General features: G+C 40.1%; 5 protein-coding genes across 10 annotated transcripts; 4 read left to right on the forward strand and 1 right to left on the reverse strand.

Annotated features, from left to right (window-relative positions):
• The first annotated feature begins 13,290 nt into the window (after nt 1-13,290).
• Nucleotides 13,291-16,867, forward strand: LOC127786361 (2-oxoglutarate-Fe(II) type oxidoreductase hxnY-like). 5 transcript variants are annotated; one of them, XR_008019953.1, is made up of 11 exons: nt 13,291-13,488; nt 13,599-13,791; nt 14,281-14,361; nt 14,434-14,485; nt 14,654-14,757; nt 14,940-15,040; nt 15,278-15,336; nt 15,615-15,671; nt 16,023-16,171; nt 16,269-16,348; nt 16,431-16,476. XR_008019953.1 is itself a non-coding variant. In XM_052313742.1 (11 exons), the coding sequence occupies exons 1-11, from the start codon at nt 13,396-13,398 to the stop codon at nt 16,489-16,491; spliced, it is 891 nt and encodes a 296-aa protein (XP_052169702.1). In that variant the 5' UTR covers nt 13,292-13,395; the 3' UTR covers nt 16,492-16,867. The 5 variants fall into 5 exon arrangements, 4 of the variants coding, with proteins under 4 accessions (XP_052169704.1, XP_052169702.1, XP_052169703.1 ...); XM_052313742.1 differs by having other exon boundaries at nt 13,292-13,488; nt 14,281-14,325; nt 16,023-16,068; nt 16,431-16,867; XM_052313741.1 differs by having other exon boundaries at nt 13,294-13,488; nt 16,023-16,068; nt 16,431-16,867.
• A 1,278-nt stretch (nt 16,868-18,145) lies between these two features.
• Nucleotides 18,146-24,244, forward strand: LOC127786358 (2-oxoglutarate-Fe(II) type oxidoreductase hxnY-like). The gene is made up of 11 exons (XM_052313738.1): nt 18,146-18,348; nt 18,463-18,658; nt 21,194-21,274; nt 21,362-21,413; nt 21,585-21,688; nt 22,412-22,512; nt 22,744-22,802; nt 22,941-22,997; nt 23,318-23,363; nt 23,610-23,689; nt 23,774-24,244. Exons 1-11 carry the CDS (start codon nt 18,259-18,261, stop codon nt 23,856-23,858), a joined length of 951 nt encoding a protein of 316 aa, XP_052169698.1. The 5' UTR covers nt 18,146-18,258; the 3' UTR covers nt 23,859-24,244.
• Nucleotides 24,245-26,800: 2,556 nt separating this feature from the next.
• LOC127786359 (2-oxoglutarate-Fe(II) type oxidoreductase hxnY-like) lies at nt 26,801-30,857 on the forward strand. Of its 2 annotated transcripts, none has more exons than XM_052313740.1 (12): nt 26,801-26,980; nt 27,103-27,298; nt 27,772-27,852; nt 27,918-27,969; nt 28,104-28,225; nt 29,027-29,127; nt 29,300-29,358; nt 29,458-29,514; nt 29,850-29,895; nt 30,133-30,212; nt 30,302-30,400; nt 30,614-30,857. In XM_052313740.1, the coding sequence occupies exons 1-11, from the start codon at nt 26,888-26,890 to the stop codon at nt 30,360-30,362; spliced, it is 948 nt and encodes a 315-aa protein (XP_052169700.1). In that variant the 5' UTR covers nt 26,801-26,887; the 3' UTR covers nt 30,363-30,400; nt 30,614-30,857. The 2 variants fall into 2 exon arrangements, with proteins under 2 accessions (XP_052169700.1, XP_052169699.1); XM_052313739.1 differs by having other exon boundaries at nt 26,803-26,980; nt 30,302-30,380.
• A 7,536-nt stretch (nt 30,858-38,393) lies between these two features.
• Nucleotides 38,394-41,194, forward strand: LOC127753023 (protein DETOXIFICATION 49-like). The gene has a single exon (XM_052278475.1). It carries the CDS (start codon nt 38,818-38,820, stop codon nt 40,441-40,443), a length of 1,626 nt encoding a protein of 541 aa, XP_052134435.1. The 5' UTR covers nt 38,394-38,817; the 3' UTR covers nt 40,444-41,194.
• Nucleotides 41,195-65,378: 24,184 nt separating this feature from the next.
• Nucleotides 65,379-67,152, reverse strand: LOC127753516 (arogenate dehydratase/prephenate dehydratase 6, chloroplastic-like). The gene has a single exon (XM_052279005.1). The coding sequence runs from the start codon at nt 66,945-66,947 to the stop codon at nt 65,730-65,732; it is 1,218 nt and encodes a 405-aa protein (XP_052134965.1). The 5' UTR covers nt 66,948-67,152; the 3' UTR covers nt 65,379-65,729.
• Between the last annotated feature and the right edge of the window lie 4,045 nt (nt 67,153-71,197).

A 71,197-nucleotide genomic window follows, 5' to 3' on the forward strand; every position in this document is an offset into this window, starting at 1 on the left:
TACTGGAGTACTGGTGAATGGGTGATGATTGTGCAGGTAAACGGGCGTAATCCGCGAGTGTTACGCGGCTGGTGATCGGTCCCCTTCGCCTTTTGCTACAGGTGACGGGCGATCAAGTGATCAACACATGCGTTGTTGATCCGGGAAAAGGGGTTTGCTTGGCCCAGCGAGAAGACAGATGAGCGAGTGATGGCTGGTGATTGAGCACCGCTGCGTGCGTCGATTCCGAATGCTTGTCTCATCTGCCACGGCAGTAAAAGCCAAAGGTAAATATACCTCATATAATAACCACAGATGTGATATATTAGTACTATCATAAATTTGTTTTTCACAATCCCACGTATATCAATATAAAACCAAAAAGACTTAGAATATTCATACTCTATCAAAATCTCAATGCAATTATTCATCACTTTGTATACTCTCAATACAATGATTTTCTACTTTCACAAACTCCGATACAATAATTACTCTAAAAATAATCTTATTTTGGAACAAATGAAATGAGCTTAAAAATAAATTTATCATGGGACAAGGAAGTAACATTTAGGTAATATTTTTTTAGATGATTTATTGAAAGAATTTTTGAAAAGGCACTATTTTGTCCTAAAAAAGGTCAATTCTAACTATAAACCTGAACATACATGTATCCAGGTTAGCTAGGATTGGATTTTTTTTATAGGGCGGTTTGGTACACTGCAAGATGTAAAAGAAAGATTTGCAATGTGATCGAGTGTAGTAAACGTATAGAAGAGGATAATATGACATATTCCCTCTGTTCTTAAAATATAACAATTTTTAATATTTTAAGTTTGTCCCAAATAAAACCTCTTCACCGTTCCATTCTTAACCAGTCACAGTTTTCACAATTAAAATTCTCCATCACTCTTCTCTCCTCAACCATCATAAACTTATTCTATTTAATTTCACGTATTTTCTTAATTAATATTTGTATCCTTACCTAAAACTCCTTACATTTTAAGAGAGAGGTGATATTATGTACTTCCTTCATTTCAAAATAAACAAACTATATAGGATATGCCATATTTTTATTATTATTACGAATGTTTCAGGGACCACCTATATATTTGTCGACAAATTTTTTTCTAAAAATTTGACAGATATAATTATAGTACAATCATAGTGTAATTACACTGTAACTTGCATGTAACTACAGTGTAACTTGTATATAAGTTTCACGTAATTTTGAATCGTTAGATCTATTACAATATTTGTTCTAGTGAGGAAGAAAAAAAATCACAACACACACATATGTGAAAGGATTTGTTCCCATGATCTCCATTTTACCGAAATAACATGTTATGGAGAGATTTTTGATAGTCACATACAAGTTACATTATAGTTACAGTGTAATTACATGCAAGTTACAATGTAATTACACTACGATTGTACTGTAATTACATCCGTCAAATTTTTGGAAGAAAATTTGGCGACAAATATATAGCAAAATTGTTTCACAAGAACTACGACACGTGCCGTTCCATCGAAGCCTTTTTAGCATCTGAACTAACCCACTACGAAATTTCAGGGCCCAAAGGCCAGCAAACCGCGGGGAGATCTCGTGGGCTAGAAGACCGTAGCTTTATCCGGCCCATTCCAGAAAAGCCCTGCAATACGACGTACACAGGTCGCCGTGCCGGTGTCTGTCCTCCCGCGACGGCGGAGACGTCCGGCCGCCGCCGGCGACCGAAGCTTCACCGTTTTCCATCCTAACCCACCGGTAAATCGATGCCCTTTTCCTTTTTCATTCTACCACCCAGGTTGCTTGCCCGTTTGAAAGGGCTGAATAGATGAATGGATGATACATTTTCTGAATTTGTTACAATATTTTAGAGTATAAAAGCATGAATTAATACAAGTTTAAAAGGTTATCTTAGAACAACATATTACAAACAATCTATATATATATATATATATATATATATCTGTTTTTTATATAATAAACGCACAATAACCTATAATCGGCGTAATGAACTAAGTTGAGGACCATGCAGAACATGAGAAAGAAGAGGTCCCAAGGGGGGACGGTAATCTTAATGAGATAATCCATTAGATGCCACTGAGTTTGTTATGAGTCTATGATTTGTCATTGACTTTGTCACGTTCTATCACATGCCATCGACTTTTGCTTAACCTCTATGATTTACCATCGTCGTCCGGTTATTCCCCGTTAGTACTGTACACTTTCGTCCAAATGACCAAAATACCCTTGAGACAAAAACTTTCAAATTTTGGATAAAAATTCTGAAATGTCAGACTTTAAGTTTTTGGCCAAATTTTGAATATTTACAATCTTATGTTTATAATATGGTATTTTGGAATTTTTGTCCATATTTTAGAAGTTTTTAGCTCAGGGTATTTTAGTCATTTGGATAAAATTGTACAGTACTAACGTAGACTAACCGGACGGCGATGGTAAATCATAGGGGTTAAGTAAAAGTCGATGGCATATTATAGAACGCGACAAAGTCAGTGGCAAATCGTAGAGCTGTGACAAACTCAGTAGCATATAATGGATTGTCTCTATAATCTCCGAACCCCATGACGGCTTGACCTATTTGATTTTGAACTGCTTTCTTTGGCAGTGCGCGAATGATTCTATTGTTTGCATCACTGTTTACACTGAGCGCATAATGGGAGAGTTGCAGCTTTTTTTTAAGTGAAAGTGCTGTTACAGTATCACTAGCCGTTTGCACAGTACTCCTCCTATACTTTTTTTTTTTTGAAAACTTTTGTTCCTGTTCTTGGGCCAGATAAGCCCATGCATTGAACATGGATGTGCAACTAGTGACATAGGAGTATCGGATATGGAGTATTTATATAATAGATGTGCATTTTTACACATGGATGTTTATGTCAACATCTAATCTCACTAACTATTCTGATCATGTAGACCTAGCAGCTACAACATGTAAAACGAGTTGATTCTAAATCGAAATTAAGTAGTAACTCGAACTTTGTGAAGTCATTTGGTCAATTTTAAGAGGTTTGACAAGTGTCAGTACAGGCGTACAGAATCTGTTAAGCTCAGCAGCGGAAGTCTACCAACCGAGGATTTGATGCCAACGAGGCAACGAGCTGTATAGAAGTGCAAATGGCAACCATTAACTTTGGTTTCATGACACCAAAATTGGGTTTTTTGAACTGTACCTTTGTTCATTCTTCTCATCCAACTTTCCTGCGAATTTATTTATTTTTCATTTTCGAAATGCAAACTGTTTCTTGGATAAGCTGACAGGAGTCACAGGACCTTATATTCTTGCCCATCACACCGAATCAGGTATGTGCCTCTTGCTAAACCGGTGATGGCGACCATATGAGGTAGACTGGCGATTTTATTGATAATCTCTCCTACCTGCAATGGTTACCTGTTTCTTGCATTGCAACTTTGCAACTGATAGTATCATGTATGGTAGTGTGGCAACTTGCATGATAGAGTGATTTTTACTGTGTTTGAGGAGTAACCAATAATTTTTTATTAATTTGTGGCTCCTCATCTCTACTCTAAAGAGAGAATATTATCCAAACAAATCTGCAAAGATGGTAATCTGCTATATGCGACTAATCGTTTTGTGTGGACCTAAATGATAGCAACATCTATCTCTTTTCTGTTGTTGTGGGGCAAGGTGTACGTTCTGCCAAAAGTATGAAGGAGACATGATATCGCTTGAAAAAGGATAAAAAGCAACTGAATATTTCAGTACAACGCTCTGTTTTATAACCAGCCGGACTCAGCCTTTTTCACTCTCAGTATTGTCACTGTAATAAGTTTATTATATGATTCAGCCGAATATTTCCTCCTGAATTTTTTCTTTCCTTCTCCCTGGAGCGTGTGGCTCATCCACTACGTATCAGGTGACAAAGAAAACAATATCATGCTGAAAATTCTATCATGTATTGGAGAGGCATATTAGCATATACTACATATCAGAAGCAAAGTTCAGGAAATTCTGTCAGATGCAGCCTGAAATTTTATCTCTCTCATAACACCAATATATACAACTTTCAGCAAGTTCTGAAGTAAGTCTACTACATCTCAAAGTCTCAAACTACTATACTGTTCTTATTGTACAAAAAAGGAAGGATGAACAGCCGAAGAGTCAAAAGAGAGAACAACTTTCACGAACAGACGAGTTCTTCAGAACAGTTAAGAATCAGTTCAGCTCTGCAGGAGTACCTGCTGCCTCCAGAACAGTTAAGAATCAGTTCAGCTCTGCAGGGAGTACCTGCTGCCTCCAAGTCCTTCACAGCATCAGGGCCATGGAGTTGAAGCTGGAGAAGCGGCTGAGCATGTCGGCGGAGGTGAAGCTCGGGTGGGTGATGCTCCGGTGGAACTCCTGGAGCCTCTTGAGGAAGAGGACGATCCGCCGGCAAGGCACGAAGACGAGGGTCAGTGGGATGAGCAGTATGCCTAGCTCCATCACCGGCATGGCCACAGCCTTCACTGGTCGATGGCTCTACTCAACTCTTTGGAGTGTGGTGTGCTTCTCTCTCTTGGTAGTGATGTGGTGTGCCTCAAGTTGTTTATATAGAGGAAAGTGTTGCCATTGCCACCCACCATGAACTTGTTTGGACATTACTTTCGGTTGTGGGGAGCTGAACATTATGATATTTTTATTCCTTGTCATGTATACTGCCTTTATCCCACATGGATTTACTATTTCCTCTGTTCGTAAATACAAGGAATGCACCTAGAAATGCTTATATTTATAGATTGAGTTAGTAGGATCATAAATTATGAGGAATTTTACAGTTCTTAAAAAGTACCTTGAGGTATCTAAATTTTACACTAAAATTTTTAATATCTTGAGGTACTTACCAAATTTTACATAAAAAATATGGTACCTCTAGTCCTATAGTACTTCCTTAAGAATGGTAAAAATTACTCATAGCCTATAGCGCAACTATAACTCTAACACTTCAACGTTGTTAGAATCAAATTGAAAGGTTCGAATTGGCTCATGAATCATATAGGTAGTTATCTATACTACTTAAAATGTTAGTAGTAGTGGTGTCTGTTTTCACACCTATCACTGATATTTGGGCCCCACAATATATACTATCATACCAACTTTTCAATGAGTACTCCCCCGTTTAAGTGTTAGCTCTCCCCAAATTTCAAAACCACCTTACTTATTCAATAAGAAAAAACATAGCACTATTTGAACTAAATGAGTACTTATTCATTGATTTAATAAGCTAGAGATTTTTTTTTCGTTACAACGCACAAGCTCTTGGCTAGTATATATAGACAAAATCTCTTATTTTTTGGAGGGGGACATTAGTAATTTAGGTTCCTGCAATTACGGATTAATCATTTTCTCTGCTACTGTTAAAGCGGAGTCGTTGTTGTCCTCCTCTCCCTAAAAGAACACCATGCCAAAAAAACAACCCACCCAAAAAGCAATGTATTTGTACGAAAATCAACATGCTACTTGCCAGAAAAACTGAATAGATAAAACTAAATCCTATAATACTATTCGTCTTTATTTCTTTCAATTTCATTGTAAAGTACGTGCATAGCACTAATATCAGGAAAGTATGGACATATTAGGAGTAGTACTAATTGTAAACTATCCATATGGATTTTTTTAGATAATGAAAATAGATTCCATCTCCGGCTTCTGTCATAAGACATACAACCATAAATTTAATAGTAATAAAAAGGTAAGATAAAAGTAAATCAAAATGAGAAATAAGGTGATGGGACAAATCCCCGACTCCCATTTATTATTGACTAGCGTTAAACCACATAAAATATTTTAGCTAGCAATTCTTATGGAACTACGTCACCTTAGTGGAATAAGAGATCCTTGGCTATCGATTCTAAAAATATAGCACCATTACGTATAGTATCATGCTCTATCCATATGAATTTATCCTACAGTATGTTCATTACATGATGGACTCGTCAGTGAGCATCTAGCTAGTCACTAGTCAGTTGAGATGTACATTCAGAAAGGTACATGTCGATATTTTGCGAATCATCTGACCTAACAGTTGTCCCTAATCATGCTTATATTAACATGACGAGCTAGCCTGTCAGTCTTCCCTAGAAATGATATAAAGTCAGAAATTAGTAGGCAGTGTTTTGTCCACAGCTAGCTTTATAGCTTTTCACCGTTATTAGTAGTATTGTCTTTTCTGTTCGCCGTAGCCATTCAGACATTCAATGATGTTATTATACCTTCTCATTTTGTTCAGACTCACTGTCTGTCTTTTGTGTTTGCCTTGGGTGAAGTTGTTAGTTCTAGAAGTATTCTTGCATAAAAACCGTTGTAGCACTAACTGTGCTGCCAACAGATTGTGACTGCTTTTGTATCTTATTTATCACAGTTACCAGCCAACAGATTGTGATTGGATCAATACAAGCAAATACAGTCACATTCTGATCTCTCTATTCATTGGTTCTTCTTCAGATTACAGCTCCACTTTGCTGCGGTTCGGTTAAGAGTAGTAGTTTGTTTTTATAACTGTGTTTTTGGGTTGCACCTAAAGCTAAAATCTTCCATGTTCCAAGTTTTTTTTTCGATTACTCAAAAGATGCATGCGCACGCACATACCACACGCACCTACTAGTGAGCCTACACATGCTCAAAGACATACTAGGGATAAAAACGGAGCGGATACGGACGAATAATGCTCATACCATATTTGTTTTCACTTTTTTTTACCGGATATGAAAACGAATACGAATACGGATAGCTCGAATACGGAAATAAATACGGATTATCTCGAATACGAATAAAAATCGAATATGATCAGACATGAATACGGAAACAATTTTTTCTCAGAGTACGAAAACCAACTCAACTTCTAATAGAAACAAATATCAACTTATATAATTAGCTCATTTTATATAAAATGAAGTATAATTTATAAATATTTTTAAAAATTTAAATAATATTAATAGTATGGACTAGTGTTAAGAGATAAACTACTATTAAAATCTATAAAGGCATATTGAAGGTTATAGAGTTAGAAAGAAATAGGGTATGTCTTATGGCTTCTGCGGATATCTGAATAGCACTGTTCACCGGATATCCGAATTATTATCCGTATCTGACGGAAACCCCGATACCATATCCGGGAGAAAATATCCGTATTCGTATCCATATCCGAAAGGTATCCGTATCTTTTTTGTTCGGAGCGGACGGAAACTATCCATTCCGTTTTCATCCCTAGAGACGACGATTAATCTTTTCAGGTATACGCAAGGAGCCTTTTTTTTAATTAAGAGGAGTAAAAAGTTTGTACAACGAAACCAAAGAGCAGCAGAAGACAAGAGAACTGGAAGGGGGGACTAAAGCCTAATCTCGCGAAGAAAGACTGTGACCTAAAAGCTCCTAGCAACTGGAGGCGAAACACCGGTACAGCAGCGTTGGCTAACCGCCACAACGCCGCCTTGTCGACCATTCCTCTGGCTACCTCCACCCAACTTTTGTGCTGCTGATCGAAGACTCGATTGTTTCGTTCTTTCCAAATAAACCAACGATTAATTACTGCATTAACTTAATTTCTATTGAAAGCCCTTTTGTGTGTTCTGTGCAGTAGCCACATACCACTTTTGTTTATGTACCTTTTCCCTTTTTCTTTGCGTGTGTGACACTTAATTTGTTAAATGCTATTAGTTGGAAAAGCCTGTCCAATATTAGCCAAAGCATATGTCTCTTTCTGCACATTCTGATCCACCTAAATCTGGATTTGCACCTCTAACGATCTCATCGATTGTTCTCTCCATCTTGTCAGATGGAGTTACATGCCTACATCACATCACACAGTATCATACAAAGCTTGGCGCATCATTTCGGTTACAGACGATCAAGCGTGAGGAATCATTTGCAGATCTGGAGGTGGCGATAACGTAATCCCTTTTCTGAAGCTTCTGTTGCTGAAACACCAACTCTTGTACCGATCTGGAAGCTGCATGCATCTGGCATTCATCCTACGATCTCCATGCCCATCGATCTTGGAAGATAGTGTGACATCTGACGCCGATATATGCTAATATGCATATGCCTCTACTCTAATTTTGCCCCGGCAATGATGCGGCTACCTGTGACCGTTTCAGTCTTGTTACCTGATGGATTCGTGTGAGAAAAGAAAAGTTTTGCGAGAAACGCTCAGGGATCTTCCGACTTGCTTCACAAGGTGGTGGGCTAAATAACCTAGGTTCGAAACATCACTCTTTCTAATTATTTGATACGGATTTGTTATCCTACTGTCGACAGTTTTTAGGGGTGAAAACTGTTGAATTTTTAACCGTACGATATGCTTTGAGATTTGTGCTGTGAAGGAAAAAATGGAAAAATAAATTAACCGTACGATATGCTTTGAGATTTGTGCTGTGAAGGAAAAAATGGAAAAAAAAAACCTAATGCTCGCAGCCAGGATCGAACCCGAGACCAGCAGCTTGCATGCTCGTTCAACTAACCAATTGCTCCATCCAATTTTTCAAAGTTATATATGAGTTATATATTACTTATATTGTAGTTACATAGTAGTTACAATTACAATTGAAAGTTTTTCATTCAAAAAAAAAACTATAGCTACTCCCTATTTGATATTAAGTCATTCCCTAATATTCACGCCTTTTTAAAGAAAAGTTTTGCAGCTGAAAACTACTGTCAGCAATGTGACCAAGGCACCAAACCGTGATGAATTTTCGTTGGAAGTCGGTGAGTGATGTTAGTGTGAAGTGTGCGTGAAGTCACAGTGATGAGTGGGTGAGTGATTGGTTAATACATAGCCTTATAGGAAGCCATGTTAGGGTGATGGTATCCGGGGGCAACGAACGTCCTCCTGTCTGGTGACACAGTGTACTGATCAGGAGTGAGCGCGCATGTGCGGCAGCAGATGAGGCTTACTCCCTCCGTCCAAAAAAAAAAAAAAAAGCAAACTCTGGGTTTCCGTGTCTAACTTTAACTGTCCATCTTATATAAATTTTTTTTATAATTTATATTTTCATTGTTGTTAGATGATAAAACATGATTAATATTTTATGCGTGACTTGTCTTTTTAATTTTTTTCATAAATTTTTCAAATAAAACGGACGGTCAAACGTTGGACACGGAAACCAGGGTTTGTCTTTTTTAGGACGGAGGGAGTAGAACTCAATCATGCAGTACTTAAGTAACTACTTCCACTGCTCTAAAAAAAAACAATTTTTGGTTATGTATCTATATGGTTTTTTCCTTAAAAAAAATATTTTCTGGTTATGGATCTATATGGTTTTTTCTGGGTTGGAAGGTGTAGCTTATGTGCTGTTCAAATAAGTTCGGCAAGAATCTGAGTTTTAATGTTACCTGTTTGACAAATGATTATTTAGAATAATCTGTTTAAATTCCAGGATTTTATTTCTGTGGATCTTGCCTGACCGTGGGACCTAACTGATAGCAACACAACATATTTTCTTTTGCAGGATAAGATTGGCATTCCTTGTCATAGGGCATACATACTGTGAAATGATGTAGGCTTGCTTGAAAAAAAGGAGAATTGGATGAGGAACTAATCATTTCAGCACAATCAATGTTAAAATTTTCAGAAAATCCACATTGTGGACGATTTTGCCCTCGAAGGAGAGAGCAGAAGCACAATGGAGGTGATGCCATGCTGCTCAATTTAGCATTCTGACTTTGAAATATTACGAATTCGAGTATAGGATACATAAATCTAGCTTCCCAAATTGATCCTTAGTTCTCTCTTGTGCATGCTGAATTTACAACTGGAATATTTCCTTCCTGTACTTTTTCGATCCATCGAGCCGACAAAGAAAACAAGAATCATGCAGGAATTTCTCTCAGGTCAACGAGAAGATGAAAAATTCAGTAAGTTCTGATGTTCATGTACATAAGATTAAGTAAGTTCAGACCACTTGAGCTTTGCTTATGGTACACAAGATGAAAAATGCAGTAAGTTCATGTACATCTCAGATTACTGGAGCTAGCTTATGGTACACAGAAAGATGAAAAATTCAGAGAGAGAACTCCTTTGGATCTTCCAAAGAACAAAAAGAGAAAGAGATGAAGAGCTACAGCACGAGCTGAATTAGCATCAGCAATAATCCAGCACCATGGCCAAAAGCCATCTGAGTTTCCGACTAGATCAACCAAGAAAAGCACCCACATATACCTTCTTCAGACTTTCTCAGAGCACGAAGACCATGTTGTCGTTGAGCCCGGAGAATCGGCTGAGCATGTCGGCGGAGGCGCGCCGCCGCGGCCGCGTCATGCTCCGGTGGAACCCCTGGAGCTGCTTGAGGAGGAGCACGATCCGCCGGCACGGGACGAAGAAGAGGGTGAGCGGGATGAGCCACACGCCCAGCTCCACCACCAGCATGGCAGCCACCCTAAGCTCCCTCGAGCTCACTCAAACTGAAACTGAAACTGATGGCACTGCAGCTGTTTTGGGTTCTGGAGTGTGCTTTCCTCTCGCTTAATTATGCTTCACTTTGCTTATATAGTTAGATAACTAACTAGATAGATGTCGCTAAAGCCTTTACTCTACCTCGTGTTTGACAAATTGACAGCATCAGCAGAGATTCAATCAGGGCTATCTGCTGGACCCATTTTTACTAACGGTTCTTGGAAGAAACTGGAGAACACAGATTCAGAGAGTTTTTTTTTAACAGAGCCACAGATTCGGAGATTTGCTCTAATGGTTTTCTTTTACCCAGTGGCTTTCATCCTACATGGATATGCTTCGTGCTTGTCCATGGTGGTAGTGAGCTTCAGTGAACAAGCTATCTTTCGGTTGAGACGGACAGAAACATCTCGATCTGATGCGTACGCCATCAGCTGCTGTCGTCTTGTCGCATTTGCTAAAAAAAATATTATGATCAAGCATTTCAGCATGTGGGGTTTCCAACCACTTGATATGAGATCAGAAATTTGTGAGTGCCGTTGAGTGTCAACAGCTAGTGTGGCTCTTCACAGTTTTTGGGTAGCCCTGACATAACCTCCGGTGTCTTTTCTGTTCGTTTTAACCATTTTACTGATTCGGTAACCCTGTAATCTTGCATTAACCCTAATAAGTGTTTCTGTCATTTCGTCCTGATTATAAACCGTAACGCTTATCAGTGAAAAAAAAATGTATTTTTATAAATATGTTTTAATGACTTAAAAACCAACAACAGAAAATAAACTACGATGAAAAACCATCGAAATCACCTATAAAATTAAGTTTAAAATTTACATTTTGGTTGCAGTGATAAACTGAAGAGCAAACGATTGTGCATTTCTTTTGTCAACCTTGTTACGACTGTTTCCTATGGTATTGTGTACAGATTCTTAGGATGCTTGGATAAAGAAGCAACCTCCAAAGGTAGCAACTTCGCTCACAGATCAAGAACTGCCCATCTCGTTTGATTGGAGCAAGTTGTGTGCATTCATATTCTATCAGAAAAGGGACAAAACAAAGAAGATCATGGGTGTTCTTTTTCTTCTTATTGTAATAGAAAAGTTTGATAGGGAAGGTTACTGATAAACATTAAGTACATCTCAATGGATTAATTTAAAGGTAAGGCTATTTTTTTTTCACTTTCACAGGTCCTGAACCTTTAATATTCCAGCTTAACTACCCATTTTCTTATATTTTATCCGGCTTTCCCCTTGTGATTTGAGTGTTGTATGATGTATCGCATTGATTAATTGTTGTTTGTGCGCTAGGGTGGTTGGGAGTTCTTGTCCGGATTAGCTATGCACATGTCCCCTTTGGTCACAAATATTGTACTGTATTTCTTAACCCCACGAAACTGGAATCTTGTCAGGTCGAGTTATATGAATGTATCATGCTCCTACTTGCTACTAGTAGTACAATTCCTTCATTTGACTCATCCTCTCAGTTCAGTGGAATCATTGCAGATGAGGCCCCTCTGTGTTGCGTTGCTGCACACCAACTCTTGTGAAGTTCAGGAATTTCGCACGCATATGCTCCAACTTCTAATACATCAGCTTTGTCTGCTTGTGAGTTGAGAGGAACGGGATTTTACAGCTGAAACAACCGTGAGCTTTTGTGACCAAAACCATGGCGAGTTTTTCGATTTTCCTTGGGAAACTGATGGCTGATGCGAGTGTGAACTGTGAAGTCACACTGATGAGTGATGTGTGGGTGTTGACTCTTTGTTCAGACAGCGGCCGTGCAACCAAAAGTCTCGTCCTACACTCTGGCTGTGTTTAGTTCACACTGAAGTTTAAAAGTTTGGTTGAAATTGAAACGATGTGACTGAAAAGTTGTGTGTGTATGAAAATTTTGATGTGATGGAAAGTTGAAAGTTTGGAAAAAAAACTTTGGAACTAAACAGGGCTAGAGTCTCTCAGAAAAAAAAAATCAACTTTCGCTGATGAAACTGAACAAGTATTTGTAATGAGGTGATCGATCAGGCGAGGACACGCCGGAGCCGGAGGGCGGGTTGTCGCTGGTTGGAGCTGAAACCTGAACTGATTGACAAACAGTATACCTGAAATTGTGCATGGTTGATTCATGCTTACCAGTCTTTTCCCTGGTAATCTGGAATGATGGAACAGAAGCGGAGACACTGAGACAACGGTTAGCCAATTTATGAATAGTTTGATAAACTGATTGAGTGGAACGGCAGCGGAACATCGATGAGATATCTGAGATTTCTGTCTCAAAATTCGTCTAGGAAAAATTGCACAGTCGGTTTTTATGGCGGGATTACGGGATTAGTAATAACTTGTATGGGGCTTCGTTCAGTTCATATTGGGCTTATAATGGGACTCGATTCGGCCTTCTCACTGCTGGGCTCTTTTGTTATGAGAAATGGGCCCTTATGGGATATGCTAAGTTAACGGGCTGACTGTTTCTGTTCGTAGTGAGATTTTAATGGGCCTCATCTACAGTGTATTGGCCATTTTCTGAGGATAAAGAGGGAGGAGAAAGTTAACTGACATGTGGGCCCAAAATTTATTTTTATTGTTTTACTCACTGACCTGTGGGTCCCATTAAGGTTTGTTTTAATTTTAGTGCCACGTAAGCGTTGCGTCAATGTCACATGAGATGAAGACCAAGTCAGCTCGCCACGTAAGTGCCACGAAGGGCGAAACCGCTGAGAGAGTCGGTTTGCAACGGTTTTGAAAGTTAGAGAATGAGTTATGCCCGGTTCTATGGTTGAGAGATGCGATTCAACCAGCCGCAAGAGTTGAGGAACGCTAAGTAGACTTATTCCTGTTACGTTTGAAAATCGACCCATAGTCGAGGGAACTTAAGTAGACTTACGCCCATTGGTCGGCCCATCTAAACCCAGTCCATCGATCCAGGCGCTGGACGCGGGCAGCAGCAGCAGCAGCAGCAAAGTCAGCGGCAACCAGCAACCGCTTCTGTAGGAGAGGCAGCGCCGCGGGCAGCCGGCCGGAGATGGCCGGCGCCGGCGCCGGCGAGAGCCTGGACCTCCCCGTGGTGGACCTAGCGTCCTCCGACCTCGCCGCCGCCGCCAAATCCGTCCGAAAGGTTCTCGCCTGATTCCGGATTCTGCTCTTCTACTCCTACCAATCTGGGAGGCCGCCTGTGAGCGCAGTGAGCAAGCGTGATTCGTGTTGGTGTATGGTTTGGTTTTGCAGGCTTGCGTGGAGTACGGATTCTTCTACGTGGTCAACCATGGAGCCGAGGGATTGGCGGAGAAGGTGTTCGGGGAGAGCAGCAAGTTTTTCGAGCAGCCGCTGGGGGAGAAGATGGCGCTGCTGAGGAACAGAAACTACCTGGGGTACACCCCGCTTGGCGCCGATAAGCTCGACGCCTCGTCCAAATTCAAAGGTCTGCGCCTCATGTTCCATAGCCAATTCTTCGCTTGAGCTTTGCAGTTTGCAGTTTGCACTGCTCTTCTATAGCCAATTTGAGCCTAAGGGGTGTCTAGCTAGGTAACTGTAATAATAGAAGATGACGAGTTGTGTCGGCAAAAGGCAGAACTTGACAAATTAGTGCCTGATGATAAAGTATTCTTTACGCGTACAAGGCTATATAAGTACATTAAGAATGTCCCAATGCTTGTGAATGATTCCTTTTAGAAATGATTACAAGTCATGGCTCTGGTTTGATCAACCTGAAGGTCGCACAATCTTCAATTAGTACAAGGCCAATATAATTCGAGATGAAGCAGATAACTGGATAAGTGCTGAAGAACCATTTACCACTTTAACGTATCCTCTCTGCCTCTAGTTTGAACAGCCGATACATCTTGTCGATTTTACCTTCTTGTGTTTGTAATGATGCAGTTGAGACTTTTGTTTGTGATTTGTGATCCAGGAGATCTCAATGAAAATTACTGTATCGGACCTATCAGAAAAGAAGGTTATCAGAATGATGCTAACCAATGGCCTTCTGAAGGCAATTCCCCCTTTTCTTTTTCTTTGTTGTCATTTCTTCGAGAACATAAATAAATTCTTTCTTTGGGTACAGAGAATTTCCCATGTTGGAAGGAGACAATGAAGCTATACCATGAAACTGCACTGTAAGCTATCATTTTGCCCATCTCAGCAAAGGAAATTTAACTGCTGTGATGCAATCTACAACAATCAGTCCATCATTGATTTGCTGCATCAGCATTGTGTTTGTAATACTTTTATATAACTATTTGTCTCAAATTTGAATATTCCTATTTATTCGCTACCTCTTCCAGTGCTACTGGTAAAAGGATACTCTCTCTAATTGCTCTGAGTTTGAATCTCGACGTTGAATTCTTTGACTGCCCAGTGGCCTTTCTTCGGTTATTGCACTATCCAGGTAACCTTAGTGCAAGTCCCTTTATAATATGAAATTAACCAAAGTTGCATTCTAATAATATGCAGCAGAGTGCTAAGTTGAGCATTTTCATTATTGTCGAGCCAATTGAGCTTCTTTTCCTCCTTACACAAACACACAGTACTTATTGGTTTTGTATGAATAGAAAATATTTTTAAATGCAGGTGAAGCTAACGAGTCCGATGATGGCAATTATGGTGCATCAGCTCACTCAGACTATGGAGTACTAACACTTGTAGCAACAGATGGCACTCCTGGGCTGCAGGTACACCATGTTCTCACAAATTTTGATTCTCCATCTCAGTTCTGTTCTCTTTTGCAGCTAATTGATCATTTAAAACAATATAGGAGTATGCTCATAATATTTTATGAGGATGGGATTATTGCCCACCTTTTACCACTTTCAAGCAAAACAATACCTCTTCTTTAGAAAAGTAGAAATATAATATGCATAACTTTTTGCACTTATGTTCTGGTTTCTCTCACTGTTTTGAGTTTGCAGATATGCAGGGAGAAGGATAGGTGCCCCCAGCTTTGGGAAGACGTTCATCACATTGAAGGGTAAATAACAAATATTTTTTTCAGTAAAAAAAACAAATATTTTTTTCAGTAAAAAAAACAAATATTTTTTATGATATTAATGAATAACAATTTCATATATATCATTGCTTTGTCTTTTTTAGAAAATGGATTAAAATCCGGTCTCTACATCCAAACTGGATGTACATAGCCCTACATCATATGAAATTGCTTTACGCCATTGCTTTGTTCTTAGCTTTCTGGACCTCAATTCTGTGTGCTCCTTAGATAATGCGTTGTCTTGTGTTATGTATCTGTAGGGCCCTGATTGTTAATATCGGCGATTTGCTACAAAGGTGGACTAATTGTGTTTTCAGGTACCATCTTTTCTTACTTCTGTTATCCTATTCTGTGGTTGTGAGGAAGCCTCATGTACTGTGCTGGCTGTTTTAAATAAGTTCAAACGAACTATTACAGCTGTGAGTAGTTGCCCCCAAGAACTTTCTGTTTTCTGCAACTCGATATGGTTAAATATGTTAGAAGGCACAGCACTTTCTCAATGATAAATTGGTTAGGCTTGTCAATATCATGAACAAGTTAGACCATGTTCGTGTGGTTCCTTACAAATTCAGGGTGCTGTTTTATGACATTATACACTTCTTTTCCTATTTTATCCCTATGGAAAAGAACAATTTTTTGATTGTTCTCGTTCTTTTGCTGACTTGTAGGTCTACACTGCATCGCGTTGTTGCAGTTGGTAAAGAGCGATACTCTGTGAGTAACTGAGTATAACTAACACCTGAAATCAGAAATTCATAACTGAGGAGTTTTAGCCCCTATTAAACTCATGTTGTAAAGTCGGGTGAACTTCTTATTGGTAAAACCACCATTGATAATATATAGCATTTTGCCAACTAAATATTGCATCCTTTTTGGTGCACGTTCTTTCTTACACATGTTTTTCAATTTGTCAGGTGGCTTTCTTTCTTCACACAAACCCTGATTTAGTGGTTCAATGCTTGGAAAGCTGCTGCAGTGAGGCATGCCCACCGAGGTCTTCTTCCTCCTGTTAAGCTTAGCATTATTGCAGTTCTTTCATGCTTGCTTCTCACTGTTAGAAATTGATGCACGTTCAGGTTCCCACCTATAAGGAGCGGCGACTATTTGGAAGACCGATTGAGGGCTAGATACAAATAATCCTACGTTGGCTGCGTACATCCATGTTGGATGTAAAGGCCAGGTTTTAATCCATTTTCTGAAAAACACAAATAATCCTACGTTTTTAAATGTGTAAAGCTTAAGATTAGTGAACTTCAGTGAGCAGCTATTCCGTTGAGATGGACGGAAACATCTTGATCTTATATGTAGCCCATCTGCTGTTGCTGATTTCTCGCGTGTGTTAATACTAGCTTTACTTATGAGCAATCATGTCAGCATCTGGTGAAATTTGTAACCGCCTTCGAGTGTCAACATATATTTTTGCTCTTCACTGTTTTCAGGAAGACTGGACATAACCTCCACTGTATTTTCTGTTGCCAAAACATTTGTATAGAGTTTTTTGTATAAAGATTCTTATGATGCTTTCACGATTAAGGAAGACACAAATAAAGTAACTTTGCTCTCAGATCAAGAACTGCCCATCTGTGTTTGATTGAAGCAAGTTGTATGGTTTCACATTCTGTAGTAAGGGACAAGAGCAAGAAATTCATGTGTTTTTTCTATTGTAATTGAAAATTTTGACGGGGGAAGCGCTGATATACATACTTCCTGTGTGTTCTAAAGCTTGTGCCTTCTACATGTTGCAGCTCCATTTTTGCCATAGTTTAGTAAGCAGCAGCTCTGATGAGTGATAAGTGGACAATTGATCAGCTCTAATGAGGCTGGAACCTGAAATGAAATGACTGACAACCAGTATCCAGAATTGGGCCTGGTCTGTTCTATAATTGGCTTTTCATGGGCCTCTCCTGTACGGCCGTATTTTCTCTCTGCTGGGCTGTAATCTTGTGCGAGATTGGCCATGCCTTTGTAAGAAATGGGCCTTAGTGGGCCATGTTTACTGTAGCTGGGCCCTGTTTGTTTGTCCAGTGATGGCCCACCTGTCAGTCCAGTCCGTGGATACAGACGCCGGAAGCGGATGGAAGTGACTCCCGCTCGTACGACCGGTGGAAGGAGATTAAAATCGGGCGTCAGCACCTGATTTACGTGCAAAACTATCTTAAACTGATTTTTCTCTTAAATTACTCATCTAAATCATGATTCGATTGCACCATTAAATTCATTGCAATTAAATCTTTAAAAAAACAAGACTATATTCCGACGAAAAAAATAGCTTATTATTGAATTATTTTTAAATATTGCACGATGTTTCACTGGGTATATAAAAACAAGATCGAAAGTGTTTCACTCGTTTAAATCGGGTATTGTTTCACCTTATATAAAAACAATGTTTTAGCAAATAGCGAAAGTATGTTTCAGTTCACTGCAACATTAGATCTATACATAGTGAAACATTGTGAGTATACTAGGTGAAACATTTTTTCGGTGGAACAAAAAATAAACCAAATTTCCTCAATAGGGGTTTTCAAAATATGTGGGTTTTTTTTCAATGGAATGTTTCATTCACTGCAACATTAGATCTATACATAATGAAACATTGTGAGTACACTAGGTGAAACATTTTTGGTGGAACAGAAAATAAAGCAAATTCTCTTAATAGAGAGAGTTTCCAAAAATATATAGGTGATTTGTTGCAATGAAGTTGTGTGCGTGTGTGGAAGTGGCAGGTGGGTCCGTGAGGAGAGGGGAGACACGTGGGTGGGCTGCATGGGGGAGACACGGGCGAGCGTCCGATCCTGGCGCACCCGCGCGCCGGTCGACCGAGAACTAGCATTCTCGGAAGCGGACAGCAGCAGAAGCAACAAGCAGCAACCACTTCCCGGCGGCAGAGGCACCGGGAAGCCGGAGATGGTCGCCGCCGCCGGGGATCGCCTGGATCTCCCCGTGGTGGACCTCGCGTCCTCCGACCTCCGATCCTCCGCCGAATCCATCCGAAAGGTGCGCGCCCTTCTCCCCGTGGCAATTTCTGCCAACTTCTGCGAGGCCCCCGCTATGTTCCGTGGGTGCGGCGACGAGGAAGCGTGATTCGTGTTGTGTGGATTGGTTTCGCAGGCTTGCGTGGAGTGCGGATTCTTCTACGTGGTCAACCATGGGATCGAGGAGGGGTTGCTGGAGAAGGTGTTCGCGGAGAGCAGGAGGTTTTTCGAGCAGCCGCTGGAGGAGAAGATGGCGCTGCTGAGGAACAGCAGCCACCTGGGGTACACCCCGCCCTACACCGAGAAGCTCGACGCCTCGTCCAAATTCAGAGGTCTTCGCCTTCTATTAGTTGATTCATCGCTAGCTTGCGATTTGCTGCATGCTGACCCGTCTTTTTTTAATGGCAAAATTAGGTTTGTGTTAAGTGAAGTTTTCGAGATTTGCTCGGTCCAACAAAAAGTACCTCGAGATACCAGTATCTTACGGTATCAAATCGTTTCCGATCGTTGGATCTAACAATGCCCATCCTGTCCAGCTAGATCCAATAATCGGAAAAGATTTGTATACTTGGTACCTTGAGATACTTTTTTGTTGGACCAGAGCAAATCTCGAAATTTTAAGTCTTGTCTGGTAGTAGTACTAGATAGGTAGATAGGTAGATAGGTTAATTTAATTGTAGAACGTGAGGAGCTGGAATGGAATGACCCTTGTGTTAGCAAAAGACAGAGCTTGACAAGTCAATGCCTGATGGAATATACTTCCATCCCACTCACTAAGACACACACGCTTTTTAAGATTTAACTTTTTAAATATTTGACTAACCAGCAAAAATGCTCGTGCGTTGCAACGGGTAAAAAAATTCTAATGATAATATATGTTTTGCATGCATAATCATGTCAATGACAATGTTTCTATTTTAATAAGCGGCTTGTTTTTTATAAACAGTGTTTTTTTCCTTGCGCGATTTTCTCAAACCATTTTTCAGAAATGGCGCATTTCTTTCTAAAAGTTTTTTCTTAGCATGTTTTTTTTTCTTTTTTTTGCTGACGAAGAAAACCATATTTTTCTCTCTTTTTGCTTTTCTTTTCTCGTGTGTTTTTTTGCCTGTTTTCTCGCACGTTGTTTTTGCTTGTTTTTTTCGAATGTTTTTTTTTCTTTTTTCCAATACAAGAAAATATATGACAAAATAAAGCCATGTAGTAGATGGCAAAAAATCGATGATCCTATCCGACTCAAGCATCCATCAATTTAGCTTTTTTCTGACAATTTTTTCAAAGCAATTTGTTTTTAGTAGACGGTGTTCTTTTTCTTGCACGGATTTTTAAAACCATTTTTTTAGAAATGGCGTGTTTTTTCTGACAGTTTTTTCCTCGCATGTTTTTTTTTTAAAAAAAATATTTTACCGACGATGGAAATAACTTTTCTCACGCGTTTTTTATTTTTTTTATTGAAGATGGAAAACTTTTTTAGTGTGTTTTTTTGCGCTTTTTTCTGACTTTTGCCTCACGCGTTTTTTTTGAACCGTTTTATTTTCTCGTGCATTTTCTCTTTTAAAATAGTTAGATTAGATTAGAGATAGAGAAGAGATATATACTGGATAGAAATCAGATTTTGTTTCACCACTTTCTTAGGGAATCGGACGAACTCTTTTAGATGTTTTTTTAGATTTTCTTTTGGCCTTTATAGGAATCAGACTTTTTTTTCCGTTTTTAAAGGAATCGGATTTAGCTTTTTTTTCACCACTTTTTTTTTGCCTTTTATATAAATAAGATTTTTTTCCGTTCGGATCTACAGTTTTTTTCGCCACTTAGGGGAAAAAGACTTTTGTTATTGTTGTTTTTCTTTATTTTCTTTTTTGTGCGGCTTTTCTTTTTCTTTTTATGCACCTTTCTGCCTTTGTTCTCTCTCTTTTATTATTTTTTTTAACAAAAAAGACCTCAAGTACCTTATTGCAAGATTATAGGGACTCAAATGTAAATATAAAAATTACAGGGACTCAAATGCAAAAGTACAAACCAAAAATAAAAATTATATAAAAATGGAATGCTCTCGACATGTAGGTTCTGTTTTTGCAAACAAATCTTCAATTTGGCACATCAATTTTTTTCACCAATGTAGAGTTTGGAATCGGACATATATATTTTTTTCACCCTTTTTTTTTACCACGTTGGCAGAGTCGGATTCGTAGTTTATTATGAATTAAATTTTTATCGATGAAAATAATATCATTGAATTGTCATTTGAATTTACTTTATATGATTATGATTTTGTATACTAGTATATGAGAAATTTAAAGTCAAAGATAGACTGCTAAGTTTGATACTCCCTCTGTCTCATAATAAAAGGGGTTTTGAGTTTTTGCTTGCACCGTTTGACCACTCGTTTTATTCAAAAAAATTTAGAATTTTTTTTGTGACTTACTTTATTATCCAAAGTACTTTAAGCACAACTTTTAATTTTTTATATTTGCACAAATTTTTTGAATAAGACGAGTGGTCAAACAATGCAAGCAAAAACTCAAAATCTCTTATATTATGGGACGGAGGGAGTAGCACCTTAGTGAGTGGGAGAAAGGGAGTATAAGCTAATTAAAAATGTCCCATTGCTTGTGAACGATGTCTTTTAAAACTGGCCACAAGCCATGGGTCAGGTTTGATACACCTGAAGATCACATAATCTTCAATTAGTAAAAGGTGGATATGATTCAAGATGGAGCACATAATGAGACAAGTGCTGAAGAACCATTTACCAGTTTACCACATCCTCACTGCCTATAGTTTGAACAATTGATGCATCTTGTAGATTTTACCTTCTGGTGTTTTGTAGTAATGTAGTTGAGATTGTTTTCTGTGATTTTGTGATCCAGGAGACCTTAGTGAGAAATTAAAAATTGGGCCTATTGGAGACGAAGGTTTTCAGAATGATGCTAACCAATGGCCTTCTGAAGGTAAACCCCATTCCCCACCCTCCACCCTTTCCAAAACATAAACAAAACCCTTTCCAAAACATAACCAAATTCTATATTTGGGTGCAGAGCGCCTGCCATGTTGGAAGGAGACAATGAAACTGTACCGTGCAGCTGCACTGTAAGTTTTCATTTTGCTCGTCTCAGTGGAGGAAATTCAACAATTATATTACTATCAGCAGCGATCCGTCCATCACTGATTCGCCGCGCCAGTATTGTGTTTGTGTAATACTTCTATATGACTGTTTCATTCATGATTTGAATATTCCCACTTATTTGCTACTACTTCCAGGGCTACTGGCAAACGGATACTCTCTCTAGTTGCTCTGAGTTTGAATCAAGACGCTGAATTCTTTGACTGCCCGTTGGCATTTCTTCAATTGTTGCACTACCCAGGTCACCTTATTGCATGTCCCTTTCTCATATGAAGTTAACCAAAGTTGTGGAGTAATGATATGCAGTGCACTGCTATGTACATGCTTGATATTGTCCTTATCTTGCTTCTTGCCATGCCAGAATGCAGATTGATGCTTGGATTTGTTCTTTTGCACTGATTTGTTCAACAAATTTCTTTCTTTGAACAGAATGCTGTATGTCATTCTAAAGGATGAAGAACATGATATCCTCCTATTGATGTAGCTTTATTGGGTTGGCCCTTGGGAACATTAGAAATATGTCAAGTAAATTATAATGAAAAAGTCATAGTGCTACTTGCATGGTCTCAATTGCAATTTTTACTAAAACTCCGTTTAATATCTCGCTTGTTAACTTGCACTAGTAGCTGACAGAGTAGATCTGCGTGATAGAAATTGCTAATAGTTCAAACTAATTTATCTTGATGCTGACCTACTGTATACTGGAGCGTAATGATAAATATGTTCTTGTAGATCAATATGAGCCTAAGTTATGGAGGTTCCTAAGGTAGCTTTGTTTTCTGCATTGTTTTGCTTGCTATTGTCATACTGGAAAGCAGGATATCAACTGAAAATATCATGAAACTTCAACCTGCTTCTAGGAACTTTTGTTTTGGAGGACTGACTTTGTTTCATTGTTATTGTGTTTTCCTCCTTACAGAGTAGTTATTGGTTTTGTCTGAATAGAAAATAATTCTAAATGTAGGTGAAATCAACGAGTCCGATGATGGCAACTATGGAGTATCAGCTCACTCAGATTATGGAATACTAACCCTTCTAGCAACAGATGGTATTCCTGGTCTGCAGGTACACCATGTTCTTCACATATATTAATTCACCAATTTCAATTATGTTCTCTTTTCCAGCTAATCAATCATGTAGACAGATACATGCTCAGAAGGTTTGGTGAGAATGGGGTTATGTGATCACCTTTTACCACTTTCAAGCAAAACAATACTTTCCCGTTTAGAAAAGCAGAAAAATAATATGTATTCTTTATTTTTGCATTTATATTCTAGTTTTCTCACTGTTGTGCAGATATGTAGGGAGAAGGATAGGCATCCCCAGCTCTGGGAAGATGTTCATCACATTGATGGGTAAATAGTAAAATACTTTTTGGTGATATTAATGAATAACAATTCCAAATATACTGTTGCTTTTCTCTTAGCTCTCTGGATCACTGTTTTGTGTGCTCCACTGCTCCTGCTCCTTAGATAACCAGATCTTGTGTACAGGGCTCTAATTATTAACATTGGCGATTTGCTAGAAAGGTGGACAAACTGTGTTTTCAGGTACCATCCTTTCAATTGATCCATTATGTGGTTGTGAGGAAGCCTTATGTGCTGTGGTGACTGTTAAGAAAGTTCAAATAAACCAGCTACAGTTGTGAGTAGTTTTACCAAAAACTTTCTGTTTTTTGCAACTCGATATGGTTAAATATGCTCGAAAGCACAATGCTTTCTAAGTTGGTTTAGGCTTGTCAATATCATGAGCAGGATAGATCATGTCCGTGTTGTTTCTGAAATTCTACAGGTCTTTTCGAGTTCTGAAATTTAAGGAAAAAGCCTTGTGTATGAATTTAGATTATTCTTGCTCTTTTGCTGACTTGTAGGTCTACACTGCATCGTGTTGTGGCAGTTGGTAAAGAGCGATACTCTGTGAGTATTACTAACCACTGAAATTAGAATTTCATTATTGAGGGGTTTCAGCTCATTGAATTATTGTTATTTTTTGTGGAAGCTCCCATTGAATTCATGTTCTAGAGTTGGATGAACCCCGCTTTAAGGGAAAACTAACACTGATAATATATAGCACTTCAGTGACTGAATTGTGTGCTTAACTTCAGGACCTTTCTGGTGGACATTCTTTCTTACGCAAGTGCTTTTTTTTTTTCAATTTGTCAGGTGGCTTTCTTTCTTGACCCAGACCCTGATTTTGTGGTTCAGTGCTTGGAAAGCTGTTGTAGTGGGGCATGCCCACCAAGGTCCTCTTTTTTCTCAATCTTAGCATTAGTCTAGTTCCTTTGGCACTTGCTTCTCATATTGTTTGAAATTTAATGCATTTTCAGGTTTCCACCAATAAAAAGTGGCGACTATTTGGAAGAACGCTTGAGCTCAATATACAAAAGGAAAAACTTGCTACATGACACCTAAAATTTGTGGTTTTAGCCGCAGGTCACTCAAAAAACATGTAATTGCTAAAGGACATTGCAAAAACATGGTAATTATCCGCTGGACAGCGAACACACTATTTTATTATATTCGATGCAAATGGAGGGAGAAACAGTAATGAAAGTACACATTTAGGGCCTGTTTGGTACAGCTCTAACTTCTAAATTTAACTCCAGGAATTGGGTCTGAAGTGGAGTTGTGGAGCTGCCTAAACCCAGCTCCACAACTCTAGTTCATTTTGTGAGATAGCTCCACCCAGCTTCACTCCCAGTTTTAGTGGAGCTGAAACTGTTTGGTTGAGCTCCAGCTCCAGGAGGGGTGGAGCTGAAGCTATGCCAAACAGGCACTTACCCTTGTGTTGATAAGGCGTGTCTAGTTCGAAGCAGCCGCTGTAATTCTTAATGCTGCTGCCTCAGCAGTAGCTCAACTGTACTGCAGCTAATTACGTATCATGTTATGTACGATCATGACTCAAAATTAGTTAACATTGGAATGCCATTTCCAGAAATAAAAAGGAAGTTAACTCGCTCGCCGATTGAATCCGCTGTTGCGCGCTCGTTGCTTCAACCGGCCGCCGCGCTCGCCGCTTCAATCCGATATTGCACCCGCTGCTTGAATCTGTCGCTGGCCTGACTGAAGCTCACAGTCGATGGTCAACCTTGCCATCACACCACCATCGTCACCACCAAAATCTAGGATTTTAGAAAGAGGATCGTGTGAGGGTCAGTGGTCTGGGTCCATTTTGAACCAGACCTACAAAGAAGGGGCAATTTCGTTTTTCCCCACTTTAATATTTAATATTAATTTTGCCCCTACTTTTTATGGTTTTTGTTTTTTCTTTTTTTTTAATCAAAAAATATTTTTGCCCCTGTTTTATATGACATTTATACCCTCTCCACATCTATCATAACCAACGTAGTAAAAGTCGCACATCACATGTCATCGCAGATCAGACAGCTAATTAAGCTATCTTAATTAGAACCATGTGAGTGTGACCAACACAGAGCTAAGCAATGGCTGCCTCCTCCTCCTTCGTGTTTGCGGCGGCGCTCCCAACTCCACGGTGGCGCAGGTGGCGGAGGCATCGACGACAAACGCCTCGGTCCCAACCTGACCTCCTCGAGGCTGGTCGGACGCGCGCAGGGGATGTACGTCGCCGCCGGCAAGGACGCGCTGTCGCTGATGATGTCGATGAACTTCGTGTTCGCCGACGACGGCCCGTACAACGGCAGCAGCCTCGTCGTGTTCGGCGCCGTGTTCAGCAGCCTTGCCGCTTGGCTGCCGACCGCTCGCCGCCGCCGGCCGGTCGCCGCCGCGCCGCCCTCTCCCCGCCGCCTGGCGTGCTCGCCTCCTGCTCGCGCCGGGAGTAGCTGCGCCTGGCCACCGCCAGGTAGGTCTCGGGTTTGACCGTGTGCAGCGAGAGAGGAGAGATGAGTTCGTTTTCAGGGGTAAAAAGGTAAATCACTAATTCAAAAAAAATGTATTTCCTTTATTTTTCTATTATTTTACTGCCATAAACCCGGTCCCACTAACTTCCATCCAAACCAGGGGTAAACGTCTCTTTCGATTCAAAAAAGTGGGGGCAAAAACGAAAACCCTAAAAAGTAGGGGCAAAATCAATATTAGAGATCAAAGTGGGGGTAAAAATAAAATTGTCCCTAAAAAGAAACTAGCCTCGGTAAACTTGTCCTTTTAAAAGTCTCTCTCTATTTGAATCAAATATAATAAAATAATGTGTTTGGTGTCCAATAGCTAGTTTGCCATGTTTTCACGGTGTCCTCTAGCATATATGTGTTCTTTGGATGTCCCGTAGCTAAGACCATAAATTTTAGATGTCCTATAGCTAATTTTGCCTATAACATTTTTACATGTGTAAAGCTTAAAATTGATAACTGGCTCCCATTAAATTGGCTGCTACATGTTGCAGCCCCATTTTTACCATAATTTAGTATGAAGCAGCTCTGATGAGTGATGATTGACTATTGACTAGTGATCAGTGGTTGATCACTGATCAGGCTGAAACCTGAAATGAAATGACTGGCAATCAGTACTCGGAATTGGGCCTAGTCAAGTCTATAATAGGCTTTTCATGGGCCTCTCGTGATGGGTTAGTCGTGGTTTCTCTCTGCTGGGCTGTATCTTGTACGAGACGGGCACTAATCTTTTATTCGGCATTGTTCGTTTAATCACAAAGGGCCATTTGGTTAAGGGGAGTTTTTTAAGGAGGGAGTAGGAGTTTAGAAAAATGAATGTTAATAGATATAGGTATTTTGGTGGGATGAAAAGCCCTTCCTTTTCAATTGGGTAGGGGGTGGTAATTGGGGAATCTCAAGCATCCGTTTGCATTTAAGTTACTGAGCTTTTACTGGAAATTTGATGGCTGAATGGCAGATACAAGTATCAAGTCGCACTTATGTGATGAGTGGCTATTGAACAGTAAGTGATCAGTGATCAGGCTCAAAACTGAACTAACAACTACTATCCGAAATTGCGCGTCGTCGCTTCAGTCTTTTCCGGTTTTCCCTGAAAACTACTAGGATGTAATAGAAGCCCTTGTGTGAGATGACGCAATCCACGAACAGTTTGATGACATATCTGAAATTTCTGTCTCAAATTCATCTAGAAAAAATGATTAAAAATGATAAAATGATACGCAGCCGATCTATGATGGAGCAGCCGGATTATTTTCAGGTGAATTGCCTGTAGTTTGTCTTGCACAGTCGGCTTCGTTTAATTCATAATAGGCTTCTAATGGGCCTTTCTTTGTACGTGATGGGATACTAGGCCATTAGTGGGCCTAAGTTTCTCTCTGCTGGGCTATTCTTTGGTTGTAAATGGGCCCCAAATCTTTGAGTAATGGGCCGTTCGTGGTCCCGTTTTACCCTAGATGGGCCATGTTTGCTTCCTTCTCTGTTAGCCCAGTTACCGTGGGGATACAGACGCCGGCGGCAGCGGACGCGGACGGCGGCGGCAGCAGCAAACCGCCGCTTCGGCAGAAGAGGAATCCGGCGATGGCCGGCGGCGGCGGCGGGAATCGCCTGGACCTCCCCGTGGTGGACCTCGCGTCCTCCGACCCCCGAGCCGCCGCCGATTCCATCCGAAAGGTACTCGATCCATTCCGGATTCCACGGCAATTTTCCTGGAAACAATCTGTTCCGTGGGCACGGCGGCGGCGGAGAGAGAGAGAGCAGGGCGTGATTCGTGTGGGGGTGGTTTGGTTTTGCAGGCGTGCGTGGAGTCCGGATTCTTCTACGTGGTCAACCATGGGGTGGAGGAGTTGTTGCTGAAGAGGTTGTTCGCGGAGAGCTCGAAGTTCTTCGAGCTGCCGATGGAGGAGAAGATGGCGCTGCGGAGGAACAGCAACCACCGGGGATACACCCCGCCCTACGCCGAGAAGCTCGATCCCTCGTCCAAATTCGAAGGTCTGCGCCTCCTGTTTTGCTCTGCTCGCCGTGTTAAACTGTTAATTGTTAAACCTAAGCATCCTCTCATTTTTTAAGACTGTTGATAAATTAATCCTGAAGTGTATGGGATAACACTGGCAAGTTAGTAATAGTAGCACATGACAGAGCTAGAGTGACCCTTTTGTCGGCTAAAATCAGAAGTTGACATGTTAGTGCCTGATTATGGAATATTCTTTATTAGCAGTATAAACAAATTTAAAATGTTCCGATGTTTGTGAAAGATGCTTTTGAAAACTGAACTAGGAACCATGGTTCTGGTTTGATCTATCCTGAACATCTCACAATCTTCAATAAGTACAAGGTGCATGGAGTAATAAATACAAGTGCTCACTGCCTATACTTTGAACAACCGCTAGGTTTTGTGGATTTTACCTTCTGGTGTTTGTAGTGATGTACTTATTTAAGATCTGTAACTGTGATTTATGATACAGGAGACCTCAAGGAAAGTTTGTATATTGGGCCTATTGGAGATGAAGGTTTGCAGAATGATGCTAATCAGTGGCCTTCTGAAGGTACTCCCTTCTCCTTTTTTATCACTTCTTTCCAAAACATAAATAACTTCTATCTTTGGCTACAGAGCGCTTACCAAGTTGGAGGGAGACAATTAAGATGTACCATGCAAGTGCACTGTAAGTCCTCGTTTTGCTAGTCTCAGCAAAGGAAATTCATTAATTGTATTACATCAGCATTGTGTTTGTATAATACTTTGGAGTTATTTGTTTAAATAATTTAAATATTCCCGCTTATTCGCTACCACTACCAGGGCTACTGGCAAAAGGATACTCTCTCTAATTGCTCTGAGTTTGAATCTTGACGATGAATTCTTTGAGAACATTGGTGCCTTCAGCTGCCCATCAGCATTTCTTCGATTATTGCACTACCCAGGTCAACTTATTTCATGCCCCTGTATATCATATGACATTAACCGAATTAGTATTCTCATGATACTCAGAGGAATGCTAAAAACATGTGTGCTGGTCTTTAGGTTGCTTCTTGTTGTTTTGGATTGCAGATAGTTGCCAATGGTTTCTTTAGCTCTGATTTATTCAACAAGTATATTTATGTCAAACATGAATGAGTGCACTATATGTCATTCTAAAGAATGAAGAACTTGATATCATCCTATTGTTGTGGTTTTGTCGTGTGGGTGACTGGGTGCTCAGAAACATTACAAATCTGTCCATTACAGTGAATAGGGAAATTGCTACTGATCTCAGTTATAATCTTTTTCTAAACTATAACAATTTCATTTGTTAGCTAAAGTTGCATTAAAGACTGCTTTCAGTTTGTAAAAATATCTTAACTGTTAACTTACAGTAGCAGCTAATGGAGCAGATCTGTGTGATCTTTATTGCTACTATTTCAAAGCAACTGTCTTGCTGCTGCCCGCTGTTTGCTAGAGCATAATGATAAATATGTTCTTGTAATTTGTAAATCAATATTAATCTAAGTTTTAAAGATACCTTAGGTTGCTTCATTTTCTTGATTGTTTTGCTTACCTGTTATTATACTGGAAAGCGGGATGTGAACTGAAAATATCATGAAGCTTCTTCAAGCATCTAGGAACTTTTGTTTTTGTGAGCTGATTGTGTTTCCTTTTTACTGTGGAGCCAGTTAAGCATTGTTTTTCCTCCATACTGTAGTATTTATTAGTTTTATCTAAACAGAAAATAATTTTAAATGTAGGTGAAGTAGATGACTCTGATGATGGCAATTATGGTGCATCAGCTCACTCAGATTATGGAATGATAACCCTCCTAGCAACAGACGGCACTCCTGGGCTACAGGTACACCATTTTCTTCTCACAATAAATTCACCAACTTAGCTAACCAATTATGTAGACAAATATATGGTCAGAAGGTTTGGTGAGGATGGGGTTATGTTCCCACCTTTTAACACTTTCAAGCAAAAAATAGCTCTTGTTTAGAAAAATAAGAATATCTGTTGTGAATTTGCAGATATGCAGGGAAAAGGATAGGAATCCCCAGATCTGGGAAGATGTTCATCACATTGATGGGTAAATATAAGTAAATAAGTTTTTTTATATATTAATGGAAAACAATTTCAAACAAATCATTACTTTGTAGTTAAATTTGCTATTCTCTTGTACCCTCAGGGCCCTGATTGTTAACATTGGTGATTTGCTAGAAAGGTGGACGAATTGTATTTACAGGTACCATCCTTTTCCTTTTACTTTTGATGACCTATTCTGTGGTTGTGAGGAAGCCTCATGTACCGTGGTTGTTAAAAAGTTCAAACAAACTAGTTACAATTGTGAGTAGTTGCACCAAGAACTTTGTTAGATGACACGATGCTTTCTTAACAAGAAGTTGGTTTAGGATTGTCTCATGAATAGGTTATATCATTTCAGTGTGTTTTTGAAATTCTATAATTCTTTTGGAGTTCTGTTTTATTACATTATACACTTTCTTTTCTACTTTATATCTCTAAGAAAGAAAAAACTTGTATATGAATCTTGATTATTCTCCCTCTTTTGCTGACTTGTAGGTCTACAGTGCACCGTGTTGTTGCAGTTGGTAAAGAGCGATATTCTGTGAGTATTACGACTGCTGAATTCAGAATTTCATAATTGAGAGCTCTTTTTTTCCCTGGGGAATCAAGGGGTTTTGTCGCCCACTGAATACATGTTGTAAAGTCAGATGGACTAAATTATGTAGACTATCACCTATCACTGATAATATAGATGTAGTGTTTTAGCGACTAAATTGTGTGCTTAATGTTAGGACCTTTTTGGTGCACACTCTCTTACACATGTTCTTCAATTTGTCAGGTGGCTTTTTTTCTTGACCCAAACCCTGATTTAGTGGTTCAGTGTTTGGAAAGCTGTTGCAGCGAGTCATGCCCACCGAGGTTCTCTTCCTCCTTTAGGCTTAAGCACAAGTCTAGTTCCTTTTATTTTGCTTGCTTCTCATACTGTTTGAAATTTGATTCATTTTCAGGTTCTCACCTATAAAGAGTGGCGACTATTTGAAAGAGCGATTGAGCGTTACATACAAATAGTCCTATGCTTTTACATGTGTAAGGCTTAGTAACATAAGGTTATTTAAATTCCGTTCTGATTCGCAGTGATTTTTTAGGTGGCCCGTGGAGCTACCTCGGGCTCAGTTCCTTTGCTTGGACACTTGACAGTTTACATAAAAAAAAAAGTGAACTGGATCTGCATATCTTTTCCAAAAACGCGCAAGAGAACTACACATGTTCGAGCAGTGGATTTTTAGGTCGACACTAACCGTGTGGAACTGTGGATGCAGGTAAAAGGAGGCAAACATGTGCTACACGGCCGGCCATCGTTCTCCATTGTCCATTTTTCTTCTGCGTTTAGACGACATCACAGTAGTCCAGATTCCAGAAGGTTGTTTGTGTTGTTTTACTGTTATGCTGTAAAGAAAAAGTCTGCAGTGATGTGCTATGCTTGATTTCTCACTCCACTGCTCGACACCAACCTAAACTTTTTATTGTTTGTCGTTCAAAAGAAAAAAAAACTTTTTATTGTCACCTGCGAGCTGACTGTGGTGTTTGGACTAGTATTCTTGTTGACTTGGTAAAGAAACTCCAGTTTTATCCTGGGAGGCAAGTGATTCCCCATCTCCATCCTTCACTTTCTAACTCTTGACAAAGTGAAGTTGAGTTGTGATATCTATAGATTTTGTTCATACCTGATGAACGCGACTAAATATGCCATCGAGAAGATTGTGATGTCCTGCATGGCTAACAACTGCTTGCCATCTGGCTTTTTTACATTTTAGACCTTTTTTAAAACTTATTTTACAAATATATCTTAAAAAAACTTATTCCGCTTTTGGTGGCACCAATGTCATTGGTATCATGGTTCAACATGACGGTGCCGATGCCCCCTAGCTTTTCCAAAGAAGCCAAGTCACTTATATGAAGGCGAATAGCACCGATGACCTATTTGTAAAAAAAATTGAAAAGAACTTATTTGTAATAAAAATATTTATAAAATAAGTCCTTAGCACTAATAACCTTGATGCTAAGGACCTATTTGTAAATAATTTTTATTACAAATAAGTTTTTTTTAATTTTTTTTAGGTTCTCGACGACGATGTCGTTGGCACCGCGAAAAGGGTCTATTCCTGCTATAAGTTTTTTTCGAGGAACTATTTGTAAACTAAGTTTTTGCAAGAGACCAAAAGTGAAAAAAAAATCCACTGCTTGCCATGACCGGATCCATGAGCATGTCAAAGAGTTACAAGTGTGCATGCTACAACTTGGTCTGAAACGGCAGCTTGGTGGGTGGCGGCTTCCATGACAAGTTCAGAATGGTCATCGGATCCATGCAAAAGCTCAAACTACTCATGGTTCGAGCCGTTGCTGTTGATTCGCTTGCCGGTGAAAGCTCGGAACTCTGGCAAGAAGACTGATGACCAAATGAAGTAGTATGGTCAAGCAGAGATGGTAGATTATTTTAGAGCACGTTTGGTACAGCTCCAACTACTAAATTTAGCTCTAATAGTTAAGTGTGGAGTGGAGTTGTGGAGCTGCCTAAACCCAGCTCCACAACTCTAGTTTATTTTGCGAGAGAGCTCCACCTAGCTACACTCCCATTTGGTGGAGTTGAAACTGTTTGGCTGAACTCCAACTTCAGAAGAGGTGGAGCTAAAGTTAGAGCTGTGCCAAACAGACCTGAAGTGTCACACAACTACACGTACAAAGTGACAAATCTCACCTCACCAAACAGGTCAATGACAGGTGCGTTTAGGTATTCTGCGACTCTTTGCAATGCGTAATAATTACATGATTACATAGAGACAAGCACATTAAATATACGTTGATTAATCTCGGCATGGCATCAAATACAAACACACGGACAGGTCAAACCTGTACAGTATGAATAGAGTTACAGTGTCTACTACTGCTTGGTGACAACTCAAAAATTGGTTCGTCAAGAAATTCAGGCTGATATTTGAAAACTGCATGGGAGAGTTGCCAAAGTTATTATACTTGAAGTGAAAGAGATGTCTTTGATTAATTTCGTCCAATGTTTCTAGACACATGCATCATGTATCTCAACTCCTCAAACTCCACCAAAAATATCTGCTCAAATTAGTAAACTAAAACTATACAGCTAGTGTCAACATGTTATCCAATTCAGAAACACTAATTATTTCTACATGTGGCATGCTGAAAATTAATCTGACGCCTAACCTCTCCTACTGATACCAAACCTCAAGAATATTAACTGCAGCTGGTCTTTTTCTGCTCGAATGAATGTAGCTGCACGCAAGGAGAAGCCTATAGGGTTTTGTGGGCGGGCAGCTTAATTGCAAGATTAATTGTAGTGGAGAAGTACATTACGGTTTATAATCAGATCTTACCTGATCAAGATCATCATGCTTAATATCGTTATAAAACTAAATGCAAAACCGGGTGCTGAGTTGCCTGCGGCTTACCACGTTGCGACGACATGAATGAAAAGAGAAAAACATGAGGCTACAATTAATGGATTTCGGACGTCAGAGGAATCTCCCACAAGTTAGCATAGCAAGCCAGCTGATAGGACTAAATATATAGTTAATTCGTTAAATTTATAGTCGTCTCAAATAAAAAAAAGGTTGATCTTATGTTGACCTTTCAAAGTCAACAATTATCTAAGCACTAAATTTTTATCATTCGTGTATTATGTAGTATATGCTTTAAGAATATTTCACTAAAAATATACATTTTTAAGTGTATACTTACCGATTTTTTAAGGAGGTACCATAATTTTCATGTTAATTTATATATATTACCTTGTGATACGATAATACCACGTAGGTAGTGAAAGGTATTAAAATTTATGTTAAGGCTATGTTTGGTTAATCCCCAAGAGGGAGGGATTGGAGGGGTTTGAGGGAAAATAATTCCACACCATAATAGATGTGGAATAAATCCCCTCCAATCCCCTTCAACCCCCTCTAAACCGAACAAGGCCTAAAAGATAAGGTGTTCTTCAGACTAGCATCTTTTGAAGGTCCAAAATAATCTTTTTACTTATCAAAATTACAAATTTAGGCAGTTTTTTATTTTGGAAAAATAGTACAGTTTGACCTTTCAAAAACTAGGACGAGTTCTATGATTAGTATGTTGGGTTTTTAGCTGTTTGACTTTCGAAAAAGTATTTTATCTACACGTCCCATGGTGATTGGACGACTTATATATCCTCAAGCGGCCGGCAAGGCCAGTCAACAATTTTTTTATTCTTGAAAGGTACAAACAAATTGATTGGCAACGTACGAAATTGACAATTAAGCTCGACAAGCACTGCCTTTGAAGCTAGCAAGTAGTATATATCGTAAGTGGTTGGATCATCAACAATTTAACGCAAAAGCAAAAAAATGGACAGAGGAAGATTGATCAGGGGCACCCTCCACTTACCGTTTCTCACCGGACAATAAAGTCAAATAGTTAGAATATTTGCCTCAGCTGCCAGGTCAAAGCAAATGATGGATCTTTTCATCCTCTACGGAATCCACGCAGTTTTTTGGGGTCTATGGGCCTCCTGTGATGTTCCTCAATTCTACGGTAGACCGGTGTGGCTAAGTGCACCTAATACTTCCTTCATCTCAATTTAATCATCTCTTAAGATTTTTTTTGTCTTCTCAAATTGATCATCATTTAATCTCTGTCTATTCGTATTTTCGTGCAGAAATAAATGGCATTATTCTACATGTCTATTCGTCTATGCATGCAGGAGTAAATGCCATCCTCGTATGCCTGGCATGCATGCCTGATCCTATCTTACTATATAGTTGGGTATCCACTTAGAAGCATTTACTCCTGTAAAGCAGGGCATGCAAAAAGCTACATCATCAATAATTCTAAGCCATCGGATCGCATTAGTACATAGTTATCAGCCGTTGGATCAAGAAGCTACTCATCCATCTAATTTAATCATTGATTACTCATCCAGTCACCTCCCTTTAGATCATAATCACGTGTGACATTGTTATCCATTCTTTACATAATACTATGTTTTCTCTTCCCAAGTCCTCTCCAAGATAATGCAAACTTATCTTGTTTATTTAATACAACTCAAATTGTTGTATAACATGTTAGTTTTGTTTTGTTATAAACAATTGGATAACATAGAGTAATTATGCATCATTAACCCAAACCTGTTTTTGAAACAAGCTCGAGATAAAAGCAAAGAGGTGCAAACTACCCTAATTATGACGATATCTAGATTGTGCATGAAAATAACTTTCGTATATTATAACAATACACAATAACATTTTAAAACAAACATGAATTGTATTGTAATAGCAGAGGCTATATATGAAGCCACATTATTTGAAACATTGATTTTATTTGATGATAAAACTAGCAAATCCCGCAGCAAGGCGCGGGGTAGTATATATAACATCTTAGTCGATGAGGTTTAATTTTAGAAGGAATAATACTTCTTACCTAGGTCTCGACACCATTTATAAGTATGATGGTCAATTTGGGAAGGAGGGAGTAGAGTTTAACTGGTAGTGCTGCGGACCATCATGGTTTAAATAATAGACTTGACATAAATGTCGATAAATTTTAAAAGTTAAAAGTTTCAATGGGTAAGTGCATTCCCATATTTTGGGAGGTCAATATCTCCTAATTTCCATATTATGGTGGCCACCAATGCCATAAGGGTCCCTCAAACAATAAGATAGGTGGACTTTTATCTCTTCCCCAACATCAAGACACCAAACTAGAAAAAATATTTTAAAACAAGGTGTAAAGTGATGACAAATATGAAATAAAAAAATTATAAGGGACTAATTTAATTTTATATTTTTTTAGGATTTAAAGTGTACGGTGAGGTTCTCTTTACTTAATTCTCGTTGCAACACACATACATTTTTTTATATATAATTGAAATTCTCATGATTGGATGGATATATCACAGAACTCCATTTGTATCAAAATCCGGGAATTCTATGTTAGGGGGACAAATATATTTTGTGTAACAATATAGAGACCATCGGATCAACATGGAAGAGACACGTATGTTTCCAAACTAATCATTAGTACAACCATACAATAGGCTATAATACTGATAATATTATCAAAGTAAATTTTACTTTGAGCCACTCTTATAGGCCAAAGTTTCACAACGGACTGGAGGTAGTTCATCTTTTTACATAACACCACATATGTTTGCACTTTGGACCGGGGTTCATAACTTATGCCTTGATATCTATTTCTCCAAGTGGTGAAATTTGATCTTTGAAATGTTCATATGTAGTAACGAAATCTATTTATCTTTGAATGTTCATTTGTAATGAATTCCCATTTATTTTGTAGGATGTATTATAACATAATAATGTACATTTGTTGGTTCTTATGCTATATGGGGTTCAGTCCAAAGTGTATTGATAGGTAGCTATATGTTGTAAAGTGAAAAATATAGGCATGATCCTAGTCCATAATAAAAAAATTGATCAATAAGAGTGGCCCAAAGTAAAAATTACTCTAATAATAATAATAATAATAATAATAATAATAATAATAATATTATTATTATTATTATTATTATTATTATTATTATTATGAAATGACCCCTACGTAACTACTTCCAAACAACAACAATATTCCATCCTCCGGTAGAGAGCAATTATATAAATTCTCCAAAACAAGGGAAATATCTCTACTACTTACTCAAAAAAGGGAACTGTTGAGGAAGCACTGGTGATGTGGTGGTGAAGTCGTAGTTGCATGATTTCATCCACCAGAGTTTAAATCCCAGTGTCCACGAATACTACATATATGCAGGTGGAATTTCAGGAGAATTTTAGTAAGATCATGGATATGCCACTGGTTTTCGTCTCTTAAAACGTGTGTTAGGGGAAACATATGTAGGGTGTGAATATGGTGTTGCATGTGTAGTGGTGTGTGTGTATGACTGCCGTGTAATCGGGAAAAAAAGAAACCGTTGCTTTATGGTAGGGTGTTCTTGACGTTATGTTGGATTCAGGACCTATTTAGATGTTTACTACACTTTGCCAAACTTTCATACCATAAGTTTAGCTTAGCCACGGTACCATAGCTATAGCTCGAACTAAACAGTTGCATATAAAAGTGAAACCTAGCTAGTTATGGGTTTGTGGTAAATTAAAGTTTGACCACGAACCAAACAACATTCTTAAACGGTTTGTGTTTAGTTTCTGTCATGCTGAACTGCTTGGTCCAGTAGTTATCTGTAATTTGTAAACTCTTTTGCAGCCTTCTGGATATGACAGGCACTGTTTAATTTGTTTGTAATGATCAGTTAGCTCCATCATATTTTGAAACTGAAATTTGGAGATCATGTATATGGACTATGGTTGACATTACAAAATGAATGTAGATATGTCAGGCACGTACCTCGGGTACGCATGCACTATTACAAAATGAATTCAGCTGACCCTCTCTTTTACTTCTGGTTAAACAAATAGTTGACATTTTGGTTGATTAGAGGATAAAATTTCGGTCGAGTAAGTTGTACATCATTGTACCTGAAAATTGGTTTGCAATCTAAGTTTTCTGAACAATATCAGCACACAATAGTGGCTAGCTAGCTACTGGACAGATTGTGTACTTCTGGCAGCTCGAATACTAGGAAGCTATAGCTAGTGCACTAGTAGTAAATTGTTAGCAAATTAGTTGACTATCCAAGTCAAGGCATATTTAAATCACTTAAGAATGGAAGGAAATGTATTAAACTTGTACGACATGTATCTATATCCTATATATTTTCAAAGTTTATCCCCATTAATATATTTCTTTTCTCTCATTAAGCAACATCAGCTTAATTATTTCTAAACTTTGGATGATCTATAGTCCAAATTATCTCCCTCCTTTCCTTCTCCCATAAAGTCATATTACCTTAGTTTTATCTTTTAATGATTAATCTATATTATCTTCCTTCTTTGTCTTCTGTTATTGAGGACACATCATCTTAGTTTTACTTTTGAATGATTAACCTATATATGATTTAAATTGTTATAAACTGCAATATCTTAATTATTTATATTTTTTTCCATGGTCGACCAAAAGATAAAAATTATATAGAGCATATAAAGTTATATCGTCTAGCTATCTTAATTACATGTTATTTATATTATTATCATACAGACTCCTGCAACAATGTGCAGGGCCTTGTCTGTCAGGTTGATGATTCAGTCAATGGTGCCGGATTTAGGGTCCATAAAGTTTTTTTTGGTGACGGTGGTTTAGAATCTTCCAAAAGAATGAAGATGGTGGCCGATGCTCATTCATGTTTTGTTACATGTGTTAGAGTTGCTCGGCATTGTGACTGCTCGTCTGCTTACTCGCGGAATTTCAATATTTACAGTTTCTTTGTTCTATTTTAGTATCTAATTAACTTTTTCATTATTTTTTTTTATAACAAGAGGACTATTGTAAATTTGTAATATTCTTTCCTGTTCTGCCAAAAAAAAGGCATTGCAATGCCGGATCTTTGATGAATAGTAGGGGCCGGCCGGAAAGCAATGAAGTTCAATTTACTTTTAGTACCCAGTCATGACCCACAAATTCAGGATTTTACTATGCTGTCACTTTATTACTATGCTGTCGCAAATTAAGAATACAAATAGTACGTCTGTGAGCAAAAGTCAAACAATTTTTTCTTTTTCATGATAATGATCAAGTCGGACTTTTCCCCTTATTTTTTTTTCATCAGGCCGGGCAGGTCCAACATTTCCATGTAACATAAGGAGGGAAGGAGAATAATATTGCAGAAAATTAAGCATTGACTTGATTTCATTAGCCCATTTTGTACAAATTTCATTTGCCAAATTGCATCCAATAACATTCCTTGTCTTCATAACTCCGACAGCGAATTTAACAATTTTAACCAGATTGAGACAACCTAAAGAAACGCTAAAAGTAACAAATTTATTTTAAAACATACCTATAAAATTATGTGGTGGCAATTAGTCTATTTAATCAGTGAAGTGATTTTGCAGAAATAACCCACATCACCTCTCGCGCGCTACTATATAAATAGATCCCTCGCTGCTCATTTTCTCCTCGTCCCTTCAAGCTCTCAACTTTCTCATCACTCGTCTCCTCGATTTATTTGTCTCCTTCCATACAGACACCTCGAGCCGGCGATCGATCATCCAAACCAAGCTCCGCCGCCCGAGACGACGAAGTCGACGACGACGCCGCCGCCGCTCGCCGCCGGCACACAGCTAGCTGCAAGCTGCTAGACGACGACGTCGAGCTAATCCGTTCTAAAACATCACTAAACTAATCCATGTCCTGTTCTTGATATCCCTCTCTCTGTTGCATCGAATGACCCTATCCATTTCGGCCTTAGCTTCTATCTTGCTATAAAAAGCTTGCTACCTTTGCTAGAGTTTTGAATTCCTCTTCTTCTCCCGCCGTTTTTAGCTAGCTGTGTTGTGCACACGTGCAACTCAGGACAAAGACGTGTGTAATTAAGAGCTTGGATACTGCCGCCATCGCTGCCATGTGCGAGGCTCTCGTTGACCGGCAAGTCCTCCCCCCGTGCGGTTGCAATGGCGGCGGCGGCGACGTCGTTGTCGTTGTGGTGCCGAAGACGTCGGCGGCGCCGGTGTTGGAGGACAGGCCGAAGACGTCGGCGGCGGCGGTGAGCAAGGGCGGCGAGGCGGCGTCGATCCTGCGGCTGTCATTGCCGATGATCATGACGGGGCTGATACTGTACATCCGGCCGATGATCTCGATGCTGTTCCTCGGCCGGCTCGGCGAGCTCGCGCTCGCCGGCGGGTCGCTCGCCATCGGATTCGCCAACATCACGGGGTACTCCGTGCTGTCCGGCCTCGCCATGGGCATGGAGCCGGTGTGCGGCCAGGCCGTGGGCGCCGGGAACCTCCCCCTCGTCGGCGCCACCATGCAGCGGATGGTGCTCCTCCTCCTCGCCGTGTCCGTGCCCGTCGCCTTCCTCTGGGCGTGGATGGAGCCGCTCCTCCTGATGTGCGGCCAGGACGCCGCCATCGCCGCCGCCGCGCAGCGCTACATTCTCTTCTGCCTCCCTGACCTCCTCTTCCTCTCGCTCCTCCACCCGCTCCGGATCTACCTCCGCGTCCAGTCGATCAACCTGCCGCTCACGGCGTGCGCCGCGCTCGCCGTCGCCTCCCACCTCCCCATCAACCACCTCCTCGTCTCCGTCCTCGGCCTCGGCATCGAGGGCGTCGCGCTCGCCTCCGCCTGGGCCAACCTCAACCTGGTCATCTTCCTCCTCGCCTTCGTCTACGTCTCCGGAGTGCACCGCGACACCGGGGGATTCTCGCTGCCGCGCAAGATGTTCAAGGACGTCGACGGGTGGGTGCGGCTGGTCAGGCTGGCCGCCGAGAGCTGCGCCAGCGTCTGCCTCGAATGGTGGTGGTACGAGATCATGATCCTGCTCTGCGGCCTCCTCGCCAACCCCAGGGCCACCGTGGCGTCCATGGGGATCCTCATCCAGACCACGTCGCTGCTCTACATCTTCCCGTCGTCGCTCAGCTTCGGCGTGTCCACGAGGGTCAGCAACGAGCTCGGCGCGAACCGGCCGTCCGCCGCGCGCGCCGCGGCGAGGGCGGGGCTCGCGCTGAGCGCCGTTCAGGGCCTCGCCTCCCTCGCGTTCGCCGTGTCTGTGCGCGGCGCGTGGGCGCGCATGTTCACGCCGGACGCCGACATCCTCGCGCTCACGGCGTCGGTGCTCCCAATCCTCGGCCTCTGCGAGCTCGGCAACTGCCCGCAGACCACCGGCTGCGGCGTGCTCCGCGGGAGCGCGCGGCCGAGAGACGGCGCCCACATCAACCTCGGCGCGTTCTACGGCGTCGGCACGCCGGTCGCCGTCGGGCTCGCGTTCTGGGCGGGCATGGACTTCAGGGGGCTCTGGCTCGGCCTCCTCGCCGCGCAGGCGGCGTGCGTCGCGGTGATGCTCGTCGTGATCCAGCGCACGGACTGGGACGTGCAAGCCAAGCTCGCGCAGGTGCTCGCCGGCGCCGCGGCCAATGACGACGGCGGCCACGGCGTCAACGAAGCCGGTGGGGATGACGCGGTCGCGCACGTCAAGGTCGCGGCGCCCCATGGCGACGAGGACTCGAGCTTGCTCATCACCGTGAGCACGTAGCTGACCGGAGCAACGCCGTGACAACGACGACGTACGGCCATGTCTACGTACGTATGAACCACGGTAACTACTCAAGATCTCCGGATTGATAATACTTGTCGTTTGAACAAATACACGGTCTCTAAAAATCAACTTTAACCATTATTTTTCATTATAATATATATAAAAGTGTTAACAAATATATGATTTTATTAAAGTACTTTTTAAGACTAATATATACATGTAGTCAATATATTTGGAAGACAAATATTTTAAAATTGATTCATAATCAAAAGTTTGATCTCACCCTTGTCTAAAACGATAATTATTATCAGCCCGAAAGTACGCGTGGGTCATTGTGTGTCGTATGAAAACACAGAGTTCTTGCGGAGTCTGAACTCTGAACATTTTTTTTGGCAGTTCACATGAATTGGTCAGTGTATGTACGGTTATACACTTAATTATACCTATATAGTGCCATAGTTATTGCAGAAAACACCTGAGCTTAATTTTGGTGAAAAATAGCTCGGTGTTTCCTGTAATTACGTGGCCTTCATAGAGCAGTATTAGGTGGTGTTGAGCGAACTAATCAGCACCTAGTTAATTGTCTTCGGTTTTAGTAGGTGGCCTGAGGACTCGTATTTTTTTGTATATTTTATTCTTTTCCACAAGTTATGTATTGTCATGGGTATATATATACTTGTATATGTACACACAAAATTGAAAACTAAGTGAAATTTCGGTGTTCATTTTATATTTTGTTAGTACATAATTGCTGTACAATTTTGGGGACTACACAAATATATGATGAAAATTAGTTTAGAAGATGGATCATTCCCAGCGTGCAATCCAAATAGTTATGAAACTTATTTTTTTTAAAAAAACTTCGCGTATTATTGTTGTGTTATATATCGACCACAAACATCCTTCGTTCATCTTTTTTCTCGAACAAGCAAGATAATAGCCTGCCATTTTTTAAAATAGAAGAAATGGCTTCATCTTGTACACAATATTTTAAAAATATAACTGTAATGTGACTACACTTTTTATAGTCTAATTTTAATTGTCTCTCCATGTGTACAGAAAATTTAACATCCTTTTTAGGGGAGGGATATATGAAATCTTTATTAGAAGTTTCTATAACTATTGTTGACCACATGAAAACAATTGATGTCACATGCCTAAAATTGTTTAAAAATAGAAGTTCTAATGGAAGATACATATCCAGTTTTCATACATATTAATAACTAGTCAAATTATATTACTTATGCGTTGCAAAGGATTATCCAAATAGACAAAAAGTAATTTTAAAAAAAGTACTATTTATCTCTAGTTGATTCAAACAATTCTTCATGCATCTTAAAACGAAAAAAAAATATACCAGCTATTTTTTAAGAGGTATGCTAGTACACTAACTTCAATGTACGGAACCTTATGATCCTATATATATACTCACCAGTTACCATCACCACCACTAAAGTTTTTTGAAGTATAAATCCATCTATCCAACATATCAGAAAACTATAACCTTTATGATGGGACAATTGTAGTATGTATAATATGCTATTGGACAGACCATAACAATTTGTTATGTAACAACTAAAACAGTAATCTATTAGAGCGTCTGTATGCAAATCTACAATTAATTAGTTGCATCTCCAAACTCAATTCGGCCTCCGTTCCCTTAGCTAAAGCAGAATCTAACAGGCTAAGAAAACCTTCCTACTACCAAGCGATTCCGGCCGCCACCTTAATCAATCAAATATTAAAACCCAATTTGTATAGCAGCAGAGTTAATATTGCAAAGTGGAGTCGTAGGTATATGATTCCATTGCTATATAATTTAAATTCTAGTTCCTACAAATATTACACACATAGGAGTACTCTCTCTGTCCAGATTCATATTATTAGGATATGTCACGTCCCACCAAAATCCCTTATATTATGGGGCGGAGAGAGTATGTATATAGTAATGTAGACTTTCAAAATGATTTTAATGAGATCAGGGATTTTAATGTGTTAGAAAACGTATTCGCCGGAGTATGAGTGTACCGTTACGTGTGTAGTGGTGTGTGCGTCTGCCGTGTAATCGGAAAAAAAAAAGTTAATGCAAAGTATACCGGCCCTATAGTACGTAAGCGGGAATATATACGTACGTAGGCGCTTACGCACGCGCCCACAAACAAATAATCAGGTGGCGTCTGATCATGGCCACTGTTCCCTACGTAGGCGGCCGGCGTCGCTGTCGATGGCATGTCGGCCGGGGTTGCGTTGCTAGCTGCTGGCTGTCTTCCCGGCCGCCGGCAGCGTACCCGGCCACGCGCGCGCGGAGGCCGGTGAGAACGGCGGCGCGTAGATTAGTTTGTCCGCTTCCTCGCCGCCGCGGCGCCGTGTCGTTGGAATTCGAGAGATTAGCTGTGTGTCGGCAAAGTTGACCATCTATCGATCGGCAATTCGGCATCGACACGACGACGACGACGACGACGCCACATGTGCAATGCATATGGTCAACCTAAGCTTCGTCGTCGCATATGCAGCCGTACGTATATAAGTACGTATACTTGCGTTCTCACGTCACATCGTCGTCCCTGCAGGCTCTTCGCCCCGCTGCTTGCCCACTGGCGTGTGGGCCCTAATTAGTGCGCAACAGCGGCTTAGGGTGTGTGTTTAGTTCACGTCAAAATTAAAAATTTGGTTGAAATTGAAACGATGTGACGGAAAAATTAGAAATTTGTGTGTAAGAAAGTTGTGATGTGATGGAAAAGTTGAAAGTTCGAAAAAAAATTTAGAACTAAACTCGGCCTTAGTTATATTATGGCTAGTCGATGTACCATACATTAAAAAAAACTATATTTTTTACAAGTACAAGTCGAATATATACCACTAAATCTAAGTGCCAACTCATATATATTGCCCACCTATATGGCAGTGTTTGGCAAATGTCTAAGGAAAATGATTTCCCACCCATTTTTAAATCCTAACCATTCATTCTCACTCATCCATTTAATCCTTACCCTTCATTCATTTCCCAATCCTAATCCCACCCCTCATTTCCCATTATCCAAACACACCCTATAAATTCATGTCCCCATGCATACACTTATATAGCTACCATGCATATAAACAAGATTAGAGACGCCAGTCTCATATAGTATGAGTTTTGGCCATCAAACGCGTCTACATGTATATACTTAATTCCCTTGCTCTCTAGACTTGGCAGTTACTACTTGGTCAAAAATATTTTGGTTTCTTATATAAGCCAGATATCAAATGTCACTAAGAAATACTCTACCGTTCACGAATATATACTCGTCAATTTTTATCCATTTTATTTATTTGCAAATATTTTTCACTTCATGTTTTCGATCGAATGTATTTTTTTTTCTCATCTTACTCACATTAATTTCATCTTTCATGTTATCTCAACCACATGGTTCGGTTAATCCTTACCCCCATTAGGATTGAAGGGATCAATTTTACACCTATTAAATTGTGAAATTAATTCTCCTCGATTATCTCCAATGGTTCTAGAAGCATCTAGCTAGTTAGCTTTGGAAGGCAATATAGTATCATATACGGCGATATCATATGAAAGCAAATGATTACCTAGATATCGATCCATGTTATGGTCAAAAGTAATACGGAGTAAGTAAATATGAACGCAGGGAGTATATTTCTTTAATGAAAATAAAACTTCTGTCATGGAAAATATATTAATATGATTATCTCTAACAAGTATATATATTAGTAAGCAATATATATACTAGTACATAGCACACGGTGTCTGAACATCGACATATGGAGAGCTCAAGAATGAATATGCCATCGTTTTCGCAGTACTGGCTGTGATCTAATTTGCAATTATTGCTCAAGCTACAATTGGTGTTTGCTCTTTGCTTTCGTTAACCTGCTGCCCATTTGCAAGTTGTTTGTTGTATATTTTCTGTAAAACTAATCATGTGCGTCATCAGCATATAATTAACAACGCACATAATATGAATAGATCGATTCGTCTACGTATTGCTGCATCTTTGTGTACTTTGAAAAAGAATCTAGCTAGCTGAGATGTACGTACGTATGGAAAAGGATTCCGTTGTTATATTAATTCCACGCTTTCGTTTTCTCAACTGTAAAGCTTGTCAATGCATGTCAGCGTCAGTTGTTTTTCCCTTAGACTACTTCAGCATATGACAACTAAAAAAAGTGCATGTAACATATGCAGAGTAATAATTAATTAGGCATTTTGATGTTATAAATGCATAATGCAGAAGGAAAAATGGGTGCACAAATTACTGCTAGCTGTGAGATCAGTAATAATCCATACAACGACTATGAGCACATCCTTAATTAACTTGCTCTTTTTGAGAAAAAAGGTTGGTCGCTTAAGGGTAAAATGTTACACTGGAATAGTTCTATAACCTCATCTCGTTCCAGCTGGTCTTCCGTGGCTGCAAATATATATGTGGTATGTTTGTGCTATTTGTATATATGATTATTTGTTTATAGAAAAAATATTGCATCTTTGCATTTTTTTTTCGCGATCGCGCAAAAGCATTGCACATCAATATATTAGAATAAAAGAGTTTTTGTTACACGATGCAATCAGCCAGACCGGCTTATGCCAAGGGAAGGGAGAAAACAAAGACAAAAACCAAGGAAGAAAAAGAAAACTCATACGGCGGATAAACGCTACTCCAATCAGCGGGATGTGGAGGGCGGGGGGGGGGGGGGGGGGGGGAGCAGAGCCATACTACACTCCCAACAAATCCCCAAAAGAAGCAATGCCCGCTAACGACCACAGATGGCCCGCCGAGAGGATGGACTCTAGAACCACTAAGACCGAAGAGAGAGCGCAGAGTCGAAAACCCTGGAGCTCCGTTCCTTCTACAGTTACCAAGAGACCAGGAGGACCAGGGAGTCAAAGCCGGCACGGAGGTGCTCAGGTAAGCAGGCCCTAGAAGATGGCCACCAGTCCTGGAGCCAGCTGCCACGGAAGGGAGAGAGGGTAACCCAGCCAGGAGGCGACAACACCCGTAGCTAGACCTGTCGAGCGAATACGCAGTCGAGGAGGATGTGGTTCGCCGTCTCAAGCTCCTGAGCGCAAAAGGGGTAGGTCGAGTGGCTATCGATGCCACGCTTCTGGAGGAGATCAGTCGTCCAACAACGCTGCTGAAATGCAAACTAGAGGAAGAATTTGCATTTAGCAGGACCCTTCACGTGCCAGAGAAGATTAGCACAAGCAAAGGAGTGCTGGCCATAGAATAACGCCCGGTACGCCGAACGCGCCGAGTAGCATTGGTCACTCGTCCAGCGCGCATCTTTGCATATGAATATACATACACACACATTTGAGGAAATTTTATTTATTATATTTTATACTTAATTAGTACATTAATTTAGTTTGCATTGCTACACAAGAACGCTATGCTGGTATATATATGACTGCTCACCTATATATATATATATATATATATATATATATATATATATATATATATATATATATATATATATATATATATATATATATATATATATATATATATATATATATATATGATGCAAACAGTAAGTTATCACGAAATTAGTATCAAAATATGGAATGTATATAGAAGACCATGTAATTTGTAAGAGAGATGTGTTTAATTTTTTAAAAACTTCAAGATCACACAACCCCTTCAATCTCCTCAAACACAAAATAGTTACAAATTCTCTGCCAAAAAAATCCACATGCACCAGAGGCAACCAAATTTTTTTCCTCAATGTGTAGATCACTTTTTAGACTTTAAAATTTTACGAGTAAAGCACAAGACCTGTTCCTAAAATTAAAGCGAGGTTATATTCCCAATATTAGGCTTTGCGAAAAGAAAATTTTTAGGTGTTACATCGGATGTTTGACCGGATGTCGGAAGGGGTTTTCGGACACGAATGAAAAAACTAATTTCATAACTCGTCTGGAAACCGCGAGACGAATCTTTTGAGCCTAATTAAGCACTGTAGCACTTTATGGCTAATCATGGACTAATTAAGCTCAAAAGATTCGTCTCGCGATTTCCATACAAACCGTACAATTAGTTTTTATTTTTATCTATATTTAATACTCCATGCATGTGTCCAAAGATTCGATGTGATGTTTTTAGGAAAAAAAATTTGAGAACTAAACCAGGCCTTGCAAGTTCAGCATTTAGGTCGATAATCCTATATATTTTAGAGTACCACTCACTGGTGGAGAAGGGGTTTTTACTCCCGATTCGTAACCCCCATGTAGTCCTGGTTTTCCAACCAGGACTATGAATCCGGGACTAAAGATCGCTATCTTTAATCCCGGGTGAAAAAACCGGGAGTAAAAATTCATTTTTAAGTCCCGGTTGGTGTTACCAACCGGGACTAAAGATACAACCGGGACTAAAAGGATTAGATCCGGTTGCTCTTTATTATTTTCTTTTCTTCATTGTTTTTAATATATATTGATTTCACCCCATCCCGTCCCCAAAATCCCAAATCAATCATGCTCAAATTGCCTCCAAATCCACAATCGATCATCTCAAATACTCAAATACATCACAAAATCTCAAAAAAAAAAAATTACATCAAGCACAACAAAATACATCCACATCCACAATCCACAAATCAATCACAATCCACAAATTAATCACAAAATCATCCCTAAATCAACCAACAAAATGCTCCACCAAAATATACAAATCATTCAAAAAAATTCGCAGTCGCCGCCGCCCGGCCGTGGGCCGCCGGCCGCCTTGCGCCCGACCGCCGCGCGGGTCACCGCCGCCCGGCCGCCACCCACCGCCTTGCGCCCGGCCACCACCGCCTGCCGCCTTGCGGCCAGCCCTCCGCGCTGGCCTCCGTCGCCGCCGCTAGGGACAGCCCTCCGTGCGCGACGGCCGCCGCCCTCCGCCACCGCCGCCCAGCCGCCTCACCTCCCGGATCCGACAGAGGGGAGGCCGCCGCCGCCACCCGGCCGCCTCCCCTCCCGGATCCGACGGAGGGGAGGCCGCCGCCGCCGCCCGGCCGCCTCCCGCCGCCGGAGCGGAGCCGGAGGGGAGGGGAGGGGGGAGAGAATGAGGGGGAGGAGAGGGTTGAGAGGAGAGGAGGAGGAGAAGTGAGAAAGAGGAGGAGAAGTGGGAAGGAGAAGGGATAAGATAGGGCGGGGAGGACGAGGTGCTGCTGGCCGGTGGCGCATGGGGATCTTTACTCTCGGTTGGTGTTACCAACCGGGACTACTCCAACTGGAAGTAAAGCTTATGTTGATCTTTTTTCCCGGTTGGTAACACCAACCGGGACTATAAATAGATCTTTAGTCCCGGTTGGTAACACCAACCGGTACTAAAGATGAAAAAGTACCCTTGATCTTTTAAACTGGGACTAAAGATGTTTTTAGTCCCGGTTTTTAATACAACCGGGACTATTGTGAAATCTGGTCGACCGACCAAAGATGGTTTCTCCACCAGTGACTCCAGTGCTCTCTACTGGTAGTACAAAGTAATCCAAACCATTGATCTCATTTGATTGAAGGGTTAAGATTTATTTCTACTACCACCCAACTTAACGGGAGTAGAAATATGGAGGGGTATTATTGTCTAGGGAAAAAATACGGAGGGGGTATAATCATAATTTATCACTGATTAACCGTAGCGGCCATTCATTCGATCCTTCCTCACGCCGCGATCCAATTTCTCGATGGAATCTGTATGTGTTTGATGCGTTTGAGACTGTTGATCACTGGATTCAAGTCACGATGCATGCCAGCGATTAAGCTGTGATTATCGTGACTAGCGTGAAACTCCAGTGAATCGCGATCCAAGTCAGATGCAAGGGCCGATGCCAGCGACCTGCTGACCCGTGAGGGGAAAAAATGAAAATGGCTAAGTTACCCTCGTAACTGTGTTAATAAGTTACTATTTTATCCTTAATAACAAACGGTTCAGATCTTTTCTACTGGTAGTATAATACTCCCTCCATCTATTTTTGATAATTATATTTCATCTTGACACACAGACTAAGGATAAATAATTCTACTTATCATCTATTTAAACATGCTACTAGTCATTCCTCGTAAACAAGTGATTCATTAATATTTACATTTCTCAATGCTCATGTAGCCAATCATGTGTGGAAGAATGGAGAGTCATGCATTAAATTCGAGAAAATCATTAAGATGATAGGCTGTTGGATTGAAATATGCCTATCAAAAATAAAATTTTCAGATTTAAAAATATGACTAAAAGTAGATGGAGGAAGTACTTAATAATAGAGAGCACCGAAGTATAGTCCCATTTAAGTGGGTTTGACCGTCCATGTGCAGCTGTATGTCCACCATGACGGGACAATATTTGCATTTAGCTCCATCCAATGTTTGCTCGCACCGGTGACGCCGCATCGAACTGACCGGCCGGCCGGCCGGTCAAGGAAGCTGCAGCGAGGTAGCACCGTAGCAGTGCTCCTGAAGAGCGCCATCACCTTGGTCTCCTTCAGACCAAGCTACATAGTAAATCAACCTCATACGAAATGTGACGTATCCTAATACTAAGAATCTGAATTACATTTCGTATGAGGTTATGTTCAGATTAGAATGTGTCACATCCCGTATGAGATTATATTTAGATTCTTAGTATTAGAATACATCACATTACGAGATTGTTTTATTCTGGACGGAGCGAGTAGGCGTCATCCCCCTAGCTAGCTGGCCCAGCGATCAAGTATACGTAACCGCGCGCTGGCATGGACTGCTGCTGACTGGAGTGTAGTGTAGCAGCGCTAGGTGGTTGTATACTTGTATAGCAGTACGTCGACCGTACGTGTTGTGTAAGAGTGCTTGATATACATACAGTACTGTTTTTTGTTTCTCATGCCATCCTGAAATAGACCAAACAGTAATTAATTTATGCTTTGTTTATTTGCTTCCGTAGGTAGCTTAAAAAGATTATATAATGAATATATAATCAAATACCACAGTACCCTTATAGAAAGCAAATACATTAAGCTATGTATAGTGTATGTACTACTACTCCGTATTAGCTAGCTAGAGATCGATCTGCAGATCAGATCAGCTGTCACGCGTGGCCTCTGACGCCTTGAATGAGGTATGTTAATTAACACTTGTAAAATGTAAAGAGGGCAACCGCGGCAGATCGATCGATCGATCGATCTTCAGAATAATGCGATCGGTGCCTCAGTTCCATTGGCTATTTCTGATGGCCGGCTGGGCCGGGTTGCATTTTTGCATCTACTATACCAGTTCAGAAACCAAAAGGATACATATCTTTTTGTACTATTAATTATTATTCTGTCATGTATTTCGATGTGCTGCATATCCTGTAGCATTTGCCCTTCGAGCTCCGAAGAGACTGGCCGGGATCGAACTAATTTACACAGCAAATGAAGAGGGTAATAATTAAGAAACACTGCAATCTATTGTATTATAGTACTTCATGCTGGTTGAGGTGCATATGCTTCTATGCCTATATCTAACTGGGACTGTAAGTTGACATTTTGATGTCTCATATTAAAAATTCTTAAGGGCTCAAAAGTCCCATTTTTCAATTGGTTGACCATGCATGAGGATGTACATAGCAGTGGGACATGGTCAGAGATGATCTAGATGGATGGCAAACTGGGGGCTGAACTGTCTACTACCTGCATGGTTACATGCCAGCACGCTCACATGAAACCTGCAAGATGAACAAGACTAACCAATGATCTTGTGTACAATGTACGGCTTCTTCATGCGTGTACCAATGGGGATTCGCTGACTAGATGGCGGCACACATTTTATGCGAGAGAAACCTTTAATTCGTTCAGAGTATTCAGTGTTGTGCCATGTTCAATGTGTAATTATTCTACTCCCATGTATAGATGCCAAGGTTTAATATAGAGTATATATAGTCCACTAGCTTGATATAATCGCAACAATAAGTTGTAGTTTCTTCTCCGAACAAACCATATATAAAAAGAAAAGTAGCACTGACCAAATGTGCTAGTTTTTACGCAAACACGCAAAAGTCTTGTGTGCAATCTATGTATTAGAAGTTAGAAATAGTTGCGTAGACGATGCAACCAATGTAGCAGTTGGTACGAAAAGGGGTGAGGCGGGGGAGGCTTCATGTGCCATAGGGAGGATATTACAATGGTGCAACCTCCTATAAGAAAAGAAAATTAGAAAAATAAGAATTGCTTACGTGCCTAAGTACCACAAAGGTTTCGTGCCTTCTATAATCCATTTGTGTTTCTTGCAGTATCAAATCAGTTGTTATTGGATAATTTATTTTATCTAAGTTTGAATATTTTTAATGCAATCTTGTAAGTAGTTATGATTATAATTTTATTTCATGTAATTTATAGGGTTAGATAATTATTAGTCAACATTTTTTATTGAATATTACTCAACATTTTAGGTAATAAAGATGGTACTTTGTTTAAATAAATTTCAAGAGTGATGAGAATCATTGGATTCCATCCGAGGAGAGAGAAAAATGGTAGAATTTTTTTAAAAGTTCAGTCACCTAAAATCTAGACATTATCTAATGCATATATATATATAGGCATACCGCATACATGTGATTGATTACAGCTAATGATCGAGATTAATAACTCCCCAAGTAGGGAAACTCTATATGCGGTCGATCGATCTGCGGAAAATCGTTTATCCTTATGCTATTTTTGCTTCTTGACATCACGAAAGCTTTTTGCTTCTTGACATCACGAAAGCCGACCCTCAGTTGTGCCGATTTTACAAATTTTCTTTAGAGATACGTCATGTATATAGCATATTCATGCCAACGTATACGATTATAACTCCAAATATATAGTCAAAATCCATTTAGTTCCTCTTTAAATTAATTATAAGAGATTGATTTCCCTTAAATAAGAGATGAAAAAGAAGTACTAGCGTGGCCGTCATGCATGAGAGTTCCCTGACGACATCTAGCATATGCCTATTATTGATCGTTTATGTACATACACGCCTGTGATTCTCATGGACATTCATTGATTATATTGCCGTCTCACCTCTTTTTAATTGGTTGACTAGTTAAGGAAAAAATTGTAGTTCTATGTTACTTTTTAGCATGCTACAGTACTTAAAAATTACGAAACTCTTACAACTAACATTGATTTTAACCGTTTGATTTAAATTGATGGAAACAGAAAATCTAAACATATGTATCAACGTTAGTAATAATATAGTATAGAAAATGTAATACTTGTACCATCTTCCATTTTTTCGAAAGAAATATAAAGAGAGGATGTGTTGCAATCGATACAATCATGCATACTCCTTCCGTGCCGTAAAAAATCAACCTAGTATTGGATGTGACACATCTTAGTACTACGAATCTGGACATATCTCTATCCAGATTCATTGTACTAGAATGTGTCACATCCAATTTTAGATTTGTTTTTTTTACGGAGGGAGGACAATATTTGAATTGAAACCAATTGCAAGCGAGCCGAGACTCTAGCTAACCATAGGTCTTGCCTATTTGTTCTTTATTTATTAGATGGTACCAAATACTGTAGATAGTAGGGGAGTGGATTTTGATCCCTCAAGGAGATGTCCACTCTTTGTTTGCATGTCACTTAAATAATTATGAAAAAATTTAAGAAGATGTATAAACATGTGATATATCACTCCACAAACATACAAGTTCGATCAAATTCAACTTCTACATCTTACAACGAAAAAACAAATTTGACTATGAATATACGTTAATTAGCTGTAGTTTAATTTGTTTTTTTTCGTTGCAAAATATAGAAGTTAAATTTGAACTTGCATGTTTGTGAAATAATATATCACATGTTAATATATCTTCTTAATTGTTTTTAAATTATTTCATAATTATTTGAGTGACATGTAAATAACGAGGAGATATCCCCGTAGGATCAAAATAATTTCCCTAGATATATAGCAATAACCACCAAATTATGTCCATGTGGATTAATAGTAGTTCTAGGAGACGCTCGTGAGAGCTGTATATATCACATGACCCCTAATGGATTAGTAGGTTGTTATTTCGTGTGCTTGCATGCCTAGCTAGCTTCAATCTCTCTGATGACACTGCCCATTCCATAGGCACGTCTTTGAGACGTCCTTTCACCTTCTCATGGACTACAGATAAAGAAAATATAAGATACAGTATCAAACTGAGCGTCACAAGAGCGGACCAAATTGATCAATTGGACCACCACTACGTTGGTACATAGCTGGTAGACGGCGCTGACAATCTGCCTTGGGGCACAAAAAAGGAGTCCGCACTCTACTCCTTCTAATGACATGGGAGATATGGAAGGAGAGAAACCAGATAGTGTTTTATCACAAAAAGCTTTCGGCAATTTTCCTCGCAGGGAAAATCTAGCATGAGGCGAAAACTTGGCCAACATGAGCAAAACGACTCACACAGCTTACACCTTAGTTTTCCCATTTACCTTTGTAGTTTCTTTTATCTATACAGAATTTCTTTCTACTATATTCAATAAAAATTGGCGCACTCTAATTAAGTGTTGATTTGTAAAGAAAAAAGAAAAGCAAGAACTGCAACACGTACCAATGCATGCATATACTATTTTACATTTAGTCCATCTATTTTTTTCATGCATATAACTAAATTAAACTTGATACTGTGGAAACTGTGGAAACACTGTTGTTTTCCCTACATTAATTGCATTGTCATTTTCTTTCTGAGTTTTGAACTGAGGCTGTGTTTAGTTCCACCGGTAAAAAAAATTTGCGGGTCATATCAAATATATGGACACACATTTGAAGTATTAAACGTAGACTAATAACAAAATAAATTACATAATCCGAATTTAAACTGTGAGACGAATTTATTAAGCCTAATTAATTCGTCATTAGCAAATGTTACTTTAGCACCATATTGTCAGATCATGGCATAATTAGACTTAAAAGATTTCAATTTACACGTAAACTGTGTAATTAGTTTTTTTTCAGTATTTAATACGGCAAAAAAGTTTACCGGTGGATCTAAACACCACCTGAGCTCAGCAAAGGCAGTTGCACAATAGTCTGCCACCTTAATTCTGCATATATAGCCGTCCTGTGCAAATGTGCAATTAATTGGTATAGATGTCCAAACATCAGCAAGTATCTTGCAGTGCAACACGGCGACAAAAATGTGCGTCCAACGCAACCATTGTACACTGAAGGAGAAGAAGTAGAGGCCACAGCATGCAAGATATATCCATATGTAGGCTGTGTTTAGTTAACACTAAAATTAGAAGTTTGGTTGAAATTGAACGATGTGAAGTTTATGTGTATAAGAAAGTTTTGATGGGATAGAAAAACTAAAATTTAAAGAAAAACTTTTGAACTAAACACGGCGGCAATGCCATGAAGAAGAAGAAACAGCTAGCTACCGATGCTAGTTAATTAGCTTGCAGATAAGGGTTTGACCTGCACTAATTAATCACCACCTACAGGAAGTCAGAAATTAAACAATGATACCCCCAAAGCTTAGCAGAAACAACAGGTTACAGCTGTTTCAAGCACCAATTTGCCAACGCCCACCTACCTTAGCTAGCTTGTTTTTAATCAAATAATATCCCACGCTTTGCTGCGAGATATAAGTTAGATAATTAAAAAAATAATAAAATGATTTGGATTGAAACATCATAAAAATAATTTAATAATGATGATTTAGCATTTGTATATTTAATTATAGAATGAAATATATTATAGATATAATTACTATATGCTTACATGTTACTACCTCCGTCTCAAAAAATTGCTATATTTTAGGACAGAGGTAGTAAGCTTTTTTTCTTAATGAATTAGTGTAGCAGGCTTGCATGTAGGTTTTAGAAGCTAATAAATACTATGCTTATATTCTGAGCTTTAAATGTTTAGTGTGCATTAGCTATATAGTAGAAAGAATGGATACAAGCTGCTCTTGAGCCGGCCGGCCGGCCGGCGCGCATGCATGCATCGATCATCTTCGTCGTCAAGGCGAACGGAACAGACCAGTAGCCGTCTCTTGGAATTCCTTTCAACTTAATTATACAACTTACTTAGAATTATATCAAATATTAATGCTAAAAGAGTAAAGATAGTACTCAAGCAATAAGGTGGTCATATTGTGTTGAAAACCATTATACTTTCAGAATTTGTTAGAACTAAATCTTCAATTATATACTGATACTTGATCTTTTGCTCGAGACATCATTTTCAGGTGTTATTAATTTTTATTTTCATATATTAGACTGAGATAGAAATTTTTTGCCTCAAATTAAGTATTAAGTATAGTACTCTCTACATCCCAAAATATAAGTATTTTTGGACTCTGACACGGTCTACGAGATGGTACTTTGACCAACAATATCTATAAAAGTAAAATATTTTAAATAAAAAGAGTTGCATATTATGATAGTTTGTTTACTAGTAACATCAATTTTACATGATTGATTTTTTTTTGCTATTAATAGTCAAATTTTAAAATATTTAACTTGTCACTATTCTAAAAATAATTATATTTTTTACGGAGGGAGCAGTAGTGGGGATGGAGCCATCGCCCGGCTAGCCGGGGTGGCCGCCCGGGCGTGTCGGCGAAAATTACCAATAAATTTTAATATTGATGAGTAAATCGATGATGGGATTTTTATAGCAAATACTAGCAAAATCTTTTTAGCTTATTCACCACTGATAGTAATTAACATTACGGCCCCTCTCGTGCAAAAAAAAGACGAAACCCCGGTTTGAGACGTGAGAAAAATCTTCTCTTCACGCACAGAAATTGAACCGTTTCCAATGGAATCCGCACGAAAATCTCGTGAATAGCATGAGTGAGTAGTCACACACAAGAACACATACTGTGCGCTGAGCCTCGGCAGGGAGCATCGCGCAGCGCGATCAACCCGGGAGGGACGCTCGTACTGTAAGTTTTGACATTTTGATGTCTCATATTATAGAATTCTTAAGGGCTCAAAGTCCCATTTTTTATTTGGTTGACAATGAGGATGTACTAGTACTGATACATAGCAGTGGAGCAAGGTCAGAGATGATCAGATGGTGGATGACAAACTGGGGGCTGAACTGTCTACTGCCTGCATGCATGGTTACATGCCAGCACGCTGCTCACATGAAACCTGCAAGATGAACAAGATTACGGCTTCTTCATGCGTGTACCAATGAGGATTCGCTGACTAGATGGCGGCATACATTTTATGCGAGAGAAACCTTTAATTCGTTCAGAGTATTATGTGGTGTGCCATGTTCAACGTGTAATTATTCTATTACTATGTATAGATGCCAAGGTTTAATATAACTATGTATAGTCCACTAGTTAGCTATATATAATCACAACAATAAGTTGTAGTTTCTTCTCCGAACGAACCATATATAAATAGAAAAGTAGCACTGATCGGATATGCGATCTATTTTTTTTTCAAACATGCAAAAATCTTGCGTGCAATCTATGCATTAGAAGGTAGAAATAGTTGCGTACACGATACAACCAATATAGCAGTTGGTACGAAATGGGGTGAGGCGGGGGAGGCTTCATGTGCCATGGAGAGGATATTACAATGGTGCAACCTCCTATGAGAAAAAAAAGCGAAAAAACAAGAATTTCTTACATGCCTAAATACCATAAAGGTTTCGTGCCTTCTATAATCCATTTGTATTCTTCTTGCAGTATCAAATCAGTTGTTATTGGGTTAGATAATTATTACTCAACATTTTTTGATTGAATATTACTCAACATTTTAGGTAATAAAGATGATACTTTGTTTAAATAAATTTCAATCATTGGATTCCATCCAAGGAGTGAGAAAAATGGCAGAAATTTTTTTTAAGTTCAGTCACCTAAAATCTAGACACTCTCTAATACATATATATAGGCATATATGTGATTGATTACAGCTAATGATCGAGATTAATAACTCCCGAAGTAGGAAAACTCTATATGGGGCCGATCGATCTGCGGCAAATCGTTTATCTGCTATTTTTGCTTCTTGACATCACGAAAGCCGACGACCCCTCAGTTGTTTTTTTTTTTCTTTACTAAATCACGGAGCGGAGAGCTTGCCCACCTAAATTTGTCATTGTATTTGAGGTAGAATACAAGGTCCATTAGATGAGATTAAGAGTCTAGAGGGGGGAAGAGAACGACCTTCAGTTTGTGCCGATTATACACAAAAAAAAGTTTTTAGAGATACGTACATCATGTATATATAGCATATTCATGCCAACGTATACGATTATAATTCCAAATATATAGTTCAAAATCCATCTAGTTCATCTTTAAATTAAGAAATTGATTTCCCTTAAATAAGAGATGAAAAATAAGTACTAGCGTGGCCGTCATGCGTGAGAGTTCCCTGACGACATCTAGCTTATGCCTATTATTGATCGTTTATGTACATACACGCCTGTGATTCCCATGGACATATATTCATTGATTATATTGCCGTCTCACCTCTTTTTAATTGGTTGACTAGTTAAGGAAAAAATTGTAGTTATATGTTAATTTTTTTAGCATTGCTACAGTACTTTAAAAAATATGAAACTCTTACAACTAACATTGATTTTAACCGTTTGATTTAAATTGATGGAAACAGAAAATCTAAATATATATATCAGCGTTAGTAAGAGTATAGTATAGAAAATGTAATACTCGTAGAATCTTCCATTTTTTTTCGAAGAAAAAGATGATGTACAGCGATCGATACAATCTTGTATACTCCCTCTGTCCCATAAAAAACCAATCTAATACTGGATGTGACACATCAGATTTGTTGTACTAGAATATGTCACATCCAGTTCTTAGAATTTTTTTTTTGACGAAGGGAATACAATATTTGAATTGTAACCAATGACAAGCTAGCCGAGACTCTAGCTAACCATAGGTCTTGCCCGTTTATTCTTTATTTATTAGATGGAACCCCCTCTATCTACTTTTGATAGTCATATTTCTTCTTGGCATAATGACCAGGAATAAGTAATTCTACTTATCATCCATTTTAACATGCTATTAGTTATTCCTCGTAAGCAAGCATTTATTAATATTTATATTTTGTCCATGTAGCCAATCTTATATGGAAGAATGGAGAGTCAAGCATTAAATCCGAGAAAGTAATTAAGAGGATAGTTGGTTAGATTGAAATATGCCTATCAAAAGTTTTTTTTAGATTTGGAAATATGTCAATCAAAAGTAGATGGAGGGAGTACCATATATTCCCTCCGTCCTAATATATAAGGGATTTTGGAGGGATGTGACACATCCTAATACTATGAATCTGGACAGAAAGTAGTAATAGGATGTGTCACATCCCTCCAAAATCGCTTATACCATGGGACAGAGAGAGTAGATAGCAGGCAATAATCACCAAATTATTTCCATGTGGATTACTAGTAGTTAATTAGTTCAAGTAGATGCTCGCGAGAGCTGTACATGTATATATCACATAACCCCTAATGGATGGAATAAATTAACTATTTACCACTCTTATAAGTGGTTCTAAAGAATTTTTCACTGGATCCATATGTCATAGACACATGAGAGCCCACATGTTATAGACAGCAAGTGGCAAATTCTTAATTGTTATATCCTAAAAGTAGTAAACAGTTAAATGTCCCTGGATGGATCAGTAGGTTGTTCTTTCGTGTGCTTGCATGCCTAGCTAGCTTCAATCTCTCTGATGACACTGCCCGTTCTGTAGGCACATCTTTGAGGCGTCCTTTCACCTTCTCATGGACTACAGGTAAAAAAGAATATAAGACATAGTATCGAACTGAACGTCGCAAGAAGCAGATCAAATTGGTTAATTGGACCACTACTACGTTGGTACATAGCTTATAGATGGCGCTGACAATCTGCCTTGGGGCACCCAAAAAAAAAAAGGAGTCCACACTATACTCCTTCTAATGACATGGGAGATATGGAAGGAACGAAAGCAGATAATGTTTTATCACAAAAATCTTTCCGCAAGTTTCTTCGCCAGGGAAAATCTAGCATGAGGCGAAAACTTAGCCAGCATGAGCGAAATGACTCAGAAAGCTTATACCTTAGTTTTCACATTTACCTTTGTTAGTTTCTTTTATCTATGCAGAATCTCTTTCTACTATATTCAATAAAAGTTGGCGCACTCTAATTAGGTGTTGATTTGTAAAGGAAAAAAAAAAGAACTGCAACACATACCAATGCATGCATATACGTACTATTTTACATTTAGTCCATATTTTTTTCATATAATTAAATTAAACTTGATACTGAGGAAACACTGTTGTTTTCCCTACATTAATTAATTGCATTGACATTTTTTTCTGAGTTTTGAACTGAGGGGGCATATATAGCCGTCCTGTGCAAATGTGCAATTAATTGGTGTAGATGTCCAAGTATCAGCAAGTATATCTTGCAGTGCAAGACGGCGACAAAAATGTGCGTCCAACACAACCATTGTACAATGAAGGATAAGAAGTAGAGGCTACAGCATGCAAGATGTATCCATATGCAATGCCATGAAGGAGAAGAAACAGCGCTACTTAATTAGCTTGTAGATAAGGGTTTGACCTGCACTAATTAATCATCACCTACAGGAAGTCAGAAATTAAACAATGATACTTACCCCCAAAGCTTAGCAGAAAAAACATGTTACAGCTGTTTCAAGCACCAAGAGGCCACCGCCCACCTGCCTTAGCTAGCTTGTTTTTAATCAAGAAATGCGAGCTGTTCTTGTGCCGGCCGGCCGGCGCGCATGCATGCATCGATCATCTATTCATCTTCTTCGTCAAGGCGATAGGATAAGACCAGTAGCCGTCTCTTGGAATTCCTCTCAACTTAATTATTATACAACTTACTTAGAATCATATCAAATATTAATGCTAAAAGAGTAAAAGATACTCAAAATACATGTCGTTTTGAGTTTTTTTTATAATGTTTGATCATTCGTTTTATTAAAAAATATGAAATTATTATTTATTTTGTTTGTGACTTGTTTTATTATCAAATGTACTTTAAGGGGCCGTTTGGTAGAGCTACAACTCCTAATTAAATTTAACTTCAAAAGTTGGGTCTGTAGTGGAGTTGTGGAGCTACCCAAACCCAGCTCCACCTCTCTAGTTCATTTTGTGAGAGAGCTCCACCCAGCTTCATTCCCATCTTAGATGGAGCTGAAACTGTTTGGCTGGGCTCTAACTCTAGGAGAGGTGGAGCTGGAGCTGGAGCTGGAGCTGTGCCAAACAGGCCCTAAGTATGTTTTATCTTTTTTTATACTTACACTAATTTTTTAAATAAGATGATTGATCAAATGTTACAAGAAAAAGTCAATGCGACTACTAATTTAGAGCGGATGTAGTAGTACTCCAGCAATAAGCTGGTCATATTGTGTTGAAAACCATTAATTCTGAACTAAATCTTCAATTATATACTAATACTTGATCTTTTGCTCAAGACAGATCATTTTCAGGTGTTATTAATTTTTACTTTCATGTATTACACTAAGATAGAAATTTTTTACCTTAAATTAAGTATTAAGTATACTTAGTAATCAGGGACGGAGCCACCGCCCAGCTAGCCCGGGCTCTCTGAACTCTAAAAAAGTTTAATACAGATGAATAAATCAATTTTCCGGGGTAAAAGAAATTGGCTCCGGCGCTCCGCCACTGATAGTAGTTAACATTACGGGCCCCTCCGTGCAAAAAATTAAGACGAAGCCCCAGTTTGAGACGTGAGAAAAATCTTTTCTTCACGCATATAAATTGAACTGTATCCAAATAGTAAATTAAAGTCTAGAGCTACCAAGTGTAATTTGTATTTTTCTTGGTTATCAGTCTGATATGAAAAGCTATAAATTATGATGTCCTGAATCTAAAAAGTTATGATTAGTAGAAACGTGTCTTAGTTCTGTTACACGAAGATCACACACATAACACGTTGTGCGGCTGTACGCTGTCAGCATCGGTAGCGCGGCCCACACGACGCGCGGAATCCCGGCGGTACGCCGGAAGGAATAATTTCACTATGACTCCCTTAACTAATGACCGAATCTGATTCGTACCCCTGAACCACGATACCGGATATCTTGACCCCAACTCATGCGCCGGAAACTGCAGCGCATGGCCTCGTTTCCCAGCGGCACTTAAGGCCTGCGCGGCCCACACGGCCACCGCGATAGCTAATTAGCGCATACACGCTATTAGGGTACACGCTAATTAGCGCAAGTAGCGCGTTTTTCTGGCCCACGCCCTCGCGCAGCCATCTCTTCCTCTCTTTTTTTTCTTTGTTCTCGCTTTGTTTTCCGTCACAAGAAGGCCGTGAACAATTTTTGCCCATTTTTTTCCGTTATCTTTTATTTTAGAAATTGAATCTTTCATCTTTCATTTTTGCTGAAAGTTTTGAATTTGAGTTGAAAGTTTTTAAGATTTGAGTTGAAAGTTTTTAAGTTTTGAGATGAAAGTTTTAAATTTGAGTTGAACGTTTTTAATCTGAGATGAAAGTTTTAAATTTGAGCTGAAAGTTTTCAAATCTTGACTTAAATAGTTGGAAGTTTATAAGATTTGAGATGAAAGTTTTTAAATTTGAGTTGAATGTTTTTTAATCTGAGATGAAAGTTTTAAAATCTGAGTCGAAAGTTTTCAATCTTTAGTTGAAAGTTTTTAATTTCGAGTTGAAAGTTTTCAAATCTTGAGTTTAGTTTTTTTCAGATCTGACTTAAAAATTTTCAAATCAAGATTTGAAAGTTTCAAAATCTGAGTTGAACATTTTTAAATTTAAGTTGAAAGTATTAAAATCGACTTGAAAATTTTGAAATCTGATTTTAAATCTAGACTTGAAAGTTTTCAAATCTTAGTTGAAAAGTTTTCAAATCTTAATTGAAAAGTTTACAAATCTAAGTTGAAAGTTTGTTTTCAGTCAACTAAACAAAGGAAAGAAACAGATGCATGGCGAATTTTTATAAAAAAAAACCCAAAAAAAAGGGCGCTAAGCGCCATTAGCGAAAAAAAAGGTGCTAGAAACTATTAGACCAGGTACAATAGCAGCTATAAGCCAGCTATAACCACACATCGAGAAAAAAGAGAAGGAAGAGAAGAAAGCGGGCTACAGATTTGTAGCTAGCTGTAATTCCAAGATGTTTTATGTGTATGACAGGTGAGACCGGATATTAATGGTGTAATATATTTTTATAGTTAACTATTATATGAATGTACTATTAGATTAGTTATAAATGATTTGAAGCAAATAGTTGGCTATACTATTAAACTTGCTCTTAGCGCCTCGAAAGTGCGGGCCGAACCCCCACGGGCCACGGCCACACGGGAATGCTACTGGGTGAGCGATCACCCTCGCCCGCCCAGGGCGATCAGTTTTTGCGCCCCCCCCCCCCTCCCCCGTGTCCCTCCACCTATCCACCTTGTTTCCTTTTTTAGCACCGCATTACTTTCCTATTTTAGTAAATTTATACACCTAAAGTTTACACATATAAAGTTTAGAGACAAAAAATTTATAAGTCAAAAGTTTATATATCCTATTCAAATTTGAATTTGAATTCAAATATTTTTATATATATAGTATTTTTATACATCTAAAGTTTATACACCTAAAGTTTATAGACCTAAAGTTTATAAGTCAAAAGTTTATATACCCATTTAAAATTTAAATTTGAATTCAAATATCCGATTCAAATTTGAATTTGAATTCAAATATTTTTCATATATAGTATTTCTATACATCTAAAGTTTATAGACCTAAAGTTTATATACCCGATTCAAATTTGAATTTGAATTATATCTGATTCAAATTTGAATTTGAATTCAAATATTTTCTATATATAGTATTTCTATACATCTAAAGTTTATACACCTAAAGTTTATAGACCCAAAGTTTATAAGTCAAAAGTTTACATACCTGATTTAAATTTGAATTTGAATTCAAATTTTTTATATATAGTATTTCTATACATAAATTTTTCTAACTTTTATTTTTAAAAAAATTTGTGTAGTCTACTGTAGCAGAAAGAGGAGAAAGGGAGGAGGAATAGGGGAGAGGAGAGAGGAGTATAGGGGGAGGGGGGCCGGATCCGATCGCCCTGGCGATCGATCGCCCATTAGGGCCCCCCCGGCCACACCCCCAAACTCCCAGCCGCTACGTCGCGTGGGCCGGCCGCCATTCGTCGCGAGGTGGGCGGCCTCGCATGCGCTCGCGCTGGCTAGTGTCGCGAGCGGGGTGGGGTGGGTTGGGTTGGGTTTGGGAGTTGGGTGGGGGAAGGAATGGGGAGATGGGCCGAATCGGGGCAGTTTCCGGTGCAATTTTCACGCGGAAACGCCCGTAATCAGCGTGCTGCGTGCCGCGTCGCGCACGACCACGGCACCGCCGCATCTGGACCGTACACGACGCGACCAAAGCTGCCCTAAAGATCTTTTTCATCTTGGATCTCATTTGCTCTCTCTGGTCTAAACCAACACCAGCACAGCATCTATAATGACAGGTACTGATGAGCCTCCCATCATGCATGCCACGTACGATGAATAAGCTAGCTTTTGGAACAGAGAAGGAATAAGCATGGTACTAGCTAACACCATACGGCCATGTGCCCTGCTGTCTTGCTTGGAGCTGAAACCGAGTTTAGCGAATTACTTCCCGTCGAGGCAAACCAAGCGATGCTATATGCGTCTATCTCTCTCACTCCCAGTATTGTTCATGGCGTAAAGGCCACCCCCGCGACTACGACCTAACAACCCACGCCGAATCACCGGTTGCATGTGAGCCACTGATGTGCTCCGTCCAAGACTTGATATATCTTATATCTACGTCACACCTTTCTTCTCCACATCGCATTTCGCAACCCTGCATCAATTAATAATTTATAGTATGTGCTCCCAAGTCCCAACACGATTCCTTCTAGAACCTCTAGCTATAGAGGTTTCACTAATGCCATTTGCAACACATTCCTTTTCGCATGTGCGACACGCTCTTTGCTTCAGGTTTTGCTAGTATGGTGAAGTATGAGCGCCATTGGGATCCGGTGAAATTTCCCTTTCCTTCTCCACCGCCGTATTCATTATGGTGCATGTAAATATATTCCTGAAAGGTATGGATCAAAAACATCAAATCTAGCTAACTTCAAAGAAAATTTAGCAGCTGGCAGCGACATTTCAGTTGTTCATGATACGCGTGCAAGATGCGGCTTACACACTGCATGATCAGTTCAGATCCCGGATTCCTCTCCAGCTACATGGGAGAGCAAGTAATTCAACCGTGTGGTCACCCTCTCTATCTCTCTATCTCCCTGCATTATTGTCCAAGATATGGTACATAATTGAGATCTTGCCAATTTGGCAGGTGACAAAAGCAAGGACAGATTCATCTCTTGCAATGGGAGTTGGAAGATGTTGGGGTAGGTAAGTAAGGTTAAAATGACAGCCAAGAACTGTGACCACAATGACCAATTAACCCGGTTGGTACGCTGCTCATCCTGACTCCCAAAGTCTCCGGGCCACAGGCCATGTGGAGATGCGTCGCACACGCACTGCATCCACCAATCAAGCCATTGTCACACAGCCACGGCAGAGAAGAGAACTCCGTCGTTTCAGAGCTCTGAATTTCTGATAAGCTTTCAGCAAAAAAAAAAGAAAGAACGGGGGGAGAAACGCACCGTTTTCGCTGGAATCCTGTGGGTTTGCAGCGCGCAATGTGTCCGTTTCCACCGCCAAATGCAGCCAAACCGCCGTACGGTTCCATGTGCCACACATGCGATGAAAATTCGCACATTTAGATACGGGATCTGAGCCTTTGCTATCGCTCGCTTGTGCCTTTCATTTCGTTGCAGCCTGAGTAGACCGGTTTATTTCGGTCACATGTGAGCTATGAGGTTGCAGTTCTCTCAGTGTTCTTGTGATTCTAGTTATCAGGGCCCTCGCTTATCAGTGATAGTTACTACTCCTCAGATCTTTTTCCCTGCTCTGTTGAATGAGCCTGAGCCACTGGAAGAGTGACAGGGGTAGGGCCTCGATTTGATTTGATTCCCCTTGCCAAAAGAAGCTCGTTGATGAACCAGTAATTTAACTGTTTTAAGTGTAACTAAAGCATAATCAGATGGTTGGAGCTTTCCTTCTAAGAGCAGGTACAATAGCATACTATAAACCAGCTATAAACATATTTTAAACAGCTATAAACATATTTTAAAGAGATAAAAGAGGAGAGAGAAGAGCAGCGGGCTACATATTTGTAGCCAGCTGTAGCGCGAACTCCAAGACGCAGTGGGTGTATGATAGGTGAGGCCAGGTATTAATAGTGTAGTATGTAACTATTGTATGAACTGGCTACTAAATTGATTATAGATGATTTGAAATTAGTAGTTGGCTATACTATTAAACCTACTCTAATGGGTTAGAGATTCTCTGAAAATTCACATGAAAGATTCCGTGACCACCGCACAAAGCTCCACATGGATTCAGATTCCCCTGTCGGCTCTTGATTGAGGACAGATGCCCCCCCAAAAGAAAAGGAGCCTGTAAAAATATTGTCTTCCCCGGTTATCATGTCAGTATCAAATTTTAAAATCAGTTGTAGATGCCCAGATCATTTTCTAATATTAGCAAAAGAATTAGTACTATATATCATATCACTAAGCAGAGACTCGTGCAGCTCGTGTGCGTTAAGTACCCAAGTAGTGCATTTCTTGTGGAGGTAATCGACTATATTTAACAGTTGGAATCCACATGTTTTAGTGGTTTACAAAGTCTCAAACTTGATAATACAAATTTACAAAATACCAGAGCTCACCTTGTAAGCAGAGTAGTAGATCAACAAGTACACAACATTAGGTGTGTAAATTACATTGTCTTCTGTACAAAATTCAGTGTATTACAGTTAGTAACAGTGACAAACTCAGGTGCTCCAAGATCAGATGAATCCCAAGGTCTAATCTTTAGATCAACAGAACACTGCATAGTGTGTTGAGATGAATACAGAGGAAGATCTAGGACCAAATGGGGATTAAGGAATACTCACTATCAATCAAGATCTAGCACACCAAAATTACATCAATCCTGTGCCATCTTACACTTTCCTTCAGCTAGAAGGCGTCAAATACCAGGATTAAAAACCTATGCACATAGCTAAGCCAGCAGCAGAAATGGTAAAGATTTCTTATTGCATCTGTACAAAAATCGCATAGCAGGCAGCAGCATCAGCAGCAAGCAAGCAAAGTATAGCATCTGTAGCTCACTGAAGTGAGTGCTGGAATGGAGAGCTCTAATCCAACTGATGAGTGATCCAAATCTTGCAAGACTAGCTGATTTGATGTGGATCCACAGCTTGTGTGTTCGATCGATGGCCGCCTCATTGCAGGTCGTAGACGTTGGAATCGGCGGCGTAGGAGCCAAGAACGCGGACGAACACCGCGAATCTCTCGATCTCCTTGATGGCGTCGAGGACGCGCGGGTCGTGGGAGGCGCCCTCGCAGTCTACGTAGAGGACGTGCGGGAACGCGCGGAGCGTCGGCGCGCCGCGGGCGCTCGTGTCGAGGATCATCACGGGGTGGCCCGCCGCGCCGCCGCCGCCGCCGTCGTTGTTGTTGATGACCTCCAGCTTGGTCAGGTTGATGTTGCGGGAGGAGAAGGCGGAGAGGACCTTGAGGACCACCATCATGGAGCCGCCCCGGTGGGCGACCACCATGCTGGTCTTGGCGTCGGCGTCCATGGGCAGCGTCACCGGCGAGGGAGGCTTGGAGAGGAGCAGGAAGCGGGTGACGTTCCACGACTCGTCCTGGAGGCCGTGCGCGAGCACGTCGAGGCCGTAGAGGTCGGCGGCGCGCGGGCTGGCGATGGCGGCGGTGTCGAGCATCCGGTTGGACCGCAGCATCTCCACGGCGCCGGCGGTGTCCTCCACGGGCTCCCTGTCCACGCCGAGCCGCGCCAGCGCGCGGCCGCAGTGCGCGAGCGCCATGGGGTGGCTAATCACCCGGCGCACCTCTGCGGCGCGGACACCGGGCATGGCGAGGAGGCAGTAGTGGACGAACAGGTTGATCTCCTGGACCATGACGAGGTCATGCCTCAGCAGGAGGTCGTAGTTCCGCAGCGCGGTGCCCTCCATGGTGGACTCGACGGGCAGTATCGCGCGGTCGACGGCGCCGCCGTCGACCGCCGCCAGCGCGTCGGCGAACGCGCGGCAGGGCACGGTGTCGCACCCGGGGAGCGCCGTCTTCGCCGCGAACTCGCTGTACGCGCCCGGCGCGCCCTGGAACGCCACCCGGAGCCCGAACCCATCCTGGCCCCCGGCGCCGCCCGTGCTCACCGACAGATGGATCCGGTCATTCCCGTTGATGTGCTGCGCCGCCGCCTTCTTCCTCCCGCTCCCGTTGACCCCCTTCTTGCCGTCGCCGTTGATCTGCGCCTTGCCGTTGGGGGACTTCTTGGAGGAGTGTCCGTTGACGCCGTTGATCTTGGCCGCCGCGGCGACGAACGACGGAGGCGGAGGCCGCGAGTAGGAGGAGGAGGGGTTGGTCTTGGGGAGGAGGAGGTGCTTGTGGAGGTGGAGGGAGGAGGAGGTGTAGGCCATAGAACGGCGCGCGGCGGCGGCGGCGGCGGCGGCGAGAGGAGAGGTGGTGGGTTGGGATTGGGTGGGGAGAGAGAGAGGCAAGGAAAATGGAGAGTTTTCACAGTTTTAGCTAACGAGCGTGGTGGGGGAAGGTTTTGCTGACTTTTTATAAACACACGGCGGCAGCGGCTGGTCGGCAGCGGTTTGGCTCTGGTTTGCTGCTTACAATTGGCTGTTTACTGTTTATTTCTTGCTTGCTTGCTTGCTGCCTTAAAGGCTCCGGTAATTGGTGTTGTTCACAGTGTAATTGACGGAGACTGCGGATGAGAGTGAAGGGCTTGAAGGCTCCCCGGTTATTGGTGCTGTTCACAGTGTAATTGACGGAGATTGCGGATCAAAGTGAAGGGTTATAAATGGTGGTTAAACACGCGAACCATATTGGTTTAGGGTGTGTTTGGTTAGGTGGACGAGTTGAGATGGCCGCTCGATTTTTTATGGTGTTTGGTTGGAGAGCAGGGTGGATGGGATAGTTTGGAATAAGAAATATTCCCTCACTATACTGGATGAGTGCATCGGTTTGGGTGATGTGTCCTATTCTGATTGGTTGTGATTGGTTTGATTTTAAGCTCTAAATGATTTTTTTTCTCCTAAACCATTTATCTAATTTATGATTTGATTACATCATTATATTTGTTACAATTATTTTTTTAAAACAAAATCCTGGATGATTATATTTTGATAAAAAATATATATGACAAATGGGTCGCAGTAACTTTTAGCTTTTCTCATTCATGCTATATCCCTCTAACCAAATAAGAAATTTGGTCGTCCTATCGATACAAACCAAACAAAAGATTGGATTCTCATATCCAAGAAAATATGGATGGCCATATCCCATCCATGCATGACCGTGAACCAAACACATCCTTAGTCATTGAGATTTGGGAGCGACTGGTTGTGAGTCAATCCTACTGTCCGATTAGAATCTAACGCCCCGACCTGCAATTTGATCGTTTTATCTCCGTGCTAACCAGCCAAGCCGCATTGTGTTTTAGGCCGTGAGGCTTTTCTAACGTATGTTAGAGAGACACGAGCATATGACGCGTGAGTTTATGAGGGTGGGTCTTGCATGTGAAGGACTCATGTATCTTTAGATTTACGAATGAGGAGTTGTTTTTGTATTTTAGGTCTTCTTGCATTTGCAAGACTCGCTTGAGGTGTGGGTAATGACAAACATAGAGATGTTTGATGTTGTTTTATAGTAGTGTATGGTGGTGGCATACGATATTCTATGTTAGGCGTGAGGCTAGGTGGCATCGGAGTTGCTCCATCAGTTAATGAGGTTGATAATGCTGACATCAAAGCAACTAGCACTTTTTAGGTGAAGTCAGAGCTTAATCGTATCCACGCATGCTGTTGAGCTGTGATGGGCAGTGACCTTATTAGCGGTTTTGGCATTCTAGTGGTTGTGTGTGGGTCTCTAGGGCGAAAGTGCCAGATATGTCACTAACTTCAGCCGCCATTCACCTTCCTAGAGGTGATGCTATGTGGACTTTGTGAATATCACATTTAGGAAGTCATTTAGGTGTGTGAACCTATAGATCCAGTTTGGATTGGACAATATTGTCATTTTGTCGGCATGCCCTTGTTGAAGTTAGGGCTCTTATTCAACGTGGGAGCAATGACAATAACTTTCGATGGAGTGAATGTTTCGCTTGATGTTATCATAAGTTTGTGTCACTTGAGTTATGTATGTGGTTTCATTCGTGGTGGTTATATCAAGTTTTTCGAGTCAGATTATCCTCATAAACTACTCTATTCTTCTATAGCAAATTACTGAAATAACAGGAATACCATGCCATTTTCAAAGGTTCTTCGATGAAAAAGAAACAGCATATTCAATCATCTAGTTGGAACACGCTCGTTGTCGCTCAATACTCGTGTGTCCACCATTTAACTGCACGCCCCCTCGTAATTTAGCGGCATTAGTATGCATAGTTGTATGTGCATGATTCCATCCTTCAAATCTCGATTCGTATACAACTATATGCGCACAAGCAATTGTATAGATTTATTTAGGTGTGTATTTAGGGCTTCCGCTCTAGATTGTGTGTGCATATGAATGTATGATGTTGTATATAAGTGCATGCCTCTTAACAGAAGCCTAAATCATATTCATACCATATCAAGAAGTTCCTTAATTTGTTTGTATTTATTTAACTTTTGATCAAAACCTACCAAAAATGTATAGTATAAGGATTGATATATACGGCAATGTACAAGATAGCAAGTGGAATGAGATGATTAATTAGGACTATTGAGACACTTTAGGAAACATTGCATTAGATGACATCTTGTTTGGCATATTTGTCATAATCTCATAGATGTATATATTGGGTGGCTTGCTTCTAGAAGGTTGTTATACTTTGTGATGTGGTGTTATCACCGTTTGCTTGTTGATTTATGCCGCAACTTAAATTTGATTGATTTTAAGTTTTTTTTATTATAGTCTTTTTTATATTGGTTTTTATATCGCTGAGTACATGATTTAAAAGTTTAACCATAGATTATTTTTAGTTGTTTTAGTTTAACCATAGATTATTTTTAGTTGTTTTATTTTCTATGTCTTATCAGACATATAGAGCAAACTAGCGTTGGGTTACTGGGTAACAATTTCCTCGGCTTGGCCTTGTGAATGTGAATATAATATCTAGTTGATGCAAAGATCAAACTAAATACTAATATGGTAAATCATCAACCCCGTTAATTCTGCGAGATTAGTGCAGTCCAAAAAATATCTTCTCCTAATTCAAAAACACTTAAAACGACTCCTTTACCTGTACATCCAAGCAATTCTCACAACCAAAGCAGAGCTGGCTTGATTTTGAACACATGATTATTCTGTGACCCTGAATTTGTGGAGTCTAACTAACCAATGGCTTTCGCTGTTGGGCAGCAAGGCTGGATTTTTCACAATTTGGTCATTTTGAAAAACTTATTTTGTAAATAGATCTCTGAAAATACTTATCCCGGAAATGGTCCTTTTAGGGCGGGATGGCGCCAGCCACTCTAGCACCGTCCTCCTGCCACCGTGGCGGGGCAGTTCTGAGGTGGCAGAGGGAGTGCGCCAGAGTGGCTGCCCCCCCTCCCCCACCCGCAATTTTTTATTTTTTTGATATTTTTTTCACGCTTAGGAACACATAAGAACCAACCATAAAAAAAACTCAAATGGACGAAATATGTGACCTGTAAAATTTTTCCTCTCCTCTCCTCTAGTGTAGAGATGAGAGATGTGCAACTTATTTTATTTTATTTTTTTGATATTTTTTCACACTTAGGAACCCACAAGAACCAACCATAGAAAAAATAAACTCAAACGGACAAAATATGTGACTTGTAGAATTTTCCAAAACTCCACCGAAAAGCTTCTCGCCTCAAAAACACAATCTTGCAAGCGGAATTTGGAAGTTTTAATTTCGCTGAACCTAGCAAAGTCGGGAAGAATCGGATGTAACTTTTTCTGTAAAAGTCCGTGGATATATTATTTGCCTGATTCCAAATCTGTATGAGAAAATTACGCTTGTTTTAAGAAATAACACCCGAATGTTAAAAAAACTAATGTAAAAAAAAGCTAAAGAATGTTCGAAATCTACGTTGATTTTAACACAAAATTTTCGTGTGAATTAACACAAAATTATTGTTGATTTTATATTGGAGATTTGTTAACACAAGATCTATGTGTTTTTATGCGAACGTTAGCTCTAATCTTATCCAACAAAACTATGTGTTTTATTTTATTTATAGTCTATTAGCTCTAAGGTGAGCTAACGTGTTTGCATAAAATATCCAAAAAATATCCATTCGAGAAACATGATTGGAAACGAGGGGTGGGGGTGGGGGAGGAGGGCGGCGCCAGCTATGCTAGCGTCCTTCTCCTGCCACGTCGGTTCGCATGTGCCAGGTAGCGGGGGATGGCGCCAATCACCCTAGCGCCGTCCCATTGGACCACGGCGCCAGGCACTCTGACGCTCTAAAAAGGACCATATTTAGAATAAAATTTTTCAAAAATCTATTTATGAAATAAATTTTTAAAAAGGACCAAATTATAAAAAAGTCCAGGACAGCAACGCCGCATAACTTTCCAGTCTTTCCTTCGTTTTCCTTGTGCCTTTCACTCTGTTGAGTGTGACCCCGACGAGTGGCGCGAAGCAGCTGTGAGCTTCCTTTCTGTAGCTTTCCCTCCATTGATGGCTGATGCAGATGCAGTGGCC

The sequence above is a fragment of the Oryza glaberrima genome, chromosome 10 (genome assembly GCF_000147395.1).
Source record: "Oryza glaberrima chromosome 10, OglaRS2, whole genome shotgun sequence".
NCBI lineage: Eukaryota > Viridiplantae > Streptophyta > Magnoliopsida > Poales > Poaceae > Oryza > Oryza glaberrima.

Bases quoted from the DNA above. Each gene is read 5' to 3' on its own strand.
- LOC127786358 (XM_052313738.1), top strand. From the start codon at position 18,259: ATGGTCGCCGCCGCCGGGGATCGCCTGGATCTCCCCGTGGTGGACCTC. The intron at 21,275-21,361 runs GTAAACCCCATT...ATTTGGGTGCAG, and splicing joins TAACCAATGGCCTTCTGAAG to AGCGCCTGCCATGTTGGAAG. The intron at 23,364-23,609 runs GTGAGTATTACT...TCAATTTGTCAG, and splicing joins TTGGTAAAGAGCGATACTCT to GTGGCTTTCTTTCTTGACCC.
- LOC127786361 (XM_052313741.1), top strand. From the start codon at position 13,396: ATGGCCGGCGCCGGCGCCGGCGAGAGCCTGGACCTCCCCGTGGTGGAC. The intron at 14,758-14,939 runs GTAACCTTAGTG...TTTTAAATGCAG, and splicing joins TCGGTTATTGCACTATCCAG to GTGAAGCTAACGAGTCCGAT. The intron at 15,672-16,022 runs GTACCATCTTTT...GCTGACTTGTAG, and splicing joins TGGACTAATTGTGTTTTCAG to GTCTACACTGCATCGCGTTG.
- LOC127786359 (XM_052313740.1), top strand. From the start codon at position 26,888: ATGGCCGGCGGCGGCGGCGGGAATCGCCTGGACCTCCCCGTGGTGGAC. The intron at 27,853-27,917 runs GTACTCCCTTCT...CTTTGGCTACAG, and splicing joins TAATCAGTGGCCTTCTGAAG to AGCGCTTACCAAGTTGGAGG. The intron at 30,213-30,301 runs GTTCTCTTCCTC...ATTCATTTTCAG, and splicing joins AGCGAGTCATGCCCACCGAG to GTTCTCACCTATAAAGAGTG.
- LOC127753516 (XM_052279005.1), bottom strand. From the start codon at position 66,947: ATGGCCTACACCTCCTCCTCCCTCCACCTCCACAAGCACCTCCTCCTC.
- LOC127753023 (XM_052278475.1), top strand. From the start codon at position 38,818: ATGTGCGAGGCTCTCGTTGACCGGCAAGTCCTCCCCCCGTGCGGTTGC.